Source organism: Schistocerca serialis, chromosome 11 (assembly GCF_023864345.2).
Source record: "Schistocerca serialis cubense isolate TAMUIC-IGC-003099 chromosome 11, iqSchSeri2.2, whole genome shotgun sequence".
Classification (NCBI taxonomy): domain Eukaryota; kingdom Metazoa; phylum Arthropoda; class Insecta; order Orthoptera; family Acrididae; genus Schistocerca; species Schistocerca serialis.
In genome coordinates, this window is record NC_064648.1 from 35,192,824 (window position 1) to 35,264,912 (window position 72,089).

The window sequence follows — 72,089 nt, forward strand, 5'->3', positions numbered from 1 at the left end:
ACCTAGAACATTAAAAAGCATGGAATGCTGTAATTTCAACTTCTTAGAAGTGTCACTCAACAGGTTTCTGTGAAAAACTGGCTGTTGTTGCTGTGTGCAGTACCTAGCAAATCTTTGTATATACTTTTGACTGCTTGTGACTAAAAATCCTAAATCTTGGTATTCTGGCATTTTAATAAAAAGTTGCCTTTAATAGGCAATAAGTTAGATTACTGTGTCAGTAAGTATCATACAATATTGTAAATATGAACTGTTATATTACTAGTGTTTGTATTACATTTAGTGAACACCACATATGCATTGTCTTGCTTAATGTGCATGTGGCTTTGAAGCTGGGGTGGGCTCCTACTGATTTAAGTTCCAGATGCCACTGTCTGAGTCTGTCTGAGGCAGCAGCATTCTTTTAAATGGTTTTGCAGCTTACATCAAAATTAACCACTTCAACACAGTATCTGTTAACAGAATTCCTTAAAGGACCTGGATCTCGTGTTCTGGCATGTTGGGATTGTTAGAAACATTGAACCTATTAGTGAAGATTTCTGAAGGTTTTAGAAAAAACTCCAACTAATATGTAACCATTAAGAAATATAGAATCTGGTATCAAATCTGAGTTTTGGAAAACAGGATTTATTAGAGATAGTGTTGTTGTTGTTGTTGTTGTGGTCTTCAGTCCTGAGACTGGTTTGATGCAGCTCTCCATGCTACTCTATCCTGTGCAAGCTGCTTCATCTCCCAGTACCTACTGCAACCTACATCCTTCTGAATCTGCTTAGTGTATTCATCTCTATGTCTCCCTCTACGATTTTTACCCTTCATGCTGCCCTCCAATACTAAATTAGTGATCCCTTGATGCCTCAGAACATGTCCTACCAACCAATCCCTTCTTCTAGTCAAGTTGTGCCACAAACTTCTCTTCTCCCCAGTCCTACTCAATACTTCCTCATTAATTATGTGATGTACCCATCTAATCTTCAGCATTCTTCTGTAGCACCACATTTCAAAAGCTTCTATTCTCTTCTTGTCCAATCTATTTATTGTCCATGGCCGGCCGAAGTGGCCGTGCGGTTAAAGGCGCTGCAGTCTGGAACCGCAAGACCGCTACGGTCGCAGGTTCGAATCCTGCCTCGGGCATGGATGTTTGTGATGTCCTTAGGTTAGTTAGGTTTAACTAGTTCTAAGTTCTAGGGGACTAATGACCTCAGCAGTTGAGTCCCATAGTGCTCAGAGCCATTTGAACCATTTTTATTGTCCATGTTTCACTTTCATACATGGCTACACTCCATACAAATACTTTCAGAAACGACTTCCTGACACTTAAATATATACTCGATGTTAACAAATTTCTCTTATTCAGAAACCCTTTCCTTGCCATTGCCAGTCTACATTTTATATCCTCTACTTCGACCATCATCAGTTATTTTGCTCCCCAAATGGCAAAACTCCTTTACTACTTTAAGTGTCTCATTTCCTAATCTAATTCCCTCAGCATCACCCGACTTAATTCGACTACATTCCATGATCCTCGTTTTGCTTTTGTTGATGTTCATCTTATATCCTCCTTTCAAGACACTGTCCATTCCATTAAACTGCTCTTCCAAGTCCTTTGCTGTCTCTGACAGAATTACAATGTCATCGGCAAACCTCAAAGTTTTTATTTCTTCTCCATGGATTTTAATACCTACTCCGAATTTTTCTTTTGTTTCCTTTACTGCTTGCTCAATATACAGATTGAATAACATCGGGTAGAGGCTACAACCCTGTCTTACTCCCTTCCCAACCACTGCTTCCCTTTCATGTCCCTCGACTCTTATAAGTGCCATCTGGTTTCTGTACAAATTGTAAATATCCTTTCGCTCCCTGTATTTTACACATTTGCCTTTCCTTAATCTTTCTTCTAAGATAAGTCGTATGGTCAGTATTGCCTCACGTGTTCCAGTATTTCTACTGAATCCAAACCGATCTTCCCCAAGGTCAGCTTCTACTAGTTTTTCTATTCGTCTGTAAAGAATTCGTGTTAGTATTTTGCAGCTGTGGCTTTTTAAACTGATTGTTCGGTAATTTTCACATCTGTCAACACCTGCTTTCTTTGGGATTGGAATTATTATATTCTTCTTGAAGTCTGAGGGTATTTCGCAAGTTTCCTACATCTTGCTCACCAGATGGTAGAGTTTAGTCAGGACTGGCTCTCCCAAGGCTGTCAGTAGTTCCAATGGAATGTTGTCTATTCCGGGGGCCCTGTTTCGAGTCAGGTCTTTCAGTGCTCTGTCAAACTCTTCACACAGTATCATATCTCCTATTTCATCTTCATCTACATCCTCTTCCATTTCCATAATATTGTCCTCAAGTACATCGCCCTTGTATAGACCCTCTGTATACTCCTTCCACCTTTCTGATTTCCCTTCTTTGCTTAGGACTGGGTTTCCATCTGAGCTCCTGATGTTCATACAAGTGGTTCTCTTATCTCCAAAGGCCTCTTTAATTTTCCTGTAGGCAGTATCTATCTTACCCCTAGTGAGATAAGCCTCTACATCCTTACATTTGTGCTCTAGCCATCCCTACTTAGCCATTTTGCACTTCCTGTTGATATCATTTTTGAGACGTTTGTATTCCTTTTTGCCTGCTTCATTTACTGCATTTTTATATTTTCTCCTTTCATCAATTAAATTCAATATTTCTTCTGTTACCCAAGGATTTCTACTAGCCCTCGTCTTTTTACCTACTTGATCCTCTGCTGCCTTCACTACTTCATCCCTCAAAGCTACTCATTCTTCTTCTACTGTATTTCTTTCCCCCATTCCTGTCAATTGCTGCCTTATGCTCTCCCTGAAACTCTGTACAACCTCTGGTTCTTTCATTTTATGCAGGTCCCATCTCCTTAAATTCCCACCTTTTTGCAGTTTCTTCAGTTTTAATCTACAGTTCATAACCAATAGATTGTGGTCAGAGTCCGCATCTGCCCCTGGAAATGTCTTACAATTTAAAACTTGGTTCCTAAATCTCCGTCTTACCATTATATAATCTATCTGATACCTTTTAGTATCTCCAGGGTTCTTCCATGTATTCAACCTTCTTTCATGATTCTTAAACCAAGTGTTAGCTATGATTATGTTGTGCTGTGTGCAAAATTCTACCAGACGGCTTCCTCTTTCATTTCTTAGCCCCAATCCATATTCACCTACTATGTTTCCTTCTCTCCCTTTTCCTACACTCGAATTCCAGTCACCCATGACTATTAAATTTTCGTCTCCCTTCACTATCTGAAAAATTTCTTTTATTTCATCATACATTTCTTCAATTTCTTCGTCATCTACAGAGCTAGTTGGCATATAAACTTGTACTACTGTAGTAGGTATGGGCTTCGTATCTATCTTGACCACAATAATGCATTCACTATGCTGTTTGTAGTAACTTACCTGCATTCCTATTTTCCTATTCAGTATTAAACCTACTTCTGCATTGCCCCTATTTGATTTTGTGTTTATAACCCTGTAGTCACCTGACCAGAAGTCTTGTTCCTCCTGCCACCGAACTTCACTAATTCCCACTATATCTAACTTCAACCTATCCATTTCCCTTTTTAAATTTTCTAACCTACCTGTCCAATTAAGGGATCTAACATTCCACGCTTCGATCCGTAGAATGCCAGTTTTCTTTCTCCTGATAACGACATCCTCTTGAGTAGTCCGGAGATCCGAATGGGGGACTATTTTACCTCTGGAATATTTTACCCAAGAGGACTCCATCATCATTTAATCATATAGTAACGCTGCATGCCCTCGGGAAAAATTACAGCCATAGTTTCCCCTTGCTTTCAGCCGTTTGCAGTACCAGCACAGCAAGGCTGTTTTGGTTATTGTTACAAGGCCAGATCAGTCAATCATCCAGACTGTTGCCCTTGCAACTACTGAAAAGGCTGCTGCCCCTCTTCAGGAACCACACGTTTGTCTGGCCTCTCAACAGATACCCCTCAGCTGTGGTTGTACCTACGGTACGGCTATCTGTCTCACTGAGGCATGCAAGCTTCCCCACCAACGGCAAGGTCCATGGTTAATGGGTGGGGTGGGGGGGGGGGGGGGGGGGGGAAGGGGGAAGATAGTGTTAACATGTGAAATAAACATAAGCAAATCTTCTAGGGTCAGAGCCCAAAAATAAAAACTGGAATGTAAAGTTCTGAGTCTTGTTTGTGGAACTCAGACAAAATGGAGGGTTTATTTACTCTATGCTACTGGAAGTATATTATGTGGTAATATATTTCATAATGTTGACTACCCAGGCCAGCTATTTGAGTTCCAGATGACTGTACTTTTTTTGCTAGCTCACTTTTATTTTGCAATGTCTTCAGCGCTAAAGGCTGAAATAAAGCTGGAATACCTCTAAATCCTAATCTACTGTTGAGTATTTCTTCTTTGAACACCAAAGTATTTAACCTGCTTTATACATAAATTGTTCTCAGGTTTAGTTTTATCACCACTATTTAGATCCAAATATCTTTGATAATGAGATTACATTTTGACCTTGAATTACCTGAACATGATTAGAAAACCATTTCTCTGGAAATATGTTGTCCAAAGCTTGAGAATTAATGAAAAGAGGTATTGAACAACACAACCAGCTTGCATTTTCCCTCAAGTGGTATTAAACCTCACAACTTGGATTTATTCACATTTACTTATTTGTCTATACTACAGAAATATTTTATACAGAAAAAACATTGTTAAGGATCCTTATAAAATGGTATTTTCCTTTTGCTGTGCAACATGTGGTTCTTGTGACTTTAACTAACTTTTGTATAAAATGCCCTATCCGTAACATATAGGACTATAGATGCTGTGAAGTTTTAAGAAGCTATCAGGCTGAACATTATGGACAAATACAATTTTCTTCCACTATTTTTGCACCTACCCTTCCCTTCAATAGATTCTCCAGTTATTGATAAAAGTATTTGTATATATAACAATTCAGTTCAAAATGTGACTAAATTTAAATGTTCCTAAAGTTTCACATTCTCCACTGATTCATTACTGAATTTTAACTAATAATGTTTACTGCTGTTAGTTTTTGGTCATTATTTAAGTTGGCTGGTTCCTCACAATATGTTTAAACATTATTTCACTACAGAGAGATACATAATGAAAGATTTAAAACAGTGTGAAGGAGCACTAAAACTCCTTAACATGCAGGAGAAACAGCAACAATTTACTGCTAGTCACTGAAGACCACAGCAGGACATATGTGGAAGGGATAGGTAACTCAACAGAGGTGGCAGTAGACTGGATCTCAAAGAACATCTACCATGTGAATGATGTGCCAGCTGGTCAGAGTGACGTACAAGTGGGTGCAAGGGGGTAGAACTGATACTCAGTTTGGTTAAAACTGCTTGTCAGTTGATTCATCTCCTCGGAGTTGTTCTCAGATTGGAGCTCCCACCGTAAGGCTGTCGAGTGTCACGTCAATGTGTCACTTCACCTGCAGTTTGCAAGTAGTGCAGTAGGCATGGGTAATTATATAGCATTTCTAGCAGCTAATTTAACTCCTTTTGGTTACAGTGGTTTCCTCTGTGACTGCAGCCCACTTTTGCCATAGCGTTGAGAGGTGCAGGCGACAGCCGATGTGGTGACACTCCAGCACTGTGTGAAATGAGTTAGGTGACAACTAGTTTCAGTTACAGAGTATACTAGAAGTTGTTTCTCAGCAGTGTTTTTCCTTCCCACAGGTGTGCCACCTGATAGAGAAGCTCTGTGCTGTCGTCATGGTGGGCGAATGTGGCAGCAGGATTGGCAACGACACAGTCGATACACTTGTTTGTGAGTATATGAGAAGAAAGAGTAAATGAGTTGTCAGGTCTCACAATTTGTGCAACATGAAGAAATAAAAAATGTCTTAAGAGTTTCACACAGGTAACAAAACATTACTACAGTCTCATTCTGGCCATGAGCCTACATGTTCAGTAGTCTTTGTTGTTCATGTCTGTGACTCAACATTTCCGCCACACAGTGAGCAGCACCCTACCCCTTTCATGTGGAAAGAGGTGTAAATGTTGGTGGCAGACGGGCAGCAGCACACGGCAGGAGTAGCTCACTATGGGCCGTACGTCTACTTGGCGAGCGTCCACAGCGGAGAGGCGCCAGTCGTCCGGAGCGGCCACTACGGATCCGTTACTGATGTGCTCGTATCTTCTGGCAAGTGTGGCAGACAGATCTGCCTGCTAGTTTTCTTCTTTCTCTGTTGGATGTCTGTTGATGAATGCTCAGTGATACAGAGGATTTTGGGAAAATACTGACAAGCGAACTGATGTTGCCTTCACAGATTCTAAACTAGAGAGTCCTTAAGGACATTAAGCAAAATGTGAATGTATACATGCCAAAGTGCATGAAATTCAGTAGCTGTAGTGAAGTTAAACAACCTGCAGGTCTTGCTTGTTGGTTACATTACTGCATTACAGCCTAAATTTACTTAGCATTCCTGTTGTGACCTAGTTAATAGGTAAAAGAATTGTTCAGTACCTCAAAAGGTTTTGGACACTGATAAACCCTTGTTGGCATTGTAGCAACTACTTTTGATGTGCAGTCATACAAAGACTAAAACACCTGCAGGTGTCTGAAACCTACATAATTGGAGAATTTTAGGTAAGTGACTGCATATAGGGTGCTCATATGAACTATTCTTGAGTGCTACTGGGGTGCTTGGATCTTCCCCCAATCAAAGAAGTTAAAAGCTGACTGCAGAACGATTCTACAGCCCCAGCAAAAATTCTGTCTAAGGACCATGAAGATAAGAGAAATTAGGGCTCATATGGGGCATATTGACAATTATTTCCCCCTCATTCTGTTTGCAAGTGGAACAGGAAAGCAATGGCTCGTCCTGATACAGGGTACCCTCTGACATGCAATGTATGGTACTTGTGGAGTATGTATGTAGATGTAGAAACAGAAGAAAAAACAATTAAAGCATAATGAACACAGTGAAAAATTTCAGATTGTCAGTAACTGTTGAGATGGTGTGTGGGAAGGGGGGGGGGGGGTGTTCATCCATTATCTAATCAATCTTTCTTTACCTTTTTTTCCTGTAACTTCCTTCCCTATCTCGAAAACAGTGACATATCTTCAAACACCATCCCCTGATTATGTCACTTTGTTCTTACAAATGCTAGACCGATCAGTAAATGTTTTCTAAAACCAGAAAATTAAGTCAAATTTGACTCATACAAATTTGGTAGGTGATATTTATTTGGACACACCTATTTATTCAGCAGTAAAGCTTCAGTTCAGAATATGATTAGGAGTAATCAGCTGACTTACAGGCCTGTATCACTAATGTCGTTTTGAAGTATGGTTTTGGAACATATACTGTATTCGAACATTATGAAGTACCTCGAAAAAAAAAACGATTTATTAACACATAATCATTACGGTTTCAGAAAATATCATTCTTGTAAAAGAAAACTAGCTCTTCATACTAATGAAGTAATAAGTGCTATCAATAGGGGATGTCAAATTGATTCCATATTTTTAGATTTCCAGAAGGCTTTCGACATTGTTCCTCACAAGTGTCTTCTATACAAACTGAGTGCCTATGGAGTATCGCCTCAGTTGTGTGACTGGATTCATGATTTCCTGTCAGAAAAGTCACAGTTCATAGTAATAGATGGACAGTCATCAAGTAAAACAGAAGTAATATCCGGCGTTAACCAGGGAAGTGTTATAGGCCCTCTATTGTTCCTGATCAATATTAATGACATAGGAGACAATCTGAGTAGCCTTCTTAGACTGTTTGCAGATGATGCTGTCATTTACCGTCTTGTTAAGTCATCAGATGGTTAAAATGACTTGTAAACTCATTTAGATAAGATATCTGTATGGTGCAAAAAGTGGCAGTTGACCCTGAATAAAGAAAAGTGTGAAGTTATTCACATGAGTACTAAAAGAAATCAGCTAAATTTCGATTATGCAATGAGTCACACAAATCTAAAGGCTGTAAATTCAACTAAATACTTAGGGATTACAATTACACATAACCTAAATTCGAACGATCACATAGATAATATTGTGGGTAGAGCAAACCAAAAACTGTGATTCATTGGCAGAACACTTAGAAGTTGCAACAGGTCTACTAAAGAGACTGTCCGGCCTATTCTGAAGTATTGCTGTGCGGTGTGGGATCCACATCAGGTCGGACTGACGGATGGCATCAAAAAAGTACAAAGCAGGGCAGCTTGTTTTGTATTATTACAAAATAGGAGAGATAGTGTCACAGACATGATATGTGAATTGGAGTGGCAATCATTAAAACAAAGGCATTCTTCATTGTGACGGGATCTTCTCATTAAATTTCGATCAGCAGTTTTGTCCTCCGATTGTGAAAACGTTCTGTCGGCACCCACCTACATAGGAAGAAATGATCATCATGATAAAATAAGAGAAATCAGGGCTTACACAGAAACATTTAAGTGCTTGTTTTTCCCATGTGCCGTTCAAGAGTGGAACAGTTGAGAGACAGCTTGAAGGTGGTTCATTGAACCCTCTGCCAGGCACTTTATTGTGAATCGCAGAGTAATCACATAGATATATATGATGCAGTAGTGTGTCAAAATATGCACAACGCATCCTTCTGCTATGGCAGTGAGGAAATGGACTCACTTCCATGAAACAAAGCGGCAGTGGTACAGCTGCTGTCATTTTGTTTCTCATATTTTAATGGTACTCACTATAACACAATTCTACTATTACAGGTAAGAATCTTGTGCAGACATACTTCATTTACCTTGTACTTACATTTAAACCTGTAACTACCTGAAAAATAAATTAATGTGTAAGCATTATTGATATCAGTGAAAAATGGATTGTTCCTTTACTTGGATTTTTACATTGAATTAGTGCTTGTTTCTATTTTGTATGAATTGTGAAGACAATTTAGTCTTATGCTAAGAACATGACAGTTTTAATTTTCTTCCAAAGTAAGATTTACACAACAGTAAACATTGGATTATACATGCTGTTTGTAGTGAGTTGGGGGAAGAAAATTTTGTATCTTGTTCACTCATCACTGTAAACTGACCCAAAACATGTGATGAAGCAGCATCAGCTGTTGACTTCTGGATGACGAGTATGATGTATATTAATGTAGTATTAATCATGTGCTTTTAACATACTCTTTATCAGGAATTAACCTCACACAAACATGAAACAAAGTTCATGCGACTGGCATAAACACATCAGATGTACAAAAATGCTAGTAAAAACTCGCCGTTAGCAGTATTTTTTTATGTGGTACAGCATCTAAAAAGTTTAGCCAATAACCAACTAGGCAGGTTCAATACTGCTGCCAGACTTTCTGATCTAACCACCTAAATTAGAGACCATCTTATTTCCACTTAATTTGGTGGGAAATTTTTTAAGGAAATTTTTCAGATAGTGTCATTTTCCTAGAGCAAAGAAAAATTAAGTAATGTTATCCTAAAAACCCTTCCCCCATGAACCATAGACCTTGCCGTTGGTGGGGAAGTTTGAGTGCCTCAGTGATACAGATGGCCATACTGTAGGTGCAACCACAATGGAGGGCTATCTGTTGAGAGGCTAGAAAAACATGTGGTTCCTGAAGAGGGGCAGCAGCCTTTTCAGTAGTTGCAGGGGCAACAGTCTGGATGATTGACTGATCTGGCCTTGTAACATTAACCAAAACGGCCTTGCTGTGCTGGTACTGTGAATGGCTGAAAGCAAGGGGAAACTACAGCCACAATTTTTCCTGAGGGCATGCAGCTTAACTGTATGGATAAATGATGATGGCATCCAATTGGGTCAAATTTTCTGGAGGTAAAATAGTCCCCCATTCGGATCTCAGGGGAGGTACTACTCAGGAAGACGTCGTTATCAGGAGAAAGAAAACTGGCATTCTACGGATTGGAGTGTGGAATGTCAGATCACTTAATCGGGCAGGTAGATTAGAAAATTTTAAAAGGGTAATGGATAGGTATAGTGGGAATTAGTGAATTTCGGTGGCAGGAGGAACAAGACTTTTGGTCAGGTGAATACAGGGTTATAAATACAAAATCAAATTGGGGTAATGCAAGAGTAGGTTTAATAATGAATAAAAAAATAGGAGTTCAGGTAAGCTACAACAAACAACATAGTGAATGCATTATTGTGGCCAAGATAGACACGAAGCCCATGCCTACTACATAAGTACAAGTCGATATACCAACTAGCTCTGCAGATAATGAAGAAATTGAAGAAATGTATGATGAGATAAAAGAAAGTATTCAGGTAGTGAAGGGAGACGAAAATTTAATAGTCGTGGGTGACTGGAATTAAAGAGTAGGAAAAGAGAGAGAAGGAAACATAGTAGGTGAATATGGATTGGGGCTAAGAAATGAAATAGGAAGCCGTCTGGTAGAATTTTGGGCAGAGCATAACTTAATCATAGCTAACACTTGGTTCAAGAATCATAAAAGATGGTTGTATACATGGAAGAATCCTGGAGATACTAAAAGGTATCAGATAGATTGTATAACGGTAAGACGGAGATTTAGGAACCAAGTTTTAAATTGTAAGATATTTCCAGGGGCAGATGTGGACTCTGAACACAATCTATTGGTTATGAAATGTAGATTAAAACTGAAGAAACTGCAAAAAGGTTGGAATTTAAGGAGATGGGACCTGCATAAAATGAAAGAACCAGAGGTTGTACAGAGTTTCAGGGAGAGCATAAGGCAACAATTGACAAGAATGGGGGAAAGAAATACAGTAGATGAAGAATGGGTAGCTTTGAGGGATGAAGTAGTGAAGGCAGCAGAGGTTCAAGTAGGTAAAAATGACGAGGGCTAGTAGAAATCCTTGGGTAACAGAAGAAATATTGAATTTAATTGATGAAAGGAGAAAATATAAAAATGCAGTAAATGAAGCAGGCAAGAAGGAATACAAACGTCTCAAAAATGAGATCGACAGGAAGTGCAAAATGGCTAAGCAGGCATGGCTAGAGAACAAATATAAGGATGTAGAGGCTTATATCACTAGGGGTAAGATAGATACTGCCTACAGGAAAATTAGAGAGACCTTTGGAGAAAAGAGAACCACTTGTATGAATATCAAGAGCTCAGATGGAAACCCAGTCCTAAGCAAAGAAGGAAAAGCAGAAAGGTGGAAGGAGTATATAGAGGGACTATACAAAGGTGACGTACTTGAGGGCAATGTTATAGAAAGGGAAGAGGAAGTAGATGAAGATGAAATGGGAGATATGATACTGCGTGAAGAATTTGATAGAGCACTGAAAGACCTAAGTTGAAACAAGGCCCCAGGAGTAGACAACATTCCATTAGAATTTCTAACAGCCATGGGAGAGCCAGTCCTGACAAAACTCTACCATCTGGTGAGCAAAATGTATGAGACAGGCGATATACCCTCAGACTTCAAGAAGAATATAATAATTCCACTCCCAAAGAAAGCAGGTGTTGACAGATGTGAAAATTACTGAACTATCTGTTTAATAAGTCATGGCTGCAAAATACTGATGTGAATTCTTTACAGACGAATGGAAAAACTGGTAGAAGCTAACCTCGGGGAAGATCAGTTTGGATTCCGTAGAAATATGGGAACACGTGAGGCAACACTGACCCTGCGACTTATCTTAAAAGAAAGATTAAGAAAAAGCAAACCCACGTTTCTAGCATTAGTAGACTTAGAGAAAGCATTTGACAATGTTGACTGGAATACCCTCTTTCAAATTCTGAATGTGGCAGGGGTAAAATACAGGGAGCGATAAGCTTTTTACAATTTGTACAGAAACCAGATGGCAGTTATAAGAGTCAAGGGACATGAAAGGGAAGCAGTGGTTGGGAAGGGAGTGAGACAGGGTTGTAGCCTCTCCCCGATGTTATTCAATCTGTATATTGTGCAAGCAGTAAAAGAAACAATAGAAAAATTTGGAGTAGGTATTAAAATCTATGGAGAAGAAATAAAAACTGAGGTTCGCCGATGACATTATAATTCTGTCAGAGACAGCAAAAGACTTGGAAGAGCAGTTGAATGGAATGGACAGTGTCTTGAAAGGAGGATATAAGATGAACATCAACAAAAGCAAAACGTGGATAATGGAGTGTAGTTGAATGAAGTCGAGCGATGCTGAAGGAATTAGATTAGGAAATGAGACACTTAAAGTAGTAAAGGAGGTTTGCTATTTGGGGAGCAAAATAACTGATGATGGTCGAAGTAGAGAGGACATAAAATGTAGACTGGCAATGACAAGGAAAGCGTTTCTGAATAAGAGAAATTTGTTAACATCGAGTATATATTTAAGTGACAGGAAGTCGTTTCTGAAAGTATTTCTATGGAGTGCAGCCATGTATGGAAGTGAAACATGGACGATAAATAGTTTGGACAAGAAGAGAGTAGAAGCTTATGAAATGTGGTGCTACAGAAGAATGCTGAAGATTAGATGGGCAGATCACATAACTAATGAGGAGGTACTGAATAGGATTGAGGAGAAGAGGAGTTTGTGGCACAACCTGACCAGAAGAAGGGATCGGTTGGTAGGACATGTTCTGAGGCATCAAGGGATCACCAATTTAGTATTGGAGGGCAGCGTGGAGGGTAAAAATCATAGAGGGAGACATAGAGATGAATACACTAAGCAGATTCAGAAGGATGTAGGCTGCAGTAGGTACTGGGAGATGAGGAAGCCTGCAAAGGAGAGAGTAGCATGGAGAGCTGCATCAAACCAGTCTCAGGACTGAAGACCAAAACAACAACAACATCCTAAAAGACAGATACATATAGACAAAGTCAGGTAAAACATAGTCCAAGAGGATATAGCTGAAAGAAAGCAAATTGTGCCAGATTTTTAATTTTTATATAAAAGCATTAATTACTTTGATTTGCATATTTAAGCAGTTTTGTTGCGTGCTTTAACACTTTTGTTACAGTTTCTAAGTGCTGTTGTAATTCTTTCAGTCACTATGGTTTGCACTGGAATATTGTCTGAAGAGCAGTTACATGCCTCACTGTGTCTTTGCTTTCCCCTTTACCCATATAGATACTTCCTAAGTTATCAGATATACCCAACTAATTATTAGCATTCTTCTGTGAGACTGTATTTCAAAAGTGTTCTATTCTTCTCTGCACTGTCAGTGTTTCCCTAGCACAAAATTCCACACTCCAAATAAATTTCTTCAGGAGATCCTGACACTTAAAATTTTGATTTTGCCACAAGTTTTTCAGAGAAACTTCTACAGCTATTGGCAGTCTGCACTTTGTTCTCTTTGCTTTGGCCATACCCACTAACCAAATAACTCTGGCAGTGCATAGACTAGATTAAGAAATAAACTCTACAGCATTGCTTGCTTTAAGTTCATTTATATTACCTTCAAATTAGTTTTTTTTTTATATTGATCTGCTAGTAGAGGGATTTAATACTGCCAGTGTTTTAACTTTCTAGGCTATTGCCAACATTATAAGCAAAATAAACTGCTTCACCATGTGCTTTAGGTTAGGATTTTCTTAAGTAAATGTTTGCTGTGGAGGTTTTGTAGGCATCAGTCCTCACTTTTCATCTATTGACTGACCAAAGATGACCACAATGTTGTAAAAATGAAAGTCTCCAAATTCTCCTATAAATTTTGCAAAAAAAAAAAAAAAAAAAAAAAAAAAAAAAAAAAAAAAAAAAAAAAAAAAAAAAAAATCATCATCAGAATGTTCATTTTTCCATTACATTATATTTTATATTTTTGCAAAACTGAAAATATCCAAAATATCTGTGTCAGTGTAATAACCATGGTAAGTTTGCCAGGCAACTGCATGAAAATTATATTCTAGGCTATAAAATTGCCTCTGCTTCATAGATTAGGGTGCCGGTATGTTGTGAGACATCAGTCCTCTATTTACTGTTGTCAGTCATCAGTAATTCAGTAGGCTTAGATTCTGTTCAAAATGTGTGCTCAGCTGATGGACTTCTTTTCAGGATCACAACAGTGAAAACTCACCAGTAACTGTATTACAAATAAATTTAAAGTGCTGTTGCAGTTTTTTTCTCCACCTATTGGTGTTGTTTAGTCAGTTTATGGATAATCCATCAAAACTTTTCAAATTGAACTGCTGATGTTACATTATCACACCAATGCCCAATGTTTGAGCAATACTCATTTCGGTATTACTAAATCATTGCTCAAACAATGGCAATATTTTTTTCATCAGTAACAGTAGTACTTGGGCATTTAAGAATTAGAACAATGAGAAATCATTAATCTCCTTTGAATTTGTTTTAACATTTGTAGTTGATGTAGAGGGTTGCTTGTTCACCAAATGCATGTCCAAACTGAGCTTCATTGTTCAGGCATTAATGATTTAAAAATTGTAGAAAATAGTTCTGAATTGTTTAGGTAATTTTTGGTGTATGTTACCTTTAAATGATAATCCAAATGTTGGAGCAAATCAGGACAGAGCAGTAAGCTCAAAAAACATTAAAAACACTGGTTTACATTTCTCTGTGTCATTAGAATACTGGATTATTGACTAACAGCTTAGTTGTTATAGTCAAAACATATGAAGTGGGAAAGGGAATGGAGGTGTATTTGAATAACCAATATACAACCTTCACTGGGTGTAGTGAGAAAACCGTACTTCAGGATATTTCCCACAGCCTAGTTCATATAACCATGTAGAAAGCCTTAGTATAGTCAAAATTCAGTGCAAGACAGGATAATAAATTTGGAACTTTGACTGCTGTTGAATGGTATGGAATCAGTATTGAGTGACCTTGTAATCCACCCACATCCTTCAGTTTACTTTGATACTGACTATGATTAAGCTTACCTAGTTATCGGAAAGGCATAGATTCCAAAGAAAACAAACTGAAATGTGAAGATTAGTTCTACACTTCTCCACAAGTGGATACTATCTTAATAAATGGAAACACTCATAATTACAAATAAATTTTGAATAGTTGAATTAGTTATTAAAGAAACTGCAGTTAAATGAAACTTCAGTTATACAAAGAAATAGGGTTGCCAGTCCTAAAATTGATGACTACTGAAACCACTTACATTTGATTAAAGTTAAGTGTACATAAAAATTAGTAATATGGGTATAGACAACAAGTCATGGCTCACAGGAAGTCATTAGAAAAATTGGAGTACATAATGAGCACTCAAGATTAAGCTCTTTGAGATCAAAACTGAATTACTGCATTGTGGCATAATTATAAGTGTATTGTTAAAGTTATCTTAACTGTTATTCCTTTTGGAAAATGAACCATTCAAAATACTTAAAATTCAGTGTTGGAAACATAGATATCAATCTATATGTGCAGACAGGACAGACAAATGAAAATTTTTACCCACACCTGCCGCTCACTACGCGGATGCACCAACCACTACACCACACTGGTGCAGTGGCTTTGCACAACTGCAGACTACCCTAGCACATGTCTCCTCAATCGACATTCCTGTTCACAACTCAGCCCACATGGTATTCCCCCCAAACTTGACCAACATTGCACAGGTTCTCCAAATGTGTTGGAATAGCATCTCAGCATTGGACAAGGTGTGAATAGAAAACTAGATTGAAGGAGTCGGGCTAAGATAGTTTGTGCAGGTCTCCAAAGACACTGTGCAAGGATGGTGTAGTGGTAGTGCATCTGCATAGTGAAGCAGTGAGGAGAAGTGGGCTCAAATCTTGGCCTCTCTACAAATTTTCATTTGCCACTTCAGTCTGTGTGCATGCATCGTAGATGTTTGAGACTTTGAAAGGTCAAGGTACCATTAGTGTAATTTGATAATGACAGCTGATGACAAATCATTAGAATACAAAGACACTGATATTCACATTTATCAAGACACATAAAAATCGTTAGTACGTTTGGCTGAGAGTTAAAGTAAACTCTTCTTCCACACTCAATATTTTTGGCAGTTATCAAATATTCCTTACAAAAGTTAGTAAAATCGATTGCAGTAAAATATTTGCATAGGGAATTTGATTAATCAACAAGAAATTGTTTCTCAACTTACATAACTGCCAGAGAGTTAGGCTAAGTTTCTCTCAAACTGAAGTTTCTGGAGCTCATGTGATTATCAGTGTTAAGGAGAACAGAATGTTGACCCTGGTTGTGGTAAGTTACATGGATCAGTAGCAACTGTAGAAGAATCATTAAGTATGTACAACTGTTTTGTCCAAAAACCTCCCCAGAGGGTAGAAAGTCTTTCACAGAACTGAGTCTGAGATGGCCCAGTATTACTGTGAAGCTCCTGGCATCATGTATTAGCTCAGCACAGTAATGTTAACTGTGGCTGCTCTTCCAGTTGTGAATTATTCTAGGCATACTTTGGCCAAACTATACTCTTAATAAATTAACATTGTTCTGTGACCCAGCAGAATTATATTGGCTCTCTCATCCACAAAGGGTTACTGCTCTAGGTCTCCATGCTGGAGGCATACTTACTGCCACCCTGTGTCACTTGCAGCTAGTTGGCATCTACAGGCTGTTCAGAAATTAAGTGCGAGGAGAACTGTAGGAACTGTTAAGTGTTGAGCTGCACTCACATTGTCCACAAGAAAAGGTGGTTAACAGTCACATAAGTTTAGAATTGCAAGGTAACAACAAAGTCAAATCTGAACGCACTGGAGCCTATACTGTTCACCTGTGCAGACATCCTCGATAGCCAGGACCACCTTAGAAAAGTGGCTGATAAGTTGGCGGTGAAAGTAGGCTATTGTCAATGGACTCATTTCCATGAAACAAAAAGGCAGTGGTACAGCTACTGTCATTTTGTTTCTCATATTTTAATGGTACTCACTATAACATAATTCTACTATTACAGGTAAGAATTTTGTGCAGACATACTTGATTTACCTTGTACTTACATTTAAACCTGTAAGTAGCTGAAAAGTAAATTAATGTGTAAGCATTGTTGATATCAGGGGAAAATGGATTGTTCCTCTACTTGGATTTTTACATTGAATTAGTGCTTGTTTCTATTTGTATGAATTGTGTAGACAATTTAGTTTTATGCTAAGAACATGACCGTTTTAATTTTCTCCCAAAGTAAGATTTACACAACAGTAAACATTGGATTATATATGCTGTTTGCAGTGAGTTGGGGGAAGAAAATTTTGTATCTTGTCCACTCATCGCAGTAATGTTACCCAAAACGTGTGATGAAGCAGCATCAACTGTTGACTTCTGGATGCTGAGTATGATGTATATTAAGGGTGGTAGGACGTCAAATAGGCTGACTTTGGCCTGAGAGTCAACATAGGACATTTTAATTTCCAGTGTCTATAATGTTACAAATAAATTAATAAAACTTTGTCAGCAACACCAGGAAGGATTCAGGATTCACACACATTGCAGTGGAAGCTCAAAAACATAACAAAATAATTTATTTCTAAAAACAAAGATGATGAGACTTACCAAACAAAAGCGCTGGCAGGTCAATAGACACACAAACAAACACAAACATACACACAAAATTCTAGCTTTCACAACCAATGGTTGCTTCGTCAGGAAAGAGGGATGGAGGGGGAAAGACGAAAGGATGTGGGTTTTAAGGGAGAGGGTAAGGAGTCATTCCAATCCCGGGAGCGGAAAGACTTACCTTAGGGGGAAAAAAGGACGGGTATACACTTGCACACACACACATATCCATCCGCACATACACAGACACAAGCAGACATTTGTAAAGGCAAAGAGTTTGGGCAGAGATGTCAGTCGAGGCGGAAGTAAAGAGGCAAAGATGTTGTTGAAAGACAGGTGAGGTATGAGCGGCAGCAACTTGAAATTAGCGGAGGTTGAGGCCTGGTGGATAACGAGAAGAGAGGATATACTGAAGGGCAAGTTCCCATCTCCAGAGTTCTGACAGGTTGGTGTTAGTGGGAAGTATCCAGATAACCCGGACGGTGTAACACTGTGCCAAGATGTGCTGGCCGTGCACCAAGGCATGTTTAGCCACAGGGTGATCCTCATTACCAACAAACACTGTCTGCCTGTGTCCATTCATGCAAATGGACAGTTTGTTGCTGGTCATTCCCACATAGAAAGCTTCACAGTGTAGGCAGGTCATTTGGTAAATCACATGGGTGCTTTCACACGTGGCTCTGCCTTTGATCGTGTACACCTTCCAGGTTACAGGAGTAGGTGGTAGTGGGAGGGTGCACGGGCCAGGTTTTACACTGGGGGCAGTTACAAGAGTAGGAGCCAGAGGGTAGGGAAGGTGGTTTGGGGATTTCATAGGGATGAACTAAGAGGTTACGAAGGTTAGGTGGATGGCGGAAAGACACTCTTGGTGGAGTGGGGAGGATTTCATGAAGGATGGATCTCATTTCAGGGCAGGATTTGAGGAAGTCGTATCCCTGCTGGAGAGCCACATTCAGAGTCTGATCCAGTCCCGGAAAGTATCCTGTCACAACTGGGGCACTTTTGTGGTTCTTCTGTGGGAGGTTCTGGGTTTCAGGGGATGAGGAAGTGGCTCTGGTTATTTGCTTCTGTACCAGGTCGGGAGGGTAGTTGCGGGATGCGAAAGCTGCTTTCAGGTTGTTGGTGTAATGGTTCAAGGATTCTGGACTGGAACAGATTCATTTGCCACGAAGGCCTAGGCTGTAGGGAAGGGACCGTTTGATGTGGAATGGGTGGCAGCTGTCATAATGGGGGTACTGTTGCTTGTTGGTGGGTTTGATGTGGACGGACGTGTGAAGCTGGCCATTGGACAGATGGAGGTCAACGTCAAGGAAAGTGGCATGGGATTTGGAGTAAGACCAGGTGAATCTGATGGAACCAAAGGAGTTGAGGTTGGAGAGGAAATTCTGGAGTTCTTCTTCACTGTGAGTCCAGATCATGAAGATGTCATCAATTAATCTGTACCAAACTTTGGGTTGGCAGGCCTGGCTAACTAAGAAGGCTTCCTCTAAACAACCCATGAATAGTTGTTGAGTGTCGTATCTCAGTTCTAAAGGTATATCTAATTTATTTGTGGACATGCATTTATATCATATGCACCGTATTCTGTGAATTTATGATCTGCATTTAACCGTGTGCAACTACATACTTGTTTCAATGTTCTGAAAACACAGCAATGGATAGGAATCTGCTAGAAATTGCTACAGCAATGATAGCAATCGCTGCACTGGAAGTGGGAAAGAAGGACAGAAGAGGCAGAAAAAGAGGTTGTTGGGCTCGACATTGGCTGCAGAGACGTGAAGAAGGGAGGGGTATATACAACATGCGATGAACAAAATGGAACCAGAGGACCCCAATGAATTCTGCAATTTTGTAGGCATGGACAAGTCATGTTATGACAAATTGTTGTCGTTCATCAGTGATAACATTTGTCACAAAGACACCGTCATGAAGGAATCAATTTCTCCTAGTCAAAGGTAGGATTGTATGTACTGCAATATACCATATTGTTAGGATTACAATTTTTGTGTGTGTACTGTCTGTATTTACTTTGTGGTGATTTCTTCAACAATACTGCAAGTGGGTTGTCATTTAGAGTCTGAGAATACCAACAAAGTTTCGTTCATTGGTAGGGTACAATCAGTGGCACTGTAAACATAACTGGAAAAGTGTATTTGAATGCATACCAGTTGCACATATTAACTTTTACTAAGACCAAATGGAATGTTTATGTGCCCTTCCACTACATCATTAAGCTGCTGAAGAGCACTTTTATGCTAAATTATTTACGGTTTACACAGAAAAATCACAGTAATCTAGCACTGTTAGTATTATTTTTGGCCACTTATTTGTAATTCAAATGCATTATATCCTGTAGCAGTTATGTTTTCCAGATTTCACCGTATTCAGGCAACTTTGCACATTGATGTATACAGCGGGATTTTGAGTGGTAATTTAGATTGCATTTGTTCTTTTAATATTTGATTACTCCTAACTGCAGTATCGTTATATAATTTGTATATATATCACTATTCATTCTGCAACCATCAATGTAAATAAGTCTTCTGGATAACCTTGTAACAGCTCAATTTGGCTTTTGAAAAGGCTTCTCTACTGAAGATGCAATAATCTCATAAATTGTTGTAAAACTAACTAAAAAATCTAATAGGCATTTTTTGTGATCTTGTATAGGCCTTTGAATGTGTAGATTATAAAATTCTGCTAGGGAGAGTAATATGGTATGGGAGTAGTGGTCTCCCCCACATACTGACAGTCATATATTAACACTGGAAAATGGAGGCTACTAAATAAAATGGGAATAAGAATAAATTGACAGTGGGAAAATATTAATATGCTGTTCTGCTAAGTTTAGTGCTTAGCTGACACCTGTTCCTGGTCTACATAAACAATTTATAAGAAACATGTGACTTCAAAATCTCTAATGTCTGCTGATGGCGCTACTGTACTGATAAAATGTCCAAACATATCAATACTAGAGTCAACCAGCAGAATAATAAAGGCCTACAACTGGTTCACAGCCACTACCTTTAACCTTAATATGAAATTACAAACATATCAAAATGACTTAACAGGTACCAGAAGTAGTGATTAATAGGGAATTCAGTTTATAAGACTCCAAATGTTAAGTTTGTGGGCATTAGACGGATAATTAACTGAGATGTTACAAGCATGGTGGATACGTAACCATTTTACAAACTGTGCAGTAACAGCGTATTAGGAAATTGCTAATTTAACATCTTGCTGAAGTTTCAAAGACCTAGGGATTCTTACATGCCAATAATAATAACGCCAAATAGTATTTAGTTTGAACTCAGTAATTCACAGCCACAATACTAAAGGTAACAGAGAGGAGTTTTACATTCTAATGTAGTAGCATCTAACAAGTTACCAGTGGACATTAAGCAGGAGACTGAAAATTTGATATATTTAAATATAAAGGAAATGAGTGTTTCTTTAGCCACTCTAAGATACTTGAATACTGGGACCCCAGAATGTGATTTCTGCATAACAGTAATGTTAGTATTAGGGTGCAACCTTACTTTGCCTGTATATAGACAGCTTATACTGGTTTGTGTGAGGTATTATACAGCAGCAGCTGAGCAATGAAGCAGTTGTCTTTCTCAAAAAAGGTGTTTTATTGTAACATACTTATATAATCTACAAATAATTACCATAACTGAGTAGATTGATGCTAGTCATCATTTTGTTGCTAGTATAGAATATAGAAGCAGCCAGCATATATTGCTTCTGCCTCTTGTACATGTCTTGAGTCATTCAGTATTGGATCTATTGAACTTGATGTGTGAATGAATAAAAATTTTTTTACAGGCTTGCTGTTACTCTCAGGTTCTTGGCAACAGGGGAAAGTTACAAGAGTTTGTCATTCTTGCACAGAATATTTGTGCCGAGTATTTCACATATTATCATGCAAGTATGCACAGCAATTCAAGATGTACTGAAAGATAAATATTTGAAGGTAAGTGTGTTCTTTAAAGCTATAGTTGAAGTATCGTCCCACCAAAACCAATATCCTCCATCATTACTGTGAAAACAATGTCATCAATATCTCACTGCTGTCACCATTCTGTAGGCTCCAACAACAGAAAGAGAGTGGCAGCTGACTGATGACATGTTTGATGAACTGTGGCAGTTCCCAAATTGCTTAGGTATGTTACTTAATCAAGGAATTTACATTTTGTGTAGTTTATTATAACTGTCTACAAATAAAATCTACTTAAACGAAATTGACAAATCATCTCTGTTGTTTTATTGACAGGTGCAATGGATGGGAAACATGTTGCGATTGCTGAACCAAGATCAGCTGACTCACTTTATTATAATTACAAAAAATTTAATAGCATTGTATTACTAGCAATCGTTGATGCTAAGTATTGGTTTTCTCTGATTGACATTGGGTGCAATGGGCGAGTAAGCGATGGAGGAGTCTTTCAGCAATGTAAAATAAGCTCTGCACTAAGGGAAAATTGGTTGCAAGTTCCACAAGAAAAAGTGCTAAAAAACAGCAACATATCTCTTCCACATGTTGTTGTGGCAGATGACGCTTTCAGACTCCAGTCATACAGCATGAAGCCCTATAAAGACTATAAAAATGAAACTCACAAAAATGTTTTCAATTACAGATTATCAAGGGCAAGACGAGTTGTTGAAAATGCCTTTGGTATTCTGAGCAACCTTTTCTGAATATTACTGACAACTGTTAAACTTGCTGTAGACAAAGTGGAATTAATTACGGAAACACTTTGCATTTTACATATTTTTTTAGATTGATGAAACAGACAGCACATATATGTCAACCAGAGACGTGGAAAACACGTAGTCTTGTACGATGGAGGAAGGGTCATGGCGTGCTGGTGCTCTGTGGGGTAGCGTACACCAGCAGAACTGCGAGGCAAGCAAAGGAAGTCTGTGAATACTGTGAATATTTTAATATGAGTGTTTCTGTCCCTTGGCAATGGAGTCAATTAAAAACTACAATTTTTGAATGGTAATGTATTTTCAAAGTAATAAACACTAAATACATACAATTCAACAATTATCATCCATTATTTGAGCTTCCATGATAAATTTCAGTATCTTATGTTTTGTGTCTCTCACAGTCATTGGATTTCGTATTCTGGACAACTCTTCAACAATGAAGTGTCCCAAAGCATCATGTGGAGATGGGTCTAATGCCTTTTGGGTTAATTTTGAGTTTAAGTTCTCCAGTACTGTATTTAGTAAGGGATTACTATCACTCTTTCTCATCTTCCGAACTTTTGGTGTAGTGGAATATGCACCAGAAACCACTGGAGTACTAGGCACCTCAAATTCAGCACTGTTGTTAACTACCACCACATCCATATTCTGTAATGAAAAATGGCATTAGTGTTCAAGAGGACTGTTTAAGTTTGTTTAATTTCATTAACGGCTACTGTTATCAATAAAAGTAACGCTGGGAGGTTAAGATTTAATCTCTGTATTTGCAAGCTGGAATGAACTTATTTGTGTAGGAGGTTATGAACATTACCTCAAGCGAGTCTTTTACTTACATCAATTGTGATATCTGGGCGTTCACTATTTGATGTACATGGTGGGCTATCGATCTAAGGGAAAAAAATGTTTCAGTATATCAATTATTACTTACTGTACAATAAAAAGGAAAAATGTTATTGACCTGACTTACATTACTACTCTCATCATAAAAAATTATGATCTCAGTCCTGTTGATTTCTATCACTGAGTTGTCAGGCGTCTTCCTAGTCCTCGGGATTTCTGTACCAGAGTTGTGAGGCACCTGTAAAATTCCCTCATTTTAGTTGTGTATTAGACCTCAGGTTGCTTTGAACATGGCTGCAGAGAGGACAAACCAGTAACTATATGACCCAATGTTGTATATAATATTTTATCAACATATAACTGAAATTGTTCCATGCAGATCTAATAATGTGACATTTAATGAAACATGACTAATGACTTACAAGGAGGCTAATCAACTGAACTGACTACATAAATACTAAAGAGTTTTATTCTGCTGTTTTTTCATTAAACATTTAATTGTAGCAAACTGGAATTCATTTCTACATTAAATGGATCACAAGGCCACATATATCAAAAGAGAATTTCCAAATTTATGAGCCTTATTGATAACACATTTGGTCACTGTGTATTGACAATATCATATATCATTATCCATCCGAACAACCACATTTATCACAAATGTTACCCAAAATTTTACTGAAATCAAGTCTTCATGCCATGAACAATTACTCAACATACTTGTGCTCTAGTTTTCTACTATCCACAGTGAGTGATGTTAAGCTGCTATCTGGTCTGGTTACACATTAATGAAGGTCTCACTAAACAAAACTCATCAAGAATAAGCTGTTTTTGTAAGCAGTCAACATGAATATTATACTGCCTAGTCCACTGAGAACTGTGAGAATTCTCTACACCATTTACAGCTAAGACATATCAAATTATTTCAAATGTTTAGTGTCCTGTGGTTAGTAAACAGTAATTGTAGGGGTGTCATATTATTGTAATTGAGGCAATTTTTTTGGAAAATAAGTAATGAGTGAAATACAGCCGAGAAGTAAAAAAATAATTATGTAAATATAATGAAGTAAATGTCATTTAAGCTGGAGACCAATTAAGTGGTTAAGTAATATGTAACTAGCCAGTGATGTGTCAAACTGCATATTCAGTAAAAGAACAACAACAAAAACTGAACACCATTGACCATCATTGTGTATTAATAGTTGAAGGGGGAAGAAATGGTATATCTGATTGCATACTTTTTGTTATTACTTTGGTCTTGCATTGGGAGAGAGCATTCATAATTTTGACTACACTTGGTACACAACATTCACTGCACCTTAATCAGTACAGTCCGCTTGAACAATGAAATAAAAGTATTACAGGGAGAGTCTGTAAAGATGTTACCAACTTTGATATATGATGGAGGGAGGTAAATGTATCATTTTTAGGTAAGAAGCCCTAGTTGAAAAACAGCAAAGCTGTAAGTCATACGCGAAAATTGTTCTCATACCTCTGACAGAGAAACTCTTGTATTGTAATCTCTTTGCTTTCTGTATTTCTTGGAGGAGGTAGTACAAACCAAATCAATAAAAAAAATCCAGTATGCATGGGCTTGAAAGTGCACACATCAAGAGCTGTATAAACACTTATTCATATTTGCTACTATGAAACATCTCTTATACTGACTAATTGATCATAGCTCCTAAGGTAAGTGTTTTAGGACCCATGTTTACCAGACAATTTTTTTCTTGTCTTGATCCATACTACTTACTCCCAAAATATGGTAAGCAAAAACCTTGCAGCAGAAAAGTGTCATAGTCAAAGGCACCAGAGTGGTTTCCACTTATAACTTCTGACTGTCATTTCTGGAAAAGGGTCCCTTACTCCAAATAGATACATCTTCTTCATTATCCCTAAATGAATGTAACATCACAGAAACAACTGGAATTAGTGCTAAGTATTTTCCTTCCAAAGAAGAAGATCCATGAGTACTTCCACATGTTTACTTTCCACACCACTTCAGAGCTAAGTGACAATGACATTGATGTTGGTGGCACTGAGTTATCCAAAACTGCTAACATTGGAGAAGACCCTGTGGACTGCCTGTCAGATTATAAGTGGGCTTTGCAGCTGAGAGACACCCCCATACTATTTAACCATAACATACCAGAATACTCTCCTACCATTGCCACCAACCCAACAGAGAACTGCCTAGTTGCTGGAGGAAAGCTCAGGGTACATTGTGTAGGTACTATCCCATGGAGTAAAATACATTATCAGACAAATTGTTTTATTCACTTTAATCCCACCACACTACCAAAGATATGTAACACTCAGGGGATACATTGAACACCCATATAGTGACTCCTATTCCTGGTAATTTGTGGCCCACAAGTCTTCACACTTGTTGGTTATGGTCGAGGTATTACATTAACATGTTGCAGGTTAAAAAGAAAGTCACATGTGGTGCATACCACACATTTTGTTTGCATTCACAAATGTCAGCTCCCCAAACTTTCAATGAAACTGACACCACATAATCTAAACCAGACCTCGGGCTATGTTACACATCAGTATGCCAACACAACCAAGAAATCGTGTAAATGGGGAGTGGGGGGTGGAGGGGAAGAAGGGAGATGAGGGGAATTAGCACTAAAACACTAACCCTTTGTCACCAATATTTCTCTGTTTCTAAAAATAATGCTAAGTATGAGTACAATGCCAGTAGAGAAATCTCTGGACAGTAATGTAGTGGAATTGCAAAGTAAACTAAATCTAGAGTATATCCAGGATCTAGGCTGGGAAGGAGGAAGGATAGCAACTGATAAGAACCTACGGCCACAATGACATACTTTCTCTGCCAAGCATTTCTATTTGCCAAACATTTCAACTCTTTAACATATATTTAACTGGTAAAGAAGCTGATCATTAAAGTAACACCATGCTCAGCATAAACCACCACACAAGAAAACACTTGTTTACAGTGCCAGTGCAGATTACACTGCTAAACTCACTGAGAAATCTACCTGTGATATAAACTACATTAAAAAAACACACGCAGTCCACTCAGTCCATAAATATATGCACTTTTATTGCACAGTGTTCAATTTTCTATTCCTGTATGGTTCATTTAAATGTACAAGCTGAGCATGAATTGTAAAGTTAGATGAAAAATACATGTTTCATTCATGAAGCATTTTAAGAAATTAATTCCGCAAAAAGTTGTGTACAAGTTCAGTGAATCTGGCAAGATATATCTGCAGCAGTTACTGCTGTTATAGATGCAATGGACAAATGCACATACTAAATAGAGCTAATGTTCTATAACTGCCAGCTATGCTACATTCACTGAACGCCTCTGGAGTTACTGCTTCAAGTAATATATTCAGTTACTCAGTAAAAGTTAACTACATTTTCCTTTACTGATAATACATGCAATTTCAGCTCTCTCTTCTTCCTACATTTAATAGCTTATCTCAAAACTATGCTCAACATTTTATTTAAAATTCACTAAAATCTTTTTCTTCATTTCAGGGCAGCACCAACAGCATTAACAAACTTAACATTGTCAATAGAAAGCACTGTTACAAACTGCTGTACATGAGAATAAAAAGTTAACTAAAAATACTTACAACACTGTTCGGAATGTTACACCGGCTTTCGCGTGGTGTAATGAAGTCTTTCAGGAAATGTAAAACATCAAACTACCAGACTCTTGGCCTGTATACAGCACTGGATGAGCCACTGCTCTCGTTCTGATATATTTTCTTCAGTTCAGCACCATAGTGAGACCACAAAGTTGAGAATTTGGCCTTGTAGTCATTGGCGGTAATGCCTTGCAAGACTTTGGCCACTTTTGTTGCTACATGTTCCAAACACTCTTTCCTTGCATTCTAGAAAAAATACAAGATTTGTCGATAATACTTCTCTACACGTTTATGTATCTACTTGCACCTATAAGTAGTATAAAGATACAAGGACCACAAAGAACGTTACAGAAGTTACAAGTTTACCTTGTTGGGGTACAGTGAATGTTCTGCATCTATTAGAACGTTTTTGCCCTGATATGCAGAAATCATGGCAGTGATGAAATTCTTTGTCCATTCCATTTTTAAAAAATAACACGAAATTATAAAATACAAATAATTTATATACATATATACTGTGACAATACCAAAATATGAGCAACATTTATTAACAATTGATGATGGATACTCACTATGAGAATTGTGCTCAAAAATGTTCTGTCTGTCTTTTGCTGTAAATCCACAACTGTAAACAAATATGGCACGCCTATGCCTTCTGTGCATGCGCAGTATTCCGCGTTCTCCGAATTGTAGAACTCCGCACTCGGCATAGAAAATATTAGATACAGGCTCCCAGGTAGGCGTTTGATACAGTTCCGCACTGTCGCCTGATAAACAAAGTAAGAGTCTACAGAATATCAGAACAGCTGTGTGGCTGTAATGAAGAGATTTAGCAAACAGAACACAGCATGTTGTTCTCAATGGAGAGACGTCTACAGACGTCTAAGTAATCTCTGGCATGCCACAGGGGAGTGTTATGGGCTCATTGCTTTTCAAAATACATATAAATGACCTAGTAGATAGTGTCAGAAGTTCCATGTGGCTTTTCGCAGATGATGCTGTAGTATACAGAGAAGTTGCAGCATTAGAAAATTGCAGCGGAATGCAGGAAGATCTGCAGCAGAAAGGCACTTGGTGCAGGGAGTGGAAACTGACCCTTAACATAGAGAAATGTAATCTATTGTGAATAGATAGAAAGAAGGATCCTTTATTGTATGATTATAAGATAGCGGAACAAACACTGGTAGCAGTTACTTCTGTAAAATATCTGGGAGTATGCGTACAGAACAATTTGAAGTGGAATGATCATATTATTTGGTAAGTGTGATAGCGTTACGGAGACGTTTAGCAAACTCGAGTGGCAGACTCTGCAAGAGAGGTGTTCTGCATCACGGTGTAGCTTGCTGTCCAGGTTTCGAGAGGGTGCATTTCTGGATGAGGTATCGAATATATTGCTTCCCCCTACTTATACCTCCCGAGGAGATCACGAATGTAAAATTAGAGAGATTCGAGGGCACACAGAGGTTTTCTGGCAGTCGTTCTTCCTGCGAACCATACACAACTGAAACAGGAAAGGGAGGTAATGACAGTGGCATGTAAAGTGCCCTCCAGCACACACCGTTTGGTGGTATGTGAATTATAAACGTAGATGCAGATGTAGGTGATCACTGACGTCACTGATCCGCTCGAGTCGTGGTTGGCTCCTGATTTACACGCAGACCCTCAAAGCACAAACTCGAATCGAGTAGTCAATTTTCAGCGGAAAGTCGTCCGTGTAAAACAGGTTTTATTAACTGTGAAGCTGCTGGTATCATGTATTAGCTCAGCATAATAATGTTAACTGTGGAATCTCTTCCAGATGTGAATTATTCTTGGCATACCTTGGCCAAACTGTACTGGTCCTTCAAAGTTCTGTTGAAGCCTCTTAATAAATTAACATTGTTCTCTGACCCAGCAGAATTGTATTGGCTCTCTCATCCACAAAGTGTTACTGCCCTAGGTCTCCATGCTGGAGGCATACTTACTGCCACCCTGTGTCACTTGCAGCTAGTTGGCATCTACAGGCTGTTCAGAAATTCCTGTGACAAATTTCAAGGACCTGTAGGGGGAGTGGATAAACAATATTTTGAATATCAACCTGTCAGGAAACATATTGTTTCTGTTCTAAGACAGCTTGAGTGAAAGGAAGTGCAACTCATGATAATTGGAAATGGTCCTGCAACCTCAATCTTCCTAAAAACTTGTCAGACCAGTTCTTGAAAGCTGTATCACTGAATGTCTGTCACGAAATGTGGTTTCAGCATGATGGGCACCACTTCATCTCAGACATGCAGTTCACACACACATCAACAGACAATATGGTATAGTGAAAAATGGATAGGCTAAGTTGGTCCAACCGCTTAGCTGACACAATTGACAGATTTAATTCCTGTGGACTATTTTGCATGGGGTCATATGTAAAGTTTTTGACTCCCGTAGAGACAGGAGGAGGAGCTACTGGCATGAGTTCTGGCTGTTGCACCAGAAACTGAAGAGACATTAGTGGGATGGAGTGTACAACATGCTTCAGAAGTACAATGTCAGTAACATTAGTGGTCACAACATTGAGTTGCTGTCATAATCCATCGGTACTGTCTTTTAAGTACATTATGCTGGGTTCTTTTTCATTTCGGAATAATGTAAACACATAATGTAAAAAGTGTTAATACAAATGTGCTAAAGTGATAAATGGATGTTTTGTTAAGTTTCCTTTTGAATTTTTATCTAATAATTATACTGCATCACACCTAATTAAATTCATCTACCAGAAACAGAAGAGCTAGACATCTGAAATGACACTATTGCACAACAGAAACAGCATGTTTCCAGACATGGGTTGCTATTCAAAATGTTACATACTCAATCCCCTCTAAAAGTTCTCAAAGTTTGTAATGGGAATTTTGATCCCCTACTCTTTCACAGTTTACTGTTCTGCAGACTCTGTATTCCATGCTCTTATGTCAAATATCTCTCCCTTCGGTCCAGACTAGAGTATAGACTTGATATAAAGAAACATCTCTGACACAGCCAATGTGTCTACTTCACAGCAAATTAAAAAAATTGTTGCTTACAAGAAATCATAATACTGAAACTAATTTCTGACAAATGAAGACATTTACATTTGTGGAAGAGTACTGAATACAAAACAGTACTGTATCAGTGTCACTGTTCTGTTGTTAACTTTAGAGGAAACTGTTTCTTCTACAGTATAAGGAAGAACACTTTGATTCCAATTTTTGTGTATAGTTTCGAAAAGAAAAATTAAGTTTTGGTGAAATATATGAGAAAGGATCTGTGGCTTTGATTTTCACTGGGTGTAGGCCAAGAGCCAAAGGTTTGGGTTGTCAATCCCCAGTCATTTTAAAAATTTTTCATTTGTTGCCCCTTTCACCTTTACCAGAGATTTATTAGTGGGGAAAATGTCCTTTTGCTCTGTGACGTGGTGTTCATATTTGGGTCACGGACAGTTTTCTGTTAATGGGTTCAATGAGGATTATGGAGTTAGCACAGTTGGCACAGAGAAGTGTAAATTGACATGGTTCAAAATTTATAGGTTTGAGTCTACCAGAAGACCTGGCATTGGACCTCATAATGGGCAACATCTACTTCACCAATGGTGAGGAGAGCTACATTGGAGTCTGCACAAAAACTGGGACAGAATGCACTGTGCTCATGAACGAGGATGTCCAGAAGCCCAGAGGAATGTCTCTTGTGACACGGAATAGGTAAGGGTGGAAGTGCTGCTCTTGCTATGTCACGTTACAGCTAGGGTGATATGTAGGTATCTCTTCAATGGATGTGAGGATACTATGAGATGTTTAGCACCTAACCTTCCTAATAAGGTACATGACACACTCTTTTAACTGCCTGTCATGATGGGCAAAAAATGCCTCCAGATCACACTATGCAAGCATCTTCATCTCTCTATATGCTACGTCCATTTGAACATACTAAACTGTATTCAAGCCTTGGTCTCTCTTTTATTATTATGCTCTTACATTTCCTTCCAGTGCCAAATTACTCTGATGCCTCAGTATGATCCTTCCATGTAATCACTTTACAAATGCTAGAAACGTAGGTTTGAAACAAATACTAACAAAGAGATAGAGGGGCTGGCCAGTACTTACCTCAGCTCAGTACAGACAATAGATACACAAAACAGAACAGAACATTTTTATCCTATCTTTTGGAACTTTGTTCCTTCGTCAGGGAGGAGAGAGGGGAAAAGAAGGGGAAGAAGGGAAAGTGGATTCAGTTACTCACAACCCAGGTTATGAAGCAACAGGAGAAAGGTAAACAGGGAGGGTAGCAAAGATGGAGGCATGGGTGTCAGAGGGAAGCCATAGATATTCTACTGTAAGTACTGTGCCAGCTTCAAACCAAAGAGGATGCATATACAAGTGAAGAGGTATATAGTAAAAGATAAACACAACTATGTAGGATGAAAAGATGTGTGAATGGCTAAAGAGGAAAGGGAAAGAGGAGAAGACTGAAGAGTAAATGGGAGTGAGGTTGGATAACGTAGGTTCAGTCCAGGGGTTTGGTGGGATGAAAGAATGTGTTGCAGTGCAAGTTCCCATCTCCGCATTTCCAAGGGACTGGTGTTGGGTGGGAGAAGCCAAATGGCATTTACAGTGTAGCAGGTTCCTAGGTCCCGAGAATTATGGTGGAGGGCATGCTCCACTACTAGGTATTGGACACCTCCTAGGCGGACAGTTTGTCTGCACCCGTTCATGCGCTCAGCCAGTTTAGTTGTCGTCATACCTATGTAAAAGGCTTGGCAGTGCAGGCATGTCAGCTGATAAATGACATGTGTTGTTTCACATGTGGCCCTGCCTTTAATTGTGTATGTTTTACCAGTAGCGAGGCTGGAGTAGTTGGTTGTGGGGGATGCATGGGGCAGGTTTTGCAGCGTGGTCGGTTACAGGGGTAGGAACCGCTGGGTAGAGAAGGTGGTGTGGGAATATTGTAGGGTTTGACAAGGATGTTACGGAGGTCAGGGGGGGGGGGGTGATGAAAGGCAATTCTGGGTTGTGTGAGGAGAATATTGTCAAGGGATGATCTCATTTCAGGGCTTGACTTGAGAAAGTCATATTCCTGGCAGAGTAATTTGTTGATGTATTCGAGGCCAGGATAATATTGGGTGACAAGGGGGTGCTTCTGTGTGGTCTGGGGATAGGAACATTCTTGTGGGATGGGGAGGAATGTATTGCTCGGGAGATATGTTTGTGGACAAGGTCTGCAGGATAGTTGCGGGAGAGGAAAGCACTGGTCAGGTTTTTGGTGTAATTGTTGAGGGATTCGTCACTGGAGCAGATACATTTGCCATGAATACCTAGGCTGTAGGGAAGGGAGTGTTTGATGTGGAATGGATGGAAGCTGTCAAAGTGAAGGCACTGTTGTTTGTTTGTCGGTTTGATGTGGACAGAGGTGTGGATGTGAGCTTCAACAAGATGAAGGTCAACATCTAGCAAGCTGGCTTGTGTTTTGGAGAATGACCAGGTGAAATTCAGATTCGAAGAGGAGTTGAGGTTATGGAGGAAATTAAGGAGTGTTTCTTCACCATGAGTCCAGACCACAAAAATGTCATCTATAAACCTATACCAGGCCAGGGAAAGCAGCTGTTGGGTCTTGAGGAAAGCCTCTTCCATGCGGCCCAAGAAGAGGTTGGCATAGGATGGAGCCATCCTGATTCCCATGGCCGTTCCCCTGATTTGTTTGTAGGTCTGGACTTCAAAAGTGAAGTAATTATGGGTGAGGATGAAGTTGGTAAGTGTGATAAGGAACTAGGTTTTTCGAAGATCTTTGGGTGGGCATTGGGAGAGGTAGTGTTCAAGGGCAGAGAGACCATGGGTATGTGGGATGTTTGTGTAAAGGGATGTAACATCTATGGTGACAAGAAAGGTTTCAGGTGGGAGGGGAGTGGGAATGGATTTGAGGCATTCGTGGAAGTGGTTTGTGTCTTTGATGTAGGATGGGAGTCTGCGGGTGATAGGTTGGAGGTGTTGGTCTACCAGAGCTGAGATACGTTCTGTTGGGCCTTTGAAGCCTGTCACAATGGGACGGTCAGGATGGTTCTCTTTGTGGATTTTGGGTAATAGGTATAAGGTAGGGGTACGTGACTCAGGTGGAGTGAGTAGGTCTATGGAGGCCGTTGTGAGGCCTTGTAAGGGACCTTCGATTTTTAGGATTTTCTGCAGCTCAGTCTGGATGGGAGGAATGGGATCCTGGGTAACAGCTTTGTAGGTTCAGGTGTTGGAGAGTTGACGCAGTCCTTCTGCCGCCTACTCCACATGGTCAAGTACCACAGCTGTGGAGCCTTTATCTGCCGGGAGGATGACAATAGAGTGGTCTGTTTTCAGCTCCTTAATGGCACGGGATTCAGCTGGGGTGATGTTAGGGGGTTGTCGGGATGTTCTTCAAAAAGGACTGGGAGGAAACACTGGATGTGAGGAATTCATGAAATGTCTGCAAGGGATGGTTTTGGGGGAAGGGAGGAGGATCCCTTTGAGAAGACAGTCAGAGCTGTTCTAGACAGGGTTCAACACTGGGTCTACTATTTGGGGGCTGTGTTTGGGTGGTCAAGTTGAGGTTCTGGGTGAATGAGAGAAGATCTTTAACCAGGGCAGTGTGGTTGAATTTAGATGTGGGGCTAAAGGTTAAGCCTTTTGATAGAACAGATATCTCTGGAGGAGAGAGGGATCTGGATGAGAGGTTTAGAACTGAATTAGGACTGGTGATATGAGGCATTTGACTGTGGTTATAGTTGAGATTTGGCCTGTGTGGGGTATGTGCTGGGATTGGGAGATTGAGTAGGGTGGCAAGGCTAGGTTTGTTGGTTATGAGGGGGGTTTGTTGCAGGTTCTGTTGTGGTTGGTGTTTGTGAGGGATAGGGAGAGGGACCCCACTTCTTAAGTGTTGCACTAGCACTGTGGATAGTTTTTTCAGGTGGTGTGTGGTATGGAATTCAAGTTTACAGCTTGCTTTTAGGATGATGTTCCTGAGTGTGTTCTCCAAGCAGGGGTCTGAGAGGTGGAGGACTTTGATGAGAGATAGGAGCCATTGGTAGTGGTGGTTAGACGAAATAGTGCAGAGATTCAGGACAAGTTGGGTAAGGGTTAAGGACTGAAGGTTCTGGAAGTCTGGGAGAGACTGGTGGAAGGAGGGATTGCACCAAGGGATGGGAACTTTTAAGGTAAGTCCTTTAGGGGTAATTCCAATGTTTAAGCAGGACCGGAGGAAAAGTATGTGGGGTTGCAGTTTGGCTACAGTGAATGCATGATTCCGGAATGAATGTAAATAATGTGATACAGGATTAGGGTACACAGTGGGTAACTGGTGGATAGGGAAATTAAATAAATAAAGTTAAAATAGTAATAATAAGAAGGAATAAAACAAGGAGGGAAGGACGAAAAAGAAAATGTGTTGGTAATGTTCAAACGTAGGTTTGGCTTTCCTTAATCTACTTTCTAAGATAAGATAATGTGTTGATAAAGAAATTTAACTCCAAGGAAAGCTTTTCTCGCTGTACACAAACTACATTTTATATCTTCTGTATTTCTGACATTGCCAGTAACTTTACTTCACCTTTCTCGTATCTGAAGCTAACCTCTCATCTCTCTAGTGTTGTACTTTTAGTCTTAAAGCCTCTTTCCAAGGAAGTATCAATCACTGTTTTTAAATACTTGCCATCTGGTGGAATTTAAGTATCATTTAAATGTTTTATTTTTCTTTTCCATATTTTAGTTTTTTTTTTTGCATGTACAGACTAAAATGTGTGGGCTACAACACTTTCCTCCTTTAAAATCGCTTCCTATCAGCTTCACTTTATGTATTTTACCTCTTAAGGATGCAGTAAGTTTCCTGTAAGTTATAAGATAACTGAAGAATTTGAATAATTTTATAGCATCAGTTGCCACAAAATAATCCTTAACTAAGAATTGGCACTCCCAGTCTGCATGTAACTTTCCTATTAATGACAAATAAAAGCTGTGGGCAATGTCATCATCATAACTGAGACAAATATTTTTCATAAAGTACTATGAGACAAGCAAAAAGTCTTGAACATATAGGAACACTGAAGTGTTGAAACATCAGATGATCAATCTGAAGCAAGTGACGATTGTGTTGGTTTCTCTGCAGATGGTAAAGACTTAATTTTGTTCTTGGGGAATGGAAAATGCAGTGGAACTTTAAATGTTGGTATACAGTCCATAAAGAATAAAACATGTAAATTTCACTTAGGATTGCCTTTGTAAAAGTGGGTTAAAGAAAGCCAATGAAACTTTAATGTTTAAGTATTAGCTAGATACAAAGACCACATTAAGTTCTTCTGTGCAATACAGCAGCTATATATGAAGGTGGAATAATTATACTGTCTATTAAATAAGACCCACAAGATACTACAGTTTAACTTAGACATCACATGTGAACCTTCCTCCGCATTCAAATTTTTTCCTGCCAAAAGGATTATTATAAGAAAATGAAATCTTAGATGGTGGTGAAAGAATGCATAAGAGCATTCAAAATGCCAAAACTACATAAGTTCTTGACGTTTCTCATTTTCATTGGCAACTCATATAGTTGGCTATTAAAAGGTCCCCTTGGGGTGGTCTGTGTGGTGTTAGCTTTGCAAAATTTCCTGTGGCATAAAGATGTCTCCTGATGAACTAAAATGACTGCTTGGTGCTGAAGTACCTCTACAATACAAATTTTTGCACTAATAGAGAATAAAAAAATCATTCAAATGGCTCTGAGCACTATAGGACTTAACTTCTGAGGTGATCAGTCCCCTAGAACTTAGAACTACTTAAACCTAACTAACCTAAGGACATCACACACATCCATGCCCGAGGCAGGATTCAAACCTGCAACCGTAGCGGTCGCGCAAATCCAGGCTGAAGCACCTAGAACCACTCGGCCACTCCGGCTAGCAATAGAGAATATCCTATATATAAAATATAAATAAAGTATAATCTTAAACATTAAATTATTGGTGCATATCTCCATTTACAGATAAGGATACAGAAAGCTTGGCACTTCTAATGCTTATGGTGAAAAGGTCCCAAATTTAGTTGAACAAAATTGTGTACTCTCACACATTTTCTGAAAGCACACATTTACCATTTGCTGAACAGATAAATGTTCCATCTTTCTTACATGTATTTAGTTCCTGTTATAAGTGAATTTGAAATAAACTATTGATACATAAGATATTTTCACCACCTGCCAATATTGTTTGGACTGTGAACAATTTTCAGTACTTTTAAAACTGCTACAGTAAAACAGCATCAAACCAAATAACTTTAGTCCTAATTTTTGTAGTTCAAATATACTCAATTTTCCAGAATTTTGAAATTCCTTGTCAACATCTTTATCTTCCAGCACATTTATTTATTTTATATATCCAAAAACAAAGATGATGCAACTCACCAAACGAAAGCGCCGGCAGGTCGGTAGACACACAAACAAACACAAACATACACACGAAATTCCAGCCCTCGCAACCAACGGCTGCCCCACCAAGAAAGAGGGAAAGACGAAAGGATGTGGGTTCCAAGGGAGAGGGCAAGGAGTCACCCCAATCCCGGGAGCGGAAAGACCCACCCTAGGGGGAAAAAAGGACAGGCACACACTCGCACACACACACACACACACACACACACATCCATCCGCACATACACAAACACAAGCAGACATTTATTTATTTTATTATCCATCTTTAGGCATTAAAAATGCAATTGATGTCATCATTTGTGTACATATACAGTTTACATAAGTAACAGAAATGGTCTAATATAATGTAGATCATTATTGTCTAATAAGGTAAAAAAATTTGTTCTTGATGCTGCACAAGGTATTTGCATTATATTTACATGTATAAGTTTAATCTAAGTGAAACTCTATTAGTACCAGTACTTAAGATCATCTTTAGTGCACATTATAAACTCTTCTATTCAATAAAAAGCTTTTTCTCTAAGCCATTTCTTTGTTACACTTTTAAACTCATTCAGTGACACATTGTGCCTCTATTGGCAACATGTTAAATAGTTTTACTCCCATGTACCTGTAACTATCTTGAGTTTTCTTTAGTCTAGCAACTGGGATGTCAATTTGCTGTTTAAACATGTGTCATGGTGATGGATAGATTGTCGTAGTTTGTGACTGTGTTGGTTTTCTTTTGTGTGTATCAGACAACTTAGTATAAAGAGGGCTGCAACTGTTAGTATTTTTAGATTTTTGAAATATGGTCTACAAGACTCATTATTTCTGACTCCATGGATGCATCTGACTGCCATCTTTTGCCAAATGAAAACTTGTTTTGCTCCAGCTGAGTTTCCCCTCAACATAGTGGCGTATGTTAAATGGGTGTGGAAAAAGGCATAGTATGCATTGAGTAATAACTTATCACTAACACATGACCTTAGTTTACCTATCAAATATGTCACATGTGCTAACTTAGTACAAATATAATCGGTATGACTCTTCCATGTTAATTTTGAGTCAAGATGGATCCCAAGTAGTTTAGTTGAGACACAATCAATCTTATCACTCTTAACACACAAGCTAAAGAGAATATTTAAAGTTTTATCATGATTTATATGCAAGTCATTGAGCTGGAACCACTTGATGGCTGCTCTGAGATGAGCTTCACTTTCCTCATTTAATTTTCCTAAATCTTTCCCTGCTCTAACAAAAGTTTTATCATTTGCATAGAGTGTGGATTTACATAACATGGTTCTGGGCAAGTCATTTACATATATTATAAAAAGTAAAGGACCAAATACAGAGGCTTGTGGTACACCCTGCATGATATCCAAGACATTTGACCTCATATTGTTAAAATGCACAATTTGTTTTCTGTTGCTCATATAGGATCTGATCAGAGATAGTTCTGAGCCTCTAATAACATAGCAGTGCAGTTTTTCTAATAGTATCCTGTGACTGATAGAGTCAAATGCCTTGCTGAGGTCCACAAAAGTGGCATTAACTGATAATTCTGATTCGAATGATGTCAATATATATGAAACATCATCTTCAACTGCTTTTGCCATAGACCTGAAGCCATACTGAGAGTCACTAAGAATATTATTCACAGACAGATGTTGACTGATTTGGAGCTGTATGCAATATTCCACTACTTTTGATATGATGGGTACAAGGAGATTGGACAGTAATTATTAGGACAAGACTTGTCACCTTTCTTGTGCAGTGGAGTAACGACTGCCATTTTTAAGGATGAAGGGAAACAGCCACTGACGAACATCCGGTTCATAAGAGAACAGAGTGGATGTGCTATTACATCTGCTATTTCTTTTATTACAAAATTGGAGAGACCATAAATGTCTTCTGATTTTGAGTAACTTAATTTTGCTATTGCAGTCTTAATACCTGTTACTTTTACTTCTTTCCATTTAAACACAGGAACCATACCCTCAAAATTTTGTAGAAATGAATTTCTATTATTTGAGATATGGTTGTTGTCACATTTATGGATATGTTCATCTGGTGTGATACAAGCATAACACGAATTACTTTTGTTAGCATCTTTATTTCTACCCAGATGAGTCTTGATAACAGTCCAGGCCGCTTTGCATTTATTTTGGGACTTACTAATATAATCATCATTTGCCTTGCAATTGCTTAACCTATTTTCTGCCTTGTATTTGTTCCTCAAACTTATGTAGTTTGCTTTTTTGGCTTCACTATTTTTTGATTTGTCATAGGAAATCATTAACAGAGTTCTGAGCCTTTGTAGGTCAGGTTTGAACCAGTTATGCACTGATGTGAGACCATGTTTCCTCATAGTTCCCTTATTTTTTCTCATTACTTTAGGGCAGCAAGTTTTAAATGTGTCTGACAATGCACTAATGAATAATGTAAATGCCTTTTCGATATGATTACTTTCTAGCAGAATGTAATTCCAATTTGTCATCTTTATTTGTGTTCTGTAGTTATCAATGTTCTCTTCATTCAAAAGCCTAATGTATTTAATTTTATTGGAGACAGATTATGGCTCTTTTGTTATCAATTTTAACCAAATACCTTTATGGTCTGATAAATAATGAGTATTGAATAGCCCTAGTTCATACCGATTTGTCTCAACATTTGTGATTACATACTCAAGGCAGGCAGACTGTCTTCTTGGGTTTCCATTAATGCAGTGCAAGTCATGTGATCTTAGCATATTCAGAAGATTAAGTTGTTTAGGAATGTTTTGCCTTATATCAATATTTATGTCACTAAAAATTAAAATCCTATATTTAGGCCACTTATCGAGGTGTAGTATCAGTTTCTGTAGGGCCTGTGCAAATAATTCAACATCATTATTTAATTCGCAATGGATTATGGCATTGTACTTTGCTCCCCTTTGTCGAGGAGTGTGGCTAGTGGTGGTTTTTTGCTCCTAGTGTTATACTGTTTTATGAAAATTATTGTCAAATGTCTCACAATTCTCTCCAACAAACTCGGTAAAAACATAAGACATAACAGCCTCATGCTTTTAGACAGTTGTCTTCTTGAAGTTAGGATACACAGTATGTTATCTTTCTGTGCAAGGAGTAGTTTGTCTGGAATTGTCACAGAAAATTAGTCCATTTAACATAGAATGGACGTAGACAAAGTACATTAAATTTCTGATTCTGAATGTAAGGAGCATTTGGAAAGATCTGGTTGTGACTTCCTGCTAATTGTGGAAAATGCACATTCAGAAATGTGGACATTTGGGAATAGTGAGGTCTTAAATGTTGAGTTCCCTTCCTGTGCTGAATTGTTGATATTCTTGCCTTGCACAGTCTTTCTAAGTAAAACTCCATTTATTAAGGATGAAGACCTTAACTAATTACTTGTACTGCTGCTGCAGCACTCTTGTTGTGCTATTGCAGCTCTGTTGTATGCTATGCTGATCACATAAGAATCATAAGTGAGCCTAATTTATCTTTTTGGTATGAGATAGGTGATTTGCTTGAGAAGAAAGAGTGGGTCCTGTTAAATGCCATTAGAATATTCACCAGAGCTGTGTGAGCTGTCTACCACATTTTGCTTATCTTGAACATTTTCCAGCCCCAGGCTGGGTCTGTTTGGAACATAAGCCTCACCATATAGTCCTGTTTCCTCACTGTCTGCGTTCACTCTGGTCCAGTCCTTGTCTCTCATTTTCAGCAATGCTTCACACTTTTCAGCCATCTGTCCCCTTGCCTTTCCTCTTTGTTGTTTCTTTCACATCTCCATTTCATGTCTCTTCTTGGAACCCTCTTGTTTTCCATTCAATTTAAGTGCCCATACCATCATAGCCTTGGTGCCATTGTAGCCTTGTTGTTTCTATCCTGCTCTGTAAGCATTCCTTTTTACTATTTTTCTCACATTTCCATTCCATATCATCTCTTCTTCTTACTGCTGTCCTGCTTCTGAGAAACTTCATTTCACACACCTGTAATCTGCTCACATATTTCCTTCATTACCCATGTTTCAGATGGTAGTGACTTCCGTACATCACTTCTTTGGTTTTGTGGGGCATCCTTTAAGTTTTTAACACTTAGCAAGAATTCCTCAGCCTGTCTGCCACATTCACTGAAGGCTCACTTCTTCCATTTTCCTCTGCCACACTTCTCAAGTACTTCACACTCTCCACTTTCAATTGTTCCTCCTATCCTTATTATGCTATTTGGTCTATCTTTCTACTTGGAAGCAGAATCTCACATTTGTTTACAATAAATTTCATCCCCTACTGCTTATTCCCAAGCATGCAGATGTTCATGAATATCCTGTTTACCCAGATCATAACCAATACAAACAGTATTGCTTTTGCCTAAACAGTATTCCTTATGTCTTGTCTTCTCCAGTTTCTTCTGCCACCTTGGTCACTGTTGTCAAAAATCACAAAGAAGAGGAGAGGTGACGGTGCACTACACTGTTCCACAAAACTTCTTGCTGGGACCAGCCTGTCCTTTTATTTCCCACTCCCAAACAAGTCAGACTTCCACAGTATCTCTCTTCATGCTTCTGATCAGTTAAACGTTAAGTGAACCATTTAGTAACTATGCTTTGAAAGTCACAAGCTTAAAGCTTCTTCAAAAGATGATGATTTTGTTAATTGTCATGGACCCATTACACAAATCATGATGAATGAAATATTGTCATTCATAGTCTAAAATGCTGTCAATGGAATTTTAACATAATCCAAAATGCTGTCAATTTTAAATCCTACATTCAGTGGAGAGTACAACCTGTGACTGGCTTAGAATCTAGTTGCATATGCTCATTTTCAATACTTTAAATTTTCTTTTCCAAAGCATTAGTTCATAGGTCAGTTATCTGTCCTACATTTGAGGTGTTCCAGTGTGATGTACTTAAGACTGGAGAGACACCCTGTGATAGTGATGAATTAAATATTTGTAGCTGTAACAGCACAACATGCTTTTAATATGTAGTGTAGTTTTAATCATCTTGTGGGGATTTTTGCTTTTAGGACAGTTGACTACAGTAATCTCACTTGAATAGGCTATAGTGATACTGAATTGATTCAATGTATATGGTATTAAGTGTAGGATATACTGTAATGCTTTATGTTTTGAACTGTGCTGAGCTCCTTGGTTTCCACTAGGAACTGATTAGAAGTTTGCTAACTGTATGATGATGTAAGCCATGGCGTCTCTATCAGAACAAGATATTTTATTTTTGTGTTTTCTAATTATACCCTCCTCTGTTTAAATTTTATTTTCAGAATTGTTAATCTGACATGACATGCAAGCCAATGATCATTTGTTCTGCAGGTCAATGTTCTGGTGTGACTGGGATAACAAACTGAAGATTGCGACAGTTGGCGTGCGCTGGCCCAACGAAATAACTGTAAACACTGGCAAACAAGTGTTTGTACTGGGTGGATGTCAAGCTGCAGTCAATAGAATCCATCAACTTGGATGGCAGTGATTGCAGGGCATGTAGGTACATGCATTTGAAAGCAACTGCCGTGAAAAACTTTGTAACTCTTGGTCAAGGATTGATCAGACAACAGATAAATAAGCAAATATAGGTCATGCACTGGGACAAAGAAGCCCCAAATTCATATCTCGGCTACTGTGGTTTAATCCAATCATTACTAAGCTAGGATGTACAGACCACACAAATTCAAAAGCACAGAACTACCTTAACAGAAGTAGAGGATTAAATTTAGACATTTTGTGCGCCTTAGTGCTGAGTAAAACAAATACCAACTATTTCTCTCTATAAGATCCAAAACACACACTGACAGGATTCTGTGATCATAAGTAGTGGCCTGATGTCATTAAGACTGTTGCTTGGATACGCAGACAAATAACCCCTTAACATTTTTTTTTTTTTTTTTTCAAATTGTTCCAAAGAATACTTTCCATTAATGAAAATCATGACTGACATATAAAGACAGCTTTTAAAGTTCAAAATAAGTTATAAAATTTTGAATATTACAAACAATAAACTCTAGGTCTGTTTAAAAAATTTCTAAACTCTCCTAATTTTGCAGCAGTGGTGTGTTGGAGTAAAATGCAGTTGACATCCATGCACACACTTGCTTTTAATGTGTAACTGCCAGAACTTGCATTGTTGTACGTCTGTGAGTTGTTCAATGCCATAATGCTATATTGAGTAGAATGTTGCATTCCACAGTTAGCGAATTTCAAAAAGGCAGTTAGAGGAGCAACACGTGTGTATTAAATTTTGCGTGAAACTCAAGAAAACTTTTATAGAGACGTCAGGTGATGCAGGAAGCCTATGGTGATGAGTACTTAAGCTGTACTCTGTGTTACAAATGGTTCACACAGTTTGAAAATGGCCGGACAGAAGTTAAAGATGATCCTCATTCAGGACTCCCTCTGATGTCCACAGACGATGCTCATATCAGGAATGTCAATGAAACTGTGTCTGCCAATCAAAGACTGACTGTCTGAGAGACTGCAGAAGAATGTAACATATCAGTTGGAGCATGTCATGAAATCCTGACACAGTTTCTTGGAATGCGTCATGTAGCCACCAAGTTCATCCCATGGTTCATGACGAAAGAAAGAGCTTCTCCTTGCAATCTGTGAAGAGCTTTTGGGTCACACAAATGAGAGAGAGAGAGAGCTGTTCATTAAGAGAATCATAACTCATGATGAGATGTGGATCTATGGTTATGATGCTGAGGTTCAACTTTCACAGTGAGTTGGGAAAGGTTCTCAGAGACCAGCAAAAGCTCGACAGGCCAGGTCAGATGTCAAAGCCATGCTGATAGTTTCCTTTGAAGGATTAGTTCAGGGACAAACTGTCAATTAATTGTACTATCAAGATATGTTGCGACATCTGTGAGAAAATGTGAGAAGGAAATGGCCTCAAATGTGGAGAGAGAATTCATGGCTCTTGCGTCACAATAATGCAACCACACATTCATCCCTGTTGATGCGTGACTATTCCACAACACAAAATCAGTGTGCTGCCTCATCCTCCATACTCCCCAGACTTGGCTGCCGTGGACTTCTTTTATTTCCAAAGTTGAAAACTCTGTCAAAAGGATGAAGATTTTGCAGTGATAGATGAGTTAAAAATTTGTAGACGGTACTTTGCACAGTCTAGCAAGTGGTGTGCCAAGACTGCTTCCAGAAGTGGAAATGGTGTTGGAAGCAGTCTACCAATTGTGGAAGAGTATTTCATAGTAGACCATACACAATAAGTAAAAGACAAGTGTAGACAAATTTTGTGGAGTAATTTGCAAAATTTTTTTGAACAGACCTCATATATTCATGCACTGGACTTTGACTAATATATCCTGAAACCTGAAGTTATTTTTGGATGTGTGTAGCTATGAAGTCCAACCATGTATTCCACAAAAATTTTTTGTGTACATAAGTGGTGGAGCTGACTGGAGCACAGTGAATGTATTTATCTTGAAACACTGGTGAGCACCTGTAACTCAACTGACAAACTATCATTGCTTTCAGTAACCAATGAAACAACAATATTCTTCACTTTCTTGGCCACTAAATTCAGTGTCAAGCTCATTAAAGTGGATAGATAAACAATGTACTCACCAAGCGGTGGCAGAACACACACATTAGACAGTTGTGGTTGGCAAGCTTTCGGAGACAGTGGTTCCCTCTTCAGGCAGAAGAGTTGAAGGGAAGGAAGAAGGGTGAAGGAAAAGGACTGGAGAGGTCTAGGAAAAGGGGTAGATTTTGGGAAAGTCATCCAGAACTGCAAGTCAGAGGAGACTTAAAGTACGGAATGAGAAGGCAAGATTGATTGTTGAGGACTGCATCGGACAAGGTTGAAAAATTAGTGCTTAAAGGCGGAAGAAAGGGTAATACACGAGACAGAGATTACTACTAAAACGTTGTGTACAAGTTAATAAGAGTGAGAAGCTAAGTGCATTGTATGTAAAGGGGGTGGGAGTGGGCGATGAAAAATAGATGGGAAAGATAATGAAAGATGTAGAAAAATAAAACGGACTGAAGCAGAGAGTAGTTACAGCAAAGAAAAGCTGAGAAATTAACGTAAATTAAAGTCATGTTGGTGGTGAGACCCAAGGACATGTTGTAGAGCTAGTTGACACCTGTGGAGTTCTGAGAAACTGGTGTCTGAGAGAAGAATCCAGACAAGTGGAGAAACAGGCACCGATGTCGTGAATGTCATGTTGTAGAGCGTGGTCTGCAACATGATATTGCAAGTTGCCAGTATACACTCTCTGCCTGTGCCCATTCATCCTGATTGATAATTTGGTGGGAGTCATGCCAATGTAGAAGGATGAACAGTGTTTACGTATTAGCTGGTATATGTCAGATGTTTTGCAGGTGGCTTTCCCTTTGATAGTACATGTTTTGCCAGTTACAGAGCTGTTACAGGTGGTGGCAGGAGGGTGCGTAGGGGATCATGACAGGGGTAGGAGCCATAGGGTAGGGACATGGGTGCATAAGGAGCATAGGGTCTGACAAGAATATTGCGGAGATGGAGAGAGCGATGGGAAGCTATTATAGATGCAGTGGGAAAAATGTCTGACAGAATGGATCTCATTTCAGGACACGATTTTAGGAAGTCATGGTCCTGTCAAAGTAGCTGATTAACACATTCCAGACCGGGAGTCACCAATAGTGTGCTCTGAAGCTGTTTTGTGGAGGGATCAGCAGTACCAGGATTGAATGTAATGGCCTGAGAAATTGGCTTTTCAACTAGACTGGTGCTGCAATTATGTGCAGTGAAGGCTGAGGTGAAAATGGTGGTGTATTGCTGTAAAGTGTCTGCATCTGAACAAATACATTTGCCTCGGATGCCAAGGCTGTATGGGAGAGACTGTTCAACATGGAATGGATGGCAGCTGTCAAAATGTAAGTACTGTTGTTTGCTGGTAGGTTTAATGTGGACAGAAGTGTGTAGCTGGCCTTCGGTGAGGACGAGATCAACATCAATGAAAGTGGCACATGATTTGGAATAAGACTATGTGAAATTTAACTGGGAGAAGGTATTATGAGACTCCAGGAATTTAAGCAGTTCAGCATCACCATGAGTCCATATGGTAAATATGTCATCAAGTATTCAAACCAAACCAGAAGTCTCAAGACTTACGGATCCCCAGGAAAGCCCCATCCAGCTATTATGTAAACACTGTCCAGTCTTCTACATTGGTATGACTACCACCAAATAATCAATTAGGATAAATGGGCATAGGCAGAGGGTATATACCGACAACTCACAACACCCTCTTCAGACATCAGTTTCTCAGAATTCCGCAGGTGGGAAGTAGCACTACAACATGTCCCTGGCTCTTGCCACCCACCTGACCTTAATTGACATTAATTTCTTCCATCTCAGCTTTTCTTCACTGAAACTACTCTTTGCTTCACTCTGTTCTACATCATTTACTGTCTTTCCCATCTTTTTTCACTGATCCCTCCCACCTCTGTTACACACAATGCACTTAGCTTCTCACTCTTACTAACTCATGCACAATGATTTAGTAGTAATCTCTGCTTGCATATTACCCTGTCTTCCACCTGTAAGCTCTGAGGTTTTCAGATCCAATGCATTCCCCAACAATCAGTCTTTCCTTCTCATTCCGTATGGCAAGTCTCCCCAACCCACAGTTCTCGGTGACTTTCCTAAAATCTACCCCTTTCCTAGACTCCTCCAGTCCTTTTCCTTCTCCCTTCTTCCTTCCCCTTCAACCCTTCTGCCTGAAGAAGGACCCACTGGCTCTGAAAGCTTGCCATTGACAACAGTCTTTTATGAGTGTGTTCTGCCGCTGGTTGATGAGTAGATTTTTTATGTGTCCAATTAAATAATTTTATCAATAATTTAATGTTTCTGTGTAAAACACAGGTTCACTGTTGCCATCCTTTTTTGAAAGCATTGTTTAAACAATACAGGAGAGTCTGAAAGTGTGTGTTTTGAGTATCCAAAACTGCACACAGTAAAGGTATCTATTGGCAACCACCTCAACTGAAACACGCTACAAATGTAGAACCTGACTACCAGTCTTGAAACAGACAAATGCAGGGTTTAATGTTTTAAAGGTCTGTTCTTGAGTTGACTGAGTGTACTCAGGATTTTACATTTCTGTCAGACAATAAAACCTAGAACTCAGGGTTTTATGTTCAGGGGTTAAACTTCCTGAGTTTGTGATGGTTTTTTCATTGAAGCCTCTGGTGTAGAGATGTTATGCTTTCATCTGGCAGCTCAAGTATAAATAATTCGATGACTTCTGCCACTTTAAAGTAAGATATGTAAAATTCTGTGTACAGTCCTGACCTGACTCAAAGTTATGAACTTAGGTTAGTGGTACACTGTTGAAGCCCTACACACTAGCACTGCTCATTCACGAATGTCCTTACTTCAGAAGTGTGTGTGTCCAAGTGGCATGTCAACCAGTATCTACTACTTTGGTTTCTACCATGAATCACTCCACATCATGTGATTTAAGAGGGCTGATTAACAGACAGACTAATTTTGTTCACAGATGTTTATTACTCCATTCAAATGGTAGCAACTTTTCCAAAGTACTTCCCTCCTACTGAAATGCACCTTCTATAGCAAACACACACTGCAGACAATTTTTTATCAGGTCCTTGAGAATCCTCACTTCTTAAGCACTGCTCACTTCTTCAGCAATGCTTACAGTCCTCAAATAAAAGGCCTCAAAGTTTTGCCTTTAGTGAAAGGAATTAAAAAGAAAATCACAGAGTGCAAGACTGGGGCTATAATGTGGATGCAGCACACAGGTAATGTTGAACTGAACCAGAAACTGGAAAACTTGATTTGTGATGTGAGGCTGCACATTGTTTTGAAGTTGTCATCCAGTCTGAGGAACTTCTGGTCTTTGCTTGCAGTGTGCTTCACCAGTTCAGCCAATACTGACATGCAATATGCTGCTGTAACAGTAGTGTGAAGGGTCTGCATGCCAGTAAATCATTTCAGGACTTCCCTGCAGATGGAAAAACTTTCAGTTATCTTTTGGAGTTGGAAAACTGAGTGGTTTCCTCACTGTGCTCGCTCATTCTCCTTAAAGATCGTAATGATGCATCTGAACTGTGACTCGTCACCAGTGATATTAGATTCCAAACACAGATCCCCTCCATCAGCAAAGAGGTGCAGCACGTCATGGCTTGTTGCTACCGACACAGCATTTTGTTTGAACAGGTACAAGCAGGTACAAGCATGGGTTATAAGTATATGATCCTGCATAATTTTGAGGACACTGACATATGAAATTTTTAATACTGCTTTGAGGTTACATAATGTTACCTGGTGATCCTTATGGACAGTTGCAGCATGCTGGTGATGTTGACTTCAGTCATAGTAGAAGCCAAAACACAAAGCTCACCTTGTTTAACACAGACAAGGTGGCCTTCTTTAAGTGGTTGAATTATTTAAAAATTGTTGCTCAAAGTAGTGCATCTTCACTATAAACTTACCACAGGTTTGTGTATGTGTTGGTGGCTGTACAGTTTTAAAAAACACAGAATTTTATTGCCCCATACTCCTCCTCTTCCAATACCTCCATGGTTTGAGGTGTGAAATGCATAGTGTCCACAAAATAGAGTATTACTACCAACTTACTGTTGAGTGTGTGCTGCCACCTATATATAAAAATCTGCTCTTTCCAATTCATGTTAGAGACAGCAAAGTGTCACAGAAGCAACAGGAAAGAAGGTCTTTGTTGAACAGACCTTGTAGAAAAGTCATAGCTGTTGTATTCCAATTAGAATAACCGATGTAGCACTCTGCATTAAAGGAAAATATAAAGTGCTGGAAGTCTGTAAGGATGTAGCATAAGGAATTATCTTTGCATTTTGATTGGGTTAGGCAGTAAATGTTGCAAGTAACTACCTATTTTGTGAACATGGGGTTGCAGAAGTGCTCTTGCACGGACTGAACATGATACTGAACCACATCTTTAACTAATTACCTGATTTGGCTTTTTCATCCACTCAAAGACAAATTGGACAGATTCCTGATGATATAATTTGCCTCCTCTATTTTGTGGAATGGAGATGGTGGTGACAAAACTGTATTATGTGCCGAGGTCTCCTTCATATTAATAGATGACAAATTGGTTAGAAATTTATGAAGCAAACTGTTAGGTCATGAGCATAATTAAAATTCTTGTGGTGCCTATTTTATGCATATTGGAATTCTGTGAGAAGTTAATGTCCGTCATTTTGCAGTGGATCAAAGAAGACACAGTATTGGTTGGTTCAGTGTTTCCTTTCCCAACATTTTTGTTTGCACTAACGTAGCACAATCCAATAAGATGTAAGCCATGTTATTACTCGGTACTTGTTATTGTATTGTTATTCAGCTGTCTGTTTAGGTATATTTTGAAATACTGTAGAAGCCAAATGATTTGGCAGGTAATGATTGAAAAATGGGAAGCAGACTGCCTTAAATGATTTGTAGGTTATAATGTTCTGTAAAGCCCACTAGATTCGGTGAAAATGCTGTACTTACTATAAAATAAGAAATTGACTTTAATAACATGGACTGTCTGGTATTCTGCTACAGGTACGTGTTTGTGGCATTTGGCTCATCTTCACATGTGGACATGGTCAAGATCCTGGTGGACAGTTCTGGACAGCAGGTCCACGTGCTGAGGGATGTGTTGGGGCCCTACATGTCTCTGTGGTAAGACAGCAGCCTGGACCGAGTCTTTGTGGCAGATATGGGGATGAGCACCATAGGAAGTCTTACCTCTGATGGTAATAATAGCTAAACTGTTATTTTAGATGCCTATATTACTGACAAAACTATTTTCCACATGCGAAACGTTTTTCACTTGCTATGGCATTCAGATATAGCAACCAGTGTATAGAATGAGAATAGTCTTAGATGCAATGTTGAAATCACTGCTTATTCATTCATCAGTGATTTGTGTTTTGCCTAATTCAAAGTATCTTCAGATTTTCTGATATGTGTTAAGTTATGGATATCAATAAAACATCCCCATGAAGAAAATTTATTTTTGTTGTTTTCGTATCACAGATATCTTCAACTTGCTTATCAACATCAGCCACTCTGAAAATGCCGGGAATTATGCAAGCCATGAGTCATTGATGAATAAAGAAACACTAATTTCAGCATCACAACCAAGACTGCTATCTCCTCTTGTTCTACTATGTAAAACTGAGCATATCTTCACTGTAAATTTTGTGCAGTGAGGCTACATGGTTTTAATAATTTTTAGGAGTTTTTGTGACTGAACTTCAGTCACATTTACGTCCATGGTCTGAAAACCGCTGTTAATAAATGCAGGGTAGAAAGAATGTCATATTGTACAACTTTGACTATTTCCTGTAGCATTTTGATGCAGTGTTCAGACGGATGATTACTTAAGCACCGCTGCACATATTGTAATAAATAATCCAGTTATTGTGGCCATCATTGGAGAGATACACAGAGGACTGTGATGCATTCTTCAATTTGTCAGCACTCATCTTTAAAGTTCTTAAGCAGGGTTTTTGGGATAGCTGGTTTCTCAAGGTTCTGATAGTTTTTCAGCATCTTTGAGATGCTCTTGGGTTATAAAAGTTAACCAGTAACTGTTCCTGCTGCCCTTCTTTGTGTTATGTTAATATCCTGTTAGTGCTCTTTAGTAAGGGCCCCACAAATTTGAACAATATCGTAGAATGTTTCTCAAGTATTCGTAAGCAGTCGTTTAAGGGACAGGGCCAGTTGCAAGATACAGGGAAAGCAGTGTGTGTTAATACTATTCATGTCCCAAAAAAAAGTATACTGTGTACTACAATGGTTAGATAAAAAAGCTGTATATCCAGTGGATCTGCATGGGCACAATTATGCTTTAGATACCTGTGTCTCTCACGTCATGCTTGACAAGGCTGGAGAAAATCTGATACCCTGAAAGTTGTACACTTTGACGCCATTCTTAGTCTTGCATTAATGGTGGACTGAGTAGAACTTAATTGTTCCTCATAATGAGATGTTTGATATGGCAAGGTCTGAGCTTATGGTGCCCATTTTATTGCAGCTGGAGAGTCAATCCATTGGCCTCAAAATTGTTGCATGCAGAAACTCTTGTACCTGAACAGTGAGGTGTGCTGCTGTAATGGTGACCCATGGCTCCCTTGTCTTTGACCTGAGGTGTCAACAATGTTTCCACTATATCTGAAAAAATGTTTCCTTAATGTAGACTTAAAAAGGCAAAGTATGGTGGCATCCTGGTCCATATTAATATGAGGTGAGTTCCTTTCTGACCCTTTCACATAATGAAGGTCATCCTTGGGTACAAAAACATCAATCATTCTGTGTGAACTGCAGTAGGTCACACATTTGTCAGAAAATAACACTATGCACAGATTTTGTACATTATGCCAGCAAAGCACTGCAGGCTGCAACTTGCTGCTCTCAGGTAATTAAAACACATTTCAGTATCCTTAAATTTTCAAATATTTAATGTCACTTACATTGTAACCTCAGTACTGGTTCACCTGACATACTACAAATACATTTCATCGACATCTGCTATCACTGCTCAAGCAGCTGAGCAGTTGTTTGAAGCAGGTTTATCCAAATGGAGTACGGGTTTTTTCATGAGGTCCTGCTAAAGCAGTATCTATAAGCATCTTTCTGTAGGAACTCAAGCACTCACACTCACCGCATTCCTAAAGAATGTTACTGTATCGGCTCAGTGTAAATGTGTTGGGTTCATAACTGAAACAGTGAAGTAACCCACATTGCAATAAAGCCAAAAATGCTTCTCCTAGACTTCAGTGTAGGTATACCTGTGAAAGAACTATTTATTTGCACATTTATTAAATGTCAGGAGGGGACAGGGACTTAACATATGCTTAAATTGATGTTACCTAAGTCATGTGTGTTGCAGTAGCTGGGAAGGTTTGAGTGCACTTTCCATGTGACAACAGGTGGACGGCTGCAGTAAAGAACCAGTAGTATCAGGCTCTGGGACTGTGGTTCTTCTGTCTTAAGGTTTCTCAAGGGCCTACATTCAGTGAGCACAAGCTTGCTGATACCAGGGAACTTGGACCCTTTGTACATGGAAAGCTGTGCTCACACCTGGACCACTTGTTAATGTTAACTTAGTTCCTTATCTGCAGTGCTGTATTCTTAACAAAATCAGGACATGCGTAAAGATTCTGCAATTTGAAGTATCACTCACTGCTGCACATGCAGATTAGCCTTTTAGTATAGGATATCGGCATGCCTGTTTTCAACCTTACTTTGATGTAATTTTTGGGGTTCCATACATGCAGTATGCAGTGGAGGTCCCACAACTGAAATAAACATCAAAGTAGATTGCAAAAAAGTTAATTATGCAGTGCTGTCAAAACTGTATGGAAGACTCTTTCTCTGATGTACTACAGGGAGTACATCAACACAACTTTGGTTACATTTGAAAATTCTCAAAAGGTCCTAATGTTCTTGCCCTTCTAGCAATGGGCTTGCTATGTCACAGGGCCATTTCTTAATGTACAAAGTATTCATATCTTTCATGTAGGATCCGAGTATTTTTGTTTGAAATTAGCCATTGCTTCATTGTCTCTAATGCCCTGACAAAATTGTTTCCTGTTAATTTGGGAAGTCATTTTGCTTAATTATCTTCTAGGAACCAGTGAAATGTTTTTGAAATGCTCTTCTGAAATAACTTTCTCTGCTTCCCTTGTTCAAGCACATGGCTTTCTTTAAATTGTTCAATGGCTTCTACTGACCTCATAATTGCCCTGTATGATGGAATGTACACCAATGTCCTTTCTGAGGTACTGAGAAAATACTAATCTCCAAAAAAACACGAGAAAACAGGGCATTGTTGCACAGAAACTTGAGGCTTCATAGTGTTTTCTGCACGCTGTTGAACTCTTCTCTCATGCTTCATTTTTACTCATCTCATTTGAACATCTGTTAAAATTTATTCACAGTGACGTTTTCAAACTTCTGATAATGCTACATTTGAATCTAAATTATTTTTAATTTACTATACATGCAAAAAGATAAAAAAATTTCCATGTTGCTAGATTTCTTGTTTTCAGATTCTTATAGTGTATTGAAAAGCAATCTTTTTCCTATGGTCAATAAACACTTTTCCCAAAAACTATATAGTCATAATTTTTATCTACAGTGTTCAAACACTAAAATCAAGTTATTTTCACAATCCATTAAAATAGGTTTGGAGGCTTCATTTTTCTGTTTATTAAATGCATACTTCTATTTAACTATCCAAGTTTAAAGCATACTTTCTCTAAACTTTCTGGTCTATTTTCAGAATCAGTATCTTTGGACAACCCATGACCATGGACCTTGCCGCTGGTGGGGAGGCTTGTGTGCCTCAGCGATACAGATGGCCGTACCGTAGGTACAATCACAACGGAGTGGTATCTGCTGAGAGGCCAGACAAACGTGTGGTTCCTGAAGAGGGGCAGCAGCCTTTTCAGTAGTTGCAAGGGCAACAGTCTGGATGATTGACTGATCTGGCCTTGTAACAATAACCAAAACGGCCTTGCTGTGCTGGTACTGTGAACGGCTGAAAGCAAGGGGAAACTACGGCCGTAATTTTTCCTGAGGGCATGCAGCTTTACTGTATGATTAAATGATGATGGCGTCCTCTTGGGTAAAATATTCCGGAGGTAAAATAGTCCCCCATTCAGATCTCCGGGCGGGGACTACTCAAGAGGATGTCGTTATCAGGAGAAAGAAAACTGGCGTTCCACGGATCGGAGCGTGGAATGTCAGGTCCCTTAATAGGGAAGGTAGGTTAGAAAATTTAAAAAGGGAAATGGATAGGTTAAAGTTAGATATAGTGGGAATTAGTGAAGTTCGGTGGCAGGAGGAACAAGACTTCTGGTCAGGTGACTACAGGGTTATAAACACAAAGTCAAATAGGGGTAATGCAGGAGTAGGTTTAATAATGAATAGGAAAATAGGAACGCGGGTAAGCTACTACAAACAGCTTAGTGAACGCATGATTGTGGCCAAGATAGATACGAAGCCCACACCTACTACAGTAGTACAAGTTTATATGCCAACTAGCTCTGTAGATGACAAAGAAATTGAAGAAATGTATGATGAAATAAAATAAATTATTCAGATAGTGAAGGGAGACGAAAATTTAATAGTCATGGGTGACTGGAATACGAGTGTAGGAAAAGGGAGAGAAGGAAACGTAGTAGGTGAATATGGATTGGGGCTAAGAAATGAAAGAGGAAGCCGCCTGGTAGAATTTTGCACAGAGCACAACTTAATCATAGCTAACACTTGGTTTAAGAATCATGATAGAAGGTTGTATACATGGAAGAACCCTGGAGATACTAAAAGGTATCAGATAGATTATATAAAGGTAAGACAGAGATTTAGGAACCAGGTTTTAAATTGTAAGACATTTCCAGGGGCAGATGTGGACTCTGACCACAATCTATTGGTTATGAACTGTAGATTAAAACTGAAGAAACTGCAAAAAGGTGGGAACTTAAGGAGATGGGACCTGGATAAACTGAAAGAACCAGAGGTTGTACAGAGTTTCAGGGAGAGCATAAGGGAACAATTGACAGGAATGGGGGAAAGAAATACAGTAGAAGAAGAATGGGTAGCTTTGAGGGATGAAGTAGTGAAGGCAGCAGAGGATCAAGTAGGTAAAAAGATGAGGGCTAGTAGAAATCCTTGGGTAACAGAAGAAATATTGAATTTAATTGATGAAAGAAGAAAATATAAAAATGCAGTAAATGAAGCAGGCAAAAAGGAATACAAATGTCTCAAAAATGAGATGGACCGGAAGTGCAAAATGGCTAAGCAGGGATGGCTAGAGGACAAATGTAAGGATGTAGAGGCTTATCTCACTAGGGGTAAGATAGATACTGCCTACAGGAAAATTAAAGAGACCTTTGGAGATAAGAGAACCACTTGTATGAACATCAAGAGCTCAGATGGAAACCCAGTTCTAAGCAAAGAAGGGAAAGCAGAAAGATGGAAGCAGTATATACAAGGTCTATACAAGGGTGATGTACTTGAGGACAATATTATGGAAATGGAAGAGGATGTAGATGAAGATGAAATGGGAGATACGATACTGCGTGAAGAGTTTGACAGAGCACTGAAAGGCCTGAGTCGAAACAAGGCCCCTGGAGTAGACAACATTCCATTGGAACTACTGACGGCCTTGGGAGAACCAGTCCTGACAAAACTCTACCATCTGGTGAGCAAGATGTATGAAACAGGCGAAATACCCTCAGACTTCAAGAAGAATATAATAATTCCAATCCCAAAGAAAGTAGGTGTTGACAGATGTGAGAATTACCGAACAATCAGTTTAATAAGCCACAGCTGCAAAATACTAACACGAATTCTTTACAGACGAATGGAAAAACTAGTAGAAGCCGACCTCGGGGAAGATCAGTTTGGATTCCGCAGAAATACTGGAACACGTGAGGCAATACTGACCTTACGACTTATCTTAGAAGAAAGATTAAGGAAAGGCAAACCTATGTTTCTAGCATTTGTAGACTTAGAGAAAGCTTTTGACAATGTTGACTGGAATAGTCTCTTTCAAATTCTAAAGGTGGCAGGGGTAAAATACAGGGAGCGAAAGGCTATTTACAATTTGTACAGAAACCAGATGGCAGTTATAAGAGTCGAGGGACATGAAAGGGAAGCAGTGGTTGGGAAGGGAGTAAGACAGGGTTGTAGCCTCTCCCCGATGTTATTCAATCTGTATATTGAGCAAGCAGTAAAGGAAACAAAAGAAAAATTCAGAGTAGGTATTAAAATCCATGGAGAAGAAATAAAAACTTTGAGGTTCGCAGATGACATTGTAATTCTGTCAGAGACAGCAAAGGACTTGGAAGAGCAGTTGAACGGAATGGATGGTGTCTTGAAGGGAGGATATAAGATGAACATCAACCAAAGGAAAACGAGGATAATGGAATGTAGTCGAATTACGTCAGGTGATGTTGAGGGAATTAGATTAGGAAATGAGACACTTAAAGTAGTAGAGGTGTTTTGCTATTTGGGGAGCAAAATAACTGATGATGGTCGAAGTAGAGAGGATATAAAATGTAGACTGGCAATGGCAAGTAAAGCGTTTCTGAAGAAGAGAAATTTGTTAACATCGAGTATAGATTTCAGTGTCAGGAAGTCGTTTCTGAAAGTATTTGTATGGAGTGTAGCCATGTATGGAAGTGAAACATGGACGGTAAATAGTTTGGACAAGAAGAGAATAGAAGCTTTCGAAATGTGGTGCTACAGAAGAATGCTGAAGATTAGATGGGTAGATCACATAACTAATGAGGAGGTACTGAATAGGATTGAGGAGAAGAGGAGTTTGTGGCACAACTTGACCAGAAGAAGGGATCGGTTGGTAGGACATGTTCTGAGGCATCAAGGGATCACCAATTTAGCATTGGAGGGCAGCGTGGAGGGTAAAAATCGTAGGCGGAGATTAAGAGATGAATACACTAAGCAGATTCAGAAGAATGTAGGTTGCAGTAGGTACTGGGAGATGAAGAAGCTTGCACAGGATAGAGTAGCATGGAGAACTGCATCAAACCAGTCTCAGGACTGAAGACCACAACAACAACAGCACCTTTGGACCCTCTAAGTTTGCTATCTTCTAATAAACAGCTAAAATGTAATAGATGAGTATTTTGTGTATGTATAGTTTTTGTAATTCTTGCACCTATAAATAGGGATCATGCACAAAGTATAAGTCATCACACAGTTGTTGACGTACAAATCTATCAGAGTTGGGGCCTAGCAATGAACTTATGCACAATCTGTTTCTTCATGTAACTCGTCAGTGCCCCAGAATAAAATTGTAAACATGTAGTTTTCAGAGAGTGTAAAGCTGGAATTCACTACGTCTTATAATGCCTGTGTTAACACTTTAAAAGCTGTGTTAAGCCTCTCAGATTATGTGAAGCGTTGACCTGTGGTATTTTATCTGGAAAGTACTCTACACAATCCAATCTTAGGATTAGAGCATGTAATATCTCTTTACATTCGATGAATTATTCAGATACAATTCTACCCTTGAATGACGTTTACTAATTTTCTATCTTCATACTCGTAGAATCCATGCGAAAAGTAGTTCATACAATAGCTACGCCATGAGCGCATAAGTATTCTTTGTAGTACTCTCTCTGGTGGTTGTTAGAAAAAAAAAAAAAAAGACAGAGAGCTTCCGAGATTGTCTTCGTGCCAATTAGCCTGGGCTTGGTTTGGAAGAACTGTAATCTGATTATTGAGATTTATGACAGAAGATAACTGATACGAAATTGTACGATTAAAAGTGAAATATATATATATGGCTCCTTCATGAAAAAGGTCTGTATCTGACATTTGGGAATTAATTATATTCATCGATATATTGCGTAGTTGTTAATCAGAAGGGAACTTCCGAAAGACTGGATACGAACCTGCATTTAATAATCCAAGAGCTCCATTGCTTCTTCGGAAGGTTAAACTTCATCAAAGCCAAATATCCGCTTGATCTGAGGTTTCCCGACTGATTATACAACGCTCCCAAAATTACGAGGCATTTTATTTGTGCAGATTAGCAGACTGCCGCAAAGCACGAGCCTGCAGAGAAGAAGAATCATCGCCTGATTTCATTCTAACAAGTAAAATTTCAGAATCATTTTGAGTGACTGAGTTATGACTGTATTTCCTATCATGAATGATTGATTGCTCGAACGAATTGAGAGCTACATAATCACGTAGATAGGAGGAAAAATTACAAGCACTGATGAATGAAAGTGAACTTGTGATACACCACTGGATGGTGAACAAACATCTTTTCAAGACTTACAACAAGAACTACAAAATGTGAAAAGTTAGGAATATTACAACATGAAGCAGAAACATTCTGCAGTACCCATGAATTTTCAGAAATTATCTTACTAGACTCTTTTTGTATATTTTTCCAGAACACAAACTTAAGGATGTAAATTCCCCTTACCTGTAATGTTTAACGCAGAGTAGTTTTGAGTTTTCCAGTAGGTAGACAGATGATAGTGTCCTGTGTAGTGTTTCAAATATTTTCTCAAATATTTGCTGAATCTGAATCTGTATGAGTTGTTTTTTGAAGTCCACTGTTAATTTTTAAAGTTATTCTTAGACTAATCAGTTTGTGTTTAGTGTATTTATAAAAAAACTGCTTTGAATGGTTGCTTTTGCCTGTTAGTGACTACTACACTTTGCACACTTGCTGAAGGGTGTGACTTCTCCTGGAAAGCCCTATAAAAATGAAGCTAAACATATACCACATGTCTAAATGTCCAGTGTAAAGAAAGCACAAAACTGTATTTCTGTGATGAAAACCATAGCTAATACAACAAGTAACTATAAAACCTGCAACTCAGTGATATTTCTGTTAAAAATGTAAACAAAATGTATTTTATTATCAAATCTCATTAAAATTGAAAAAAGCAGCTGTTTCAAAGACTGACTACTACTTTTGTCTGTGATGTTTAAGAATTAAATCGCTTTGGTACTCTGACACGCTAGGTATTTGACATACGTCTTTTCTTTTGTAATATATGGTTAAAAGTGAATTTCTCATGTTCCTACTCAAAATATCTTCCTCTCTGGGGAAACATTTAAGTGAAAAATAATTTAAAGTGTAGTCTGTAGAAGGTTGGCCATCTGGCTTTTGTTGTAATGATGCACAATCAGCCACTACAAAATATTTAATTAGATATTAAATATTGGCTTCACCCTCAAATTAACATTATAAATACTTTTCATATTTATAATTTTCAAGCATTAATATTTGCAAAGTTCATTTTATCAGAATTTTTATGGGCTTGCATGGACATATTTAACTGCAGTAAGCAACAAGACTTTGGTTTATTTCACAATGTCTGTGAGATCACAATTGAATTTATTTCTGTCACGGAAATGCTTAACATCAAATGCCATCTTGCTATGAATAAACTTATTTTTCATGAGTACAAATCTTTACTCTACATAGGTTGCCTCTCTTCACAACAACTAATTTAATTGGTAATAACAGTAAAAGTTTCGGGCTACTTCTGATATCTTCTAGCGAGTGGCAAGTTTTGCTAATGTAATTAAACCATTACAAGCAAAACTCTATCCATTTTTACTAATACTTGTGCCTCCATAGCAACCTTGATTACCATTAGCATAAATGTAAACTGTATTTGTGACTGTGCAGAATATATGTGATGCCAACATTGTAATAAATATCCTTTACTTTTTTCGCCAACAATCCCGACCACATTTTAGATTAAAATCAGAACATCTTAATATGAAAGAAGAGAGGGAAAATATAAGGCTCTGTTTTATGATGGGATTTATGGAACAGTGTTCAAGTAAATGAATGGAATGAATACTGCACAAGAGCAAGTATGTAACATGATCGATGAAAATTCATGACAACTCACTTCTTAGTGCTTTCTGACACTGGTGTTGCATTCTTTAATGCTGTAATCTAACTTCACTCTTATCTGAAATTTAAGCTATAAGAAGGCATTGGTAAAATAAAAACATTTCCTGCTTCCTTACACTGATATTACATCCTTAATTATGGAACATTTAATGTCAGATGTTAATCATCTACTATGATTTATTGCAGTAAGTAGTTGAGCTATTTATTTTCAGTCACTGTGTCTTCCATTTGTGTATTTGCAGTGTGATTAACAGCTTTAATCATTAGTCACAACATGGAAGGATGGGATGGGTATTGTTTCAATTTTCTTGTCAGCAAAGAGGTAGTCACAGAAGCAAACAGTTCCATTTACTTCTGTGATTCTGTGTGTAAATTCCCTGTTTCCACTCCTGATTTATTACATTTCTAAGTGATAAGTGTATAAAATGTTCTCATAATTGAAATGTGTCATTTTTTCAGTTTGAAACAGTATAGCAAATTATTTCAGTGAGTTCCAGAGTCTCAGCTGCAGAAAACTGACTGCACAGTTCTAAGGGTGTGTAACTGGTAACAGTACACCTGCACCATATATAAACAGTACCACTGGAACAGGTGGTGTTGAAGATACAAGCAAATCATATGAAGTAATTCCTTCATATTTGGAGTCTCAAAATATCTACATATCTCACTCATTTCAACAACAGTACACACATAATTTGTGACAAAATATGAGTGGGTGTGTAAGGAAGGCAAGCTGGGTGGCTCATTGTGGAAAGAAGTGCAGAATGTAAGACTGAGTAAATCATAGAGAGTGTCCATGTCTAAAGAGTAGTGTACTTGCGTTGGTCCAATCTGTGGAAGTAAACAAGCTCAGTTAACACCACTGATTAAGATACATAAACATAGGAATTCCAAAGTTTATTTAATTTCATACAGACAAAGAAAAAAGAATGTTGTAAAGGACCTTGTAGCAGAACAAGGGAAAGAAATTTTTTAAAAGTACAAGATATGTTTCACACAGTATATTTTGTAGCTACAGCTTAACCATATTTGGTCTTCCAAAACCTTGTAGATTTGCAAAATGAAAACAGCCTCCACATGGGCAAAGCATTGTTGGCTCAACAGATTACTACACAATAACTGCATTGCAGAAACTGAGAGACAAGCTCCGTTCACAATATCAAAGAATTCCAGTATGTGATGATATATGTAGTTCACTGAACTTCAGAAAATATATGCAGAAACAATAGACCTCGAACTTTCAAAATTTCTAAGTATGGTTTTTCTTCAAGGTATTTGAATGACAAGTGGAGCATGTAGTGATGGTGTTAGTGTAATGCTAGATAAAAATTTTAGTGTTTTATAACTACTTAAGCACAAGTACAAAAAGGTATTCAAATGGCATTGTGCCAGTGCATTGAATTGATTAAAACAAGAAATTTCCTGTAAATAATGTGCATGTGTTGTTGACAAAATCTGAAAAGGAAAAATTAAACTGGCATCAAAAATGCTATAAAACCGGTAAGATTGTCTCACCTTACTCTTACAATTTCTATTAGCAGCATGTGACGTGTGCCTAAGTATAAAAATTTCCATTATGAACCCCTAAAAAGGGAATGCATAATTCACATGGAAATTATTCAGATTTTGGGTAATATGGTTGTGAATTGCAAGATTTATCCTACTATTACAGGCATGCATTCCCACAGACAATTATTGAAACTTTCACTGGGAATGAGTTCTCCCTCACTTACTGTTATCAAGCAAGTTTTTGTTAGCTAAGTATCTATAGACAGATTTTATAACATTTGCTATTGACATTGAGGAGGGGGAGGGGGAGGGGATGGTTGTGTCTATATTCATTGGCAGGTACACTAGTTCTCCAATACGTGGCAACTTGGGGCTTCTGGACAGAGAGAATGACAGAGATCCTCTATTAACAGCAGCAGGAACTGCTATAAACTTTAATTAGCATGAGATATGGGCCTCACAAGACTTCATTCATGTGTATAAGCTATAAAAACACTCCATCCTTGGTAAAATTGATTGTATGACTTACTGGTAGCTAAGCATGGAACATACTTGTATTAAAACTTGCAGTACCTGGTTTCAAGATAACAGTGCACTGAAAATTTCTGACATGTCATGATTACTGCTAAATGTCATTAACAATGCTTCAATTTAATCTTCCAAAAGGTGCTATCATGACACAGGACACTAATTCACATGATGAGGTGTTAACATAATGGATAATGTCGTAGTTTATGCAGTTGACATAGGTTATTTTCCTGCTACATGAAAATATTTTGTTCTTAGTGTTAACACATTCTGGTACTTTATTAGGAATGTAATGAAGTATGTTCTGCAATATTAAATGTTATTTGTGTTTCCATCTGATTTGAAAACAGATAATGAAATAAATTTTTGGTAAATTCAGAGTATGGGGCTAGGCAGAAACCTGAGGGCAGTTTAAGTTACTGTGATTGAAAGAAACAACAATAAAATTTGTATTGTTCCTAGTTACAGAGTAGATCATAGCTCCTGCAGTTGTCAATGTTGAGTGTGATGTCATACTTGCAGAAATTCTTGTGAAATGGGTGCTACCCTATTTTCAATCACAAAGAGTAAAATGAAAACAGTGCTGTAATGATGCTCAGCCGTTGCATACACTCACTTAGCACCAGGCTGGCCATCTTGCAAAGCAGAGGTCAAAGAATAGACATTCACATATTCTGGAGTGTAACTAAAAATGATGAGTAAATTAAGTTGGTCAGTTTCCCACATCATGGATCCCTTAAATATGGTTACTTTCACATAAATTTTGGTGGATGTTATTCTTGAAGCTGTCATCTTGTTTGCACAACTCATTTACCTGGCATATTCAAAGATCAAATCCCATATAAACAATTTTATTGTATTCTCACTAGCCTGTAAGTATTTATGAAAAACTGTAGAGTTATTGATTTGTATTGTTTCTAACTGCATAGAAACTGTAATCTCATTTCCTCAATGGAGTTAATAGTGTACAACCTAATATTTCGCAGAGATGTTGCTTTGATTTTTGTGCACAATACTTTGATGGCATAACTATCTTCAGGTTTCTGGGAGTTTGGCTGTTTTGTGTACTGGCCACCTGAAATCCAACAAGACTGAACTATTGAACAGGCAATACAGTCAAAGGCAAGAATGCTTGAGAAAGAAGAGTCAGAGATTGAGGAAGTGCAAGTGTCCTAATTATATTTCCCAGAAACTTTTCTTGGTGTAAGAAGAGCAAAATAAGGGAAAGAATGTTGGCTTATGTGTAGATACCTGAAAGTAGCTGAGTAAAAAACAGTTGTAGATGTAATTTATGTGTCGTAAAGCACAATAATCTCAGCCAAAATAGTAACACAGTAGCAAGTATTGCAGCCTGTTTTCCACCCTGTGATCAAAAACAGATTTTTTTCTTTACTTCTTCTTTTTCCATGAGGTATTCCCAAATGTGATAACCATATGAGTAGTAAAAGAGTTACATTAATTGTAAAGTTACAACTGGATTTGCGTCACACATTTATTATACAGGGTGTTCATTTTAAGTGATGACATTGAAATATCTCAAACTACACATTAGATCAAAAAAGTTACAATTCCAGCTTGTTTAAGAGTGAACATCCAACAATACCCCACTCAATCCGCCCCCTTTTGTGTGTGGGTGGCAGGGACCTACTTTGCAATGATCTGCAGTTCCTACTGAATATTTCAGATTAAGATTCTAAAGCAAAATCTGCATACATTTTATCTCAAGCAATTTCTTCATTTTCCGCTGATGGTGATATAATTGAACGGATAAAAATGTGTATAGTCACAATTTATAACATGGTACTCAGTGGCCCTTGGGTGTTCAATGAATCATAAGGCCCCACCTAGTTGCTGTGGGGGTAGCACAGGCCTAGATTAACTTTTAATTGGTAAACCCCTTAGCAGAATTTTATTCCTCAGACATAATGAACGAGGGACTACTTGATGTGCCACCATGACTGTGTAGCAAACTAAGACTTATCATAACTGTCAGTAACAGCCAGTTAAATGTTTGTACAGTATTTGAAGGTGTTACAATCCTTTTAGTCTCATAATATAAGAATGAGATGTTTTATTCTTGTGTCTAGTCTTCAGAAAGACTTGGAGCACTCCCTTCAATGATGCTGACCACAGAAAAATTTGAAACACATTTTGAATACCATGAGCATTGCAAGAATGCAGGTTTGCCAGTGACATTTCTCCATATGAATTTCACTTACGAAACAGAATTAAGATTGAAGATTTCACACATGGGCAATAAATTGACTTGCAAACCATGTGTAATGAATCATCACTTTTCTAGAAACATCCACTTGTTAATCATTTTTGGTAAAGATACACAACATGATTTTCACTGAAAAGTTTCAAACAATTTTCTTATTGATTTATTCTTCTTCCTCAAATTTATTCAGCAGCAAACATGGCCAATGCTGTTTCAGTATGCAGTGGAATATATTTGTGTAGTAAACTTATGTGGGTCAGGGTAGACAAATAAAAAACAAAAATACAAGTTAGTGGGGTTTCAAACACAGGGCACAAAATGTGAAGCTGTGATGCTAGCCAATCTGTCACCACTTCATGTATTACTTATGCACTAAAAGGTACATAAAGTTCCTGAAACTTTGACTGTCATTTACTCAAAACAGTAGAGTGTCTACACAGGTAAGTAAATTGTTCGCTTATTTTGACCCCTCTTCAACTGAATGAAGTTTCTGGGAAATCAGGGTGTGGCACTTGCTATGCTCTCCTCGTAAGGTAGAAGCTATCCTTTGTAATATTGATGACCTAGGTCTCCAAAATCTGGATGCATATTATATTCCATGTGAATGTTGCATCTGTTAGCTGTGGCAGACTGCCTGAACAGGTAAAGAAAGGTGCAAGGAACACCAGTGACTGACTAAAACAGAGCAAAGCAGCTGTCACCAAGCAGAGCCTCGAATATAATTGTGAAACGAAATATGAAACTAGTATGGTGGTGGGAACAGTCACCGGAACAGCATAGTTTATATATTGAAATAAAGACATCAGGGAACCTGTTACACTAGACAGGGGGATCAATTTAAATAATGCTTGGTATATGGCAATCAGTGCCCATAACATTTTCCAGAGTTAGAAATTCTGAATTTGCAGTTGACAGGATCAATGCTAGCTCTTAAAAAAAATAAAAAAAGGACATATCCATCAAATGGTATAGTACAGTTCAGGAATGTAACTCAGCTACAAGTAAGTGAGAGACTAAACAATACTTCAGTCTGGTCCAAGCAGTGAGCACACAACAGCAAAACTCTGAGCACCTCAAAGACAGCTGGGTCTATCAATGAAATATGGTGCACACAATGGAAGCACAATTAATCATAAAAAATTGGTATCTAGAAACATATTTGCTCAATTTTGTTTTCTTTACTTTGTTTTATTCACATTTTGTCAGTTGTGACTTCCTCTTACCAACAAATTTAATGGCACTGTCATCACAGGGTAAGTGTTCCAGTTCCAGCTATGCCCAGGTCCATGGTTTGCTTTGTTGAGTAATACATCAGAGCCAATTATACTTAATTTAAGTGCTGCGCTGTCCAAATGATACACTGAAATTATTTTCATGTCTCCCCTTTTTGTTTGGAAGTGCACTTGGCTGTGATAATAAAACTTGTGGCTTTCTTGATTAACACATGTTATACTGATATCAAAATATAAGGTTAAAAACTCTTTCAGGATTGATACACTTCAACCAACAAAAATAATGTTCAATTCTGTAAGTTGGCAAGGTGGAACCAAAGTCCTACAAACTTAAACAGTTCTTTGTTCTTGTTTGAATCTAGGGTTTTCAAAGAAAAATGTTGGTTTAAAAGTCTTATCAGGATGACAAATGCAGAAATACAATTATAGTATAAACAGATAGATAAAAAATTGACTCACCAAGCAGTGGCAGGGGAAGACACACACACAAAGGATTTACTTTTACAAGCCTTTGGAGCCAGTGGCTCCTTCTTCAGGCAGAAGGGTTGAAGGGGAAGGAAGAAGGGTGAAGGAAAAGTACTGGAGAGGTTTATAGAAGGGGTATAGTTCAGAAAAGTCACCCAGTACCCAAGGTGAGGGTAGATACTTTGGACAGGATGAAAAGGAAATACTTATTGTTGGGGACTGCAACGGACAAGATTCGAAAACCGGAGAGCTTAAAGATGGAAGACAGGGTAATATGCAGACAGATTACTGCTTAATCATCATCCAGGAGTTAATAAGACTAAAAAGCCAAGTGCATTGTACATAACAGAGGTGGAGAGGGCAGTGAAAAATTGACAGGTCAGACAACGAAAGATGTAGAAAACCAAAATGGAGTGAAGCAAAGAGTAGTTACAGTGAACAAATGCTGAGACTGAAGAAATTAACATAAAGTAAGGCCAGGCAGGTGATGAGAACCAAGGACATCTGCGGAGGTCTGAGAAACTGGTGTCTGGAGGAAGAATTCAGATGGTGCGTGTGGTGAAGCAGGTCCCCAGGTCACGAATGTCATGTAGTAGAGCATGCTCTGCAACAGGATATTGTGAGTTACCAGTATACAACTACGCCCATTCATCGTAATTGATAATTTGGTGGTAGTCTTGCCAATGTAGAAGACATTGTTTACTTAACAGCTGGTATATGACGTGTGTCGTTTCTCAGGTGGCTCTCCCTTTGATAGTGTATGCTTTGCCTTGCCTTGAGAAGACAAGGCTTTCTGATTACGAGATGTGCTGATGTTGTATACTTGGCTAAACCACTGTAACAAGTTCTATAGGGGTGCACTTAATAACAGGTGGGCCTCTCACACTCATGGCCTCTCACTGCTCAGTGACACGTGTGATCCAGTAGCCAGTACTGAGAGAGAATCGCAGACAGAAAAACAATTTCTCACATCTCTCCTTTTGTGCAATTTTGAGTATGTTATTTGCAGGGAACAAGATGTTTTGCAAGAAGTAGCAACTGAAATATTCGAAAGGAAAACATGAATCACTAATATCACTGACGGCAACATTTTTAATGCACAAACATGACTGTACTGTTTGTAACTCGTAGTTATTGCTTAAGCATGTGGCCACAGTGCATACTTTGCACACTACTCTAGGTCAGACATACTGAGATAATATAGTGAGGCCAGTGACAAAAGTTAACTTATGATGCTGATACAGGAAACTTAACTCAAAGCTGCTATGCGGGGGTCACTCCAAAAGAAATGCACACCATTTTCTTAATATCCATCTTTTATTCTACATGTTTGAAAGTTGTACACTGTGTAGATACATCCTTTAGGAAGAACATTTTCTTTTCTCCACATAATTTCCATCCCTCTCAACTGCCTTGCACCAGCTTGGAACCAGCACCTGTATACCCGCACAGTTAAATTCTGGACCCACCTGTTGGAGCCACTGTTTGGCAGTGTGCACGAGGGAGTCATCATCTTCAAACCTTGTTCCACGAAGAGAGCCTTCCAGTTTCCCAAAGAGATGATAGTCACATGGAGCCAGGTCAGGACTGTAAGGCGGGTGTTTCAGTGTTGTCCCTCCCAGGTTTGTGATCGCTTCCACGGTTTTTTGCCTGACGTGGCCGTGCATTCTCGTGCAACAGCAAAACATGCCGCTTTTGCCGATGTGGTCAAACACGACCCAATCGAGCTTGAAGTTTCTTCAGTGTCATCACATATGCACCAAAATTTATGGTGGTTCCACTTGGCATGATGTCCACAAGCAAGAGTCCTTTGGAATCGAGAAATTCCACAGCCATAACTTTTCCAGCAGAAGGAGGCGCTTTGGCGCTCGCTAAACGAACCTGTGAAGAAACGCGCTGCTCTCCTCTGGAACTACTGAATAGTGGCTTGGAATCTTGTTATGAATATCAACAGTAGACTGGCTGTAGAAATCGTCTTACTGATTTTGTGATTGATGAAATACAACAAAATTAGGTGGGATCCTAGCATCTTACGGTTCTTGTTATGCTGAGCTTTAAAACGTACGTAGTCATCACACTATTGAGCAGTGTTTACGGTACAAGCGTTACAGCTCACGAACGACGGAGAAGAAACTTATTGGGGCAACAGCTGTGAGGTGGGAGGTAATGAAAAAACACTAAAAATAAGTTACGAGAAGTGTGCGGTGGAGGCACTGGACTTGCACATCTAAATCACTCGTAGCATCAGTGTGCGTCCCCGTGTACGTATTCTGGCAGACGACATTTCCAACGTTCATTCCCCTGTCTGCTGTCGTAGAGTTAGACTTGGCATCCCTGTCCGTGGATGTGTGACTAGTAGTGGTAGACTACATTCTGAACAAGTGGTTCTGCGGTCCTGCTGTGACAGTGTTACAGCTGGAAGGTCTCTGACGCTGTTGGTGGATGACGCGGTCGTCTGTAAGGAAGCAGCGACGCCAGAAGGCGGTGCAGATTTGCTGAATCACCTGCAGAGGATTAATGAACATTGGAGGCTCTGCCAGTTGACGCTGAACGTAAATGTATCTAACATATTGCTCAAACATAGCAAAAGAAATCCACTGCTCTAAAACTGCATACCTGATGACAAATTTCTGGAAGCAGGAAGTGGAATGACCATCGAAACCAATTAGCAGCAAAAGGGGATGCCAGACACATTCGTAGGGAGAATCTTAAGGAAACATAAACCATCCTCGAGACACGTGGCTCACAAGGCGCTTGTGCGACCGATTCTTGAGTACTGTTCGTCAGTGTGGGACGCTCACCAGGTGGGACTGGAGGAAGAGACAGGGGAGGTCCAAAGAAGAGCGGCGCGTTTCGTCACGGGACCTTTTGGTCTGCGCGAGAGAGAGCGTCACAGAGACGGCCAACAAAGTCGAGCGGCAGACGCTGCAGGAGAGGCGTTGTACATCAGGGAGAGGTCTGCTGCTGACATTGCGAGAGAGCATTTTCCGCTAAGAGTCGCACTACACACTACCTCTGCCCCCTCACACACACTTCTCGGGAACTGGACACATCGAGAAAATTCGAGAAGTTAAGAGCTGATACTAACCATTTGTCCAGTGGTTGTTCTGTAATTTTGTAATCTTACAGTGACTGGTCTCCCTGTGTAGGTACTCGCACTACGTTACGCCTGTCTGTGTTGAGGGTCCGCTGCGACTCCCTGCACCAAAGCCTGCACCCCCTGCAGGTCCTCCTGTACTCCGCTGCAGTTTCCCACCGCCGCGACTCCTCCGTGTGCAGCAGCGGAAGCATGACGGAACTTCTGACGTCATCTACTACGTCATACATATATAGCGAAAAGTAACGGTCCTGTAGCACTCCCTTGGGGGCACACCCTAGAAGCCTATATTACACTTATGCCGCCGGCCGTGGTGGCCGAGCGATTGTAGGCGCTTCAGTCTGGCACCGCGCTATTGCTACGGTCACAGATTCGAATCCCGCCTCGGGCATGGATGTGTGTGATGTCCTTAGGTTAGATAGGTTTAAGTAGTTCTAAGTTATAGGGGACTGATGACGTCAGATGTTAAGTCCCATAGTGCTCAGAGCCATTTGAACCATTTTTGAACCCTTATGCCCCTAAACCGTAGACCTATGCACCAGTGACCCAACCGTGCATATCCGTAACTACAGGCTGGTTCACGTAGAGCTGTTACGCCATCCACATGGGACATACCTGGCGCGCATGCGCAGCAGACAGTGGTAACGCGAGAATTGCAAACACGACTGTGATCTGTTGTCGAGTCGTTCGTTCTTCCACGTGAAACACGAGGGGGACCGTGTCACATATTGGAACGTCATCTGTTCGAATTATTCATCTCACTCAAGGTTCCTCTTTCATAAGAAACTGTGTATCATTATTTATCAAGTAGTTGTTAATTTCTTATGTAGGTTACTACTGTTCTGAATTACAGACTCAACACTTAGTTTTACATTACGGCACTGGCTTACACAGCTATATGTGTTCATACAGCATTCTGCACATGCAGGACCCACTTGTTTTTGCAGCTGTTGCCCTGGCAGTGACAGTAAATCTTCGGACTGGGACAGAACGGCGACGGAAACAGAAAGCCAGATGTTGTTGGTGAGTTCGATCCTGGTTGAAAAGAAGCGACAAATGCATGGGATTAAATTCACTGCTTACGAAAGAACTGAGGCTCGAAGTATACGCATGAATTTCGGACCTTCGTGAGGATGGACATGGCCTGTTTCGAGAAGCTGCTGTCTGTGATGTTGTTGTTGTTGTGGTCTTCAGTCCTGAGACTGGTTTGATGCAGCTCTCCATGCTACTCTATCCTGTGCAAGCTTCTTCATCTCCCAGTACCTACTGCAACCTACATCCCTCTCAATCTGCTTAGTGTATTCATCTCTTGGTCTCCCTCTACGATTTTTACCCTCCACGCTGCCCTCCAATACTAAACTGGTGATCCCTTGATGCATCAGAACATGTCCTACCAACCGGTCCCGTCTTCTGGTCAAGTTGTGCCACAAACTTCTCTTCTCCCCAATCCTATTCAATACTTTCTCATTAGTTATATGATCTACCCATCTAATCTTCAGCATTCTTCTGTAGCACCACATTTCGAAAGCTTCTATTCTCTTCTTGTCCAAACTAGTTATCGTCCATGTTTCACTTCCATACATGGCTACACTCCATACAAATACTTTCAGAAATGACTTCCTGACACTTACATCTGTACTCGATGTTAACAAAGTTCTCTTCTTCAGAAACGCTTTCCTTGGCATTGCCAGTCTACATTTTATATCCTCTCTACTTCGACCATCATCAGTTATTTTGCTCCCCAAATAGCAAAACTCCTTTACTACTTTAAGTGTCTCATTTCCTAATCTAATTCCCTCAGCATCATCCGACTTAATTCGACTACATTCCATTATCCTCGTCTGTCTGTGATAGAAGATGGAATTAACAAGTGTGATACAATCATAAGGGAGGCTATCTCACATTCTTGAAACTAAGAATAAAATCATATGTTTATACATTTGGTGGTTATACCAGCCTACATCACCAATAAAATACCGATAAATGCACTGTTACGATGCAGGCTGGATGTAACACTACGTTTCCTGCTGACTGGGGAATCTTTCAAAAGTCTGGCTATTAACCACATAATACCACAGCCCACCATTTAAAAACTTGTTGTCGATGTATGCTCTGCAATTTGCAGCACAACTTAAAGTTGTACTTGTGTTAATTTTCCAAGTTTGGAATATATGTATACACAGAGGGGTCCAAAAATGTATCCACTGTTTAAAAGTCCATAATCGGCAAACTAATTGACAGAATTGTCTCATCTTTGGTAGCGTAATAGTTTGTAGTTCCGGCAATCGCCACACAAGCGTTGTATTGCGTCGTTTTGTTTTGTCAGATGACAGTCGACAGATACGCAGTGTTTTGTTGTTAGCTGCTCCTAGTTACCCGAGTAAACGTGGCTGGCGCAAGGCTTACATTCGATGAAAGGAAGTCAGTTTTGAAGAGGTATTTCAAGTACCAAAACATTAATGAGGTCCAACAGCAATGGCGAAATGAGTATCAAACAGAACCACCGACACGTTTAACGATTCGACGCATTCGAGACAAATGTGAAGCCGAGGGCTGTGTTACACATGTACACAGACAACGATCTGGACGACCCGTAACAGTAACAAGTCCGGCTAACTCCCGCCGCGTGTTACAACAGTTCACTCGCTCACCACAGAAGCCTGTGAGGCAGTGTGCCCGTGAAACTGGAGTGAGTCGCTCGAGTGTTTGGCGACTTTTGAAGACAGCAGAGTGGAATTGCAACATCCCACGATTGCTACACGCAATGAAAGAGGACGACCCAGACCGTAGAATGGAGTACTGTGAGTGGTTTACTAACGATGGTGCGCAACGATGAAGAGTTTGCAGAGATGATTGTGTGGTCTGATGAGGCACAGTTCAAACTCAGTGGCACAGTAAATCGCCACAATTGCATCTACTGGGCTGCCGAAAATATGAGACGTCCCTGTAGACAAAGCCGTGAATTTGCCAGGAGTGAATGTGTGGTGTGGGTTGTCTCACCAGGGCTCGATAGGGCCGTTCTTCTTTGACGGCGAGGTGTACCTTCAGAAGCTTCAGACATCCATTTTACCTGCCATCCGAGACTTGTATGGAGACAGAAGAGTTTGCTTTCAACAAGATGGTGCCCCAGCCCATTACCAAAATCGTGTTAGGGCGTATGTCGTCGAAAATCTACCAGGAAGATGGATAGGCCGTAGAGGTGCTGTGGAGTATCCACCACGTTCCCCAGACCTAACTCCTCTGGACTTTTACCTGTGGGGAACACTAAAGGACGTCGTTTATCGACAAAAGCCTCGCACATTGGATGAGCTTTGAGGATCCATCGTACACTCGTGTGCAAATATCCAACTGAACAGGTTGCAGTCAGTAGTTCGTGCTGCAGTTCGGCGGCATCGTTTGTGTGTGGATGTTAATGGTGACCATTTCGAACACCTACAGTGATATCTTTAAGATGGACTTTAAGCTACACTTTCACCAAAAATGAGACAACACCGTCAATTAGTTTGCAAGTTATGGACTTTTAAACAGTGGATACTTTTTCTGGTCCCCTCTATATATATATGGTCTACTCAGAGTTTTGCAGTCCTCGTCTGTCGCACTGTGCCAAAATGCAACGACTTTCTCCCTTTCAATTCCAGTTTCTGTTTTCTCGCATGCTGAAATAGAGCAAGAGACGCTATCAAATCAAACCGGAACTTTCGTAAACTAGGAAATTACGATACAAATCGTGAATCGCCGTGTAACGTTATATGCATATTACTCGGAAAGAAACGACTTACGATGTAGCTTAATATGATAGAGTGGGTCATAAATGGCCTTCCTCGCTGTATACCTGATTTAAGACGCTTAACGCCTCTTTGCTGCATTTCATTTCTAGAATACGAAGCTATCAATAGAAAAATCCTTTCTCAAACGGCTAGTATGAAAGAGTCTACTGCATTTATGAAACCTGCTTACTGAAAAATAAAATGTGTAAGATCCCCAACGCGAAAACTTCCCAACACGAAAATCTGAATTTAGCCGCTAGACACCTAGCAGCAACCAAACAATAAGCAGTACGCACTGCGGGTAATGTGTCCGCTAAATTTCGTAGTTTCACCCGTTCTACCGCTAGATGGCTGTCGCGCTAGACCAGTACCATTCGCGGCGAATCCTCGTGTAATGCCCGCTTAAGTTACTTTTACGTCCGAAGACTCCTCTCCGTTCAGGATGATACGCTGTGTTCCGTTTGCTGGGCGCTCTTCTGTCCAGTCACACAGCTGGTCTCATATTCCTTACGCTCCTTATTTTGTTGATCAGGCGGCCGTGCGAAATTGTATGGAATGCCTTTCGCAAGACAACGAATAAATTTGGATGAAAAGTAGATGCTTTTGTCCCACAGTGGGCAATGATTTTGGAAGAAGGCATAGACATTCGAGTCGCGCAGATTTATGGAACAACTTTATGATGTCCAGTAGTTAAATAAGGCGGATGGCTCAGTTTAGGAGAGGAGATAAGGATTACAATTTTTTATTCGTTTCACATAGTGATCAAGAAAACTAACAAGGTAATGATCCAATAAGACAAGTCGAAACATAGCCCTCTAATTTTTTACACAGGAAGAAGG

General features: G+C 39.1%; 1 long non-coding RNA gene across 2 annotated transcripts; it reads right to left on the reverse strand.

Annotated features, from left to right (window-relative positions):
* Positions 1–22,438: 22,438 nt before the first annotated feature.
* Positions 22,439–50,568, reverse strand: LOC126426804 (uncharacterized). 2 transcript variants are annotated; one of them, XR_007576424.1, is made up of 4 exons: positions 50,480–50,568; positions 23,081–23,191; positions 22,947–23,000; positions 22,439–22,761 (listed from the first exon to the last, which is right to left on the reverse strand). It is a non-coding gene; the product is annotated as an uncharacterized LOC126426804 (long non-coding RNA). The 2 variants fall into 2 exon arrangements; XR_007576423.1 differs by lacking the exon at positions 50,480–50,568 and adding an exon at positions 26,568–26,695.
* Between the last annotated feature and the right edge of the window lie 21,521 nt (positions 50,569–72,089).